At 50.0% G+C, this 72,089-nt stretch overlaps 2 pseudogenes; one reads left to right on the top strand and one right to left on the bottom strand.

The window, feature by feature from the left end:
• Positions 1–26,714: 26,714 nt before the first annotated feature.
• LOC119111179 (protein KRI1 homolog) lies at positions 26,715–41,197 on the top strand (annotated as a pseudogene).
• Positions 41,198–43,669: 2,472 nt separating this feature from the next.
• LOC119111178 (delta-1-pyrroline-5-carboxylate synthase-like) lies at positions 43,670–64,889 on the bottom strand (annotated as a pseudogene).
• Between the last annotated feature and the right edge of the window lie 7,200 nt (positions 64,890–72,089).

Genomic DNA, 72,089 nt, shown 5'->3' with positions numbered 1-72,089 from the left:
GTAAAGGAGAATGTCCAGTTATATGGCTTTCGTCTCATCGTTTTTGGCAGTTTCAAGCTCCTGAATTTGTTTCCGCCTGAAATGCCGCGACAAGTCTTATCTCTTAAAAATAGCCAGGGGAATGTAGGCGCATGAAAGACCTGTTTCACTGTGGGACATCGATTCACTTTCAAAGCTCGCACCAACCTATGCCCAGGCCATATTTTGGCAAGTAGACGCAATATCTTGCGAAGCTGGATAGTCTTATTTGCCGGATGCCATAGATGATTTGAATAAGCAAGATTGTGCACCGGAGAGAAACAAATGATCCTACTCGACTGGAGTGGGATCAACAGATGATCCTACTCGACTGGAGTGGGATCATCGGCAGAAATTTTGATTTCATGTCTGCTATTGTTTAGATGAAGACATGTTGCCGAAATATCAACCTAACTATGTCTCCAGTCTCCTGGTTGTTCTCCGAGGAATAAGGCTATTGTTACTGTCTTATCTATGTGAATAATGTTCCTCGCTAATACACTGAACAACTTGCCCTCTCGAAAAGAGGCAACACAAAGATTTGCTGCTTCTCAGATTTGGCACACTTCCTTCTCAAAGGCGGGGCGGGGGGGTCAAATATTTGGCGGGGGCTGGAGCCCCAGGCTGAATGGGATATTGCACCTCTATCAATCAGTGATAGGCATGTCATATATTCCCAGTGTCAAGTGTAACCCTGCAGACACATGATGAAGATGCTGTTACGTTTCTGGTATCGAGGGCGATTGCAGAAAATGTCAAAGAGCATGCTATTTCGGCCATACCATTAATGCATCTTAGCATCTGATCATCACCAGCAGCACAGCTAAGGTTTTACACATGGGTGGGTGGGGGACCGATCAGCATGTTACTTTTTCAAACCCTTCTTTAGCATTTCAAATGCTGCATTTGCCTTTATCTGTTTGCTTTTCGTAGCATAAGACAAACACTGGGGGCTTCAGGCTCACTGTTTTCGTAACGAGTCGTTCATGTTTGGTCCCAGGGAACTTGGCCTCTAGCGGTTATAAGGGTATTCCAGGTACAGCGTTAGGCTAAGAAACTTGCGGTCCTCCACTGCCTATTCAAATGATCATTATAGTATTAAGTTACATCCAGACAATGTTCAACTGATATTTCTACAGCACTCATAAAATGGCATTATGGCATGACACGGAAACGGTTTGGAACTCAAAAACATCACCACTTAATGGTTTTACCGTGCTTCTCCCAGAGAATCTCTTACACTGGTGGAAAACGGCTTGCTGCACTTATCAGTACTGCGTGGAAGATGGACCAATTATCCTGTCCCCAAATCTTGGTAAGGTCTGTGGAACCGGCTGGCTCCGTTTGCCAGCTAGAACTCTGTACCGGCCAACCACGCAATATCAAAGAAATCCCCCAAAATACTTCAGTTCAACCCATTAATATTACCTTAGAGGGTCCAACTAATAATCTTTGATGGATCAAACCAGTTGTGTAAGACCCAACAGCACTTAGATAGTCAATATTACAACGACCTACAAATTTTTCACGCATTGATATCCAATTTGCATTATTTCTGGGCTTCTGAAGACCAAGGGGGTGAAAAGTGGGAAAATGAGAAGGTTACAGCTGGGGGCTAATCCGTATAACCTCCGAAAATCTTACGTTGTTCCTTTGGGCATTGACTGGACAAAGATCATCAAAACTTCATGACAGAATTCCCGTTGGCCCTGCTGAAAATCCCACGCATATAGGCCTGTAGCACACTAATTTCTGGCTAGAACGACTTTCAAAAGCCCGGCTGTACCTGCGCTTGAAAGCCTGAAAGGGTGTAAGCTTAAAGCTATGAATTTGGAGACGTAGATGTACCGGCCCAAGATTGTTAACACATTTAGGTTAGGTATGGCTATAACGGTGCACAGAAGGAGCAGCCCACAAATAAAATTTACACCCTTAAATTAGGTTGGAAAGTTTCAGTTCCGAGCTCATGCATACGTTCGAAATTTATTCAGGCAGTGTTATTGCCGACAACATACGAAATTAGACCGCATCTGCCCTCCCGGCCCATCCGCCCAGGAAAATTTCTGATGCGTCTCTTAAAATGGAATGCACCCGATGTCGCCTTCTTACTGCTTGCACACTCGAATATCATTTCCCTTCCATCGAGCTGACCGTTCGTTTATGCATGTCACCGATTCGAAGTAATCCGTATCTGGACAGCAAGTCCGAATCGGGCTCTGATAGTTAGGGTGATAATGATCCGTAACGTTGGTAAAAGTCGTCCTTATTGGATGCAAAAACAAGGTGTTGTGAGCATACGGGCTAGTGTGGGGATATTTGACCTGCCACAGCAGTTTTGACCCTGGGTATGGCTAAGAAGCGTACTTACAAACGCCTTGAAATTCACTGTATGGGAAAGAACGGCTTAGAAGCATTCAAGAACAATTATTGAAAAAGACCCTGCTGTGATGTCCTTCAACGCTTAAATGTCCTGGGGCGTCCCCATGTTGACGTCCCCGTGGGCGTGGGATTGCCAGACGTAGTCCAGGCTAGGTTCAGCCCCCCCCCCCCCCCGAGTGACGCATGGTCCCACCAACGACCTATTCTGCCAGTTTCACGCCGAGGCACCACATACGTGATAAGTCGCGTTTTTCGGCAGATGAACGGGCTCAGCACCAGCCAGTTTTACGTGCCTCCTCGGCGTCACGTTACGAACTCGCCCGCAGCTCTGGTCGCCCATGTCCTGTTCACCAAAATGAGACATGAGGCTGAAACATGTAATGGCTGAGCTGTAGTTGCCAGAAGAGTTGGGTATATTCCTGGCGTTTGACTTGTAACCTGAAGTGGCAACCTTTGCCAATACTGAAACTACCATTTGTTATGTGTACTTAAATTGGGTTCAGCATAGACGCGGGAGCATCTCAGAAAGTAGGGATGTCAATGCCGATTGTGAAGTAGCTTCTTTCCATGCGCCGCCATAGAGTAAATGCCCAGCATTCTCGGAGAGTGGGGCGCCATGGCACTCACGGAATGCCCCGTTCTTGCGCCTAGGGGTTCGACATTTTCATACCAGGGTCGGCATCTTTATCAAGGTGTTGCTGCGGTGTTAAACATTGCCATGTGCGTCTACGCCTTGAACAATGTGGTTGATTTGCTTTTGTGATTTTATTGTGATTAGAACGAGATCGGTTCTGTTAACTACATTCCCTACAGTGGTCGCTCTCGAAGGTTAATTGCATCAAGCAGGGAGAAAGTTTTGAGGAAAAACACGTTTTGCCGACGTCATAGCTGGAACATTGCAATATACGTGTGCGAATTCTATTGCCCGCCGCACCAGCTCTTTTAATGAAGGAAATGAAACAGGTAGGTCACTTTTAATCATATTTGTAGAATGTCAGACCTTACCAAATCTTCCGTTTTGCTCATATTGGAAAAGCACGAAAACCATTTGTTCATACTGAAAAAGCACGAAAGCTATTTCTATTTGTAATCGTGTATCGCTCAGCTGCATGAAGTCGCATTTACGCAGTCAAAACAACTTTGTCCATGTATGCAGACAACAAAGGTAATTCTGGTTGTTTTTTTCTGCGCGAAGGAGAGCTACTATGAATACTTTATTATATGGCCCAGTGTTTTGGTCAGTGTGTGACGTCTCTCATGCGTGGAGAGTGCCTCAAATATAAAATCCTAACCCTAACCCTAACCCTAACCTAACCCTAACCCTAACCTAATCAAATATAAACACAAATATAAAATCCTAACCCATATTCACGAAACGTAGCGCGAAAGTTAGGTACCTGTCGCCTGTCATCCGACATCTGTCATGACCGCTGGTGCTTCGACATCTCAGGCATACCAGCCACTGACCAAGCGTTCTGGTGATCGCAAAAGCTACTCCAAACCTTGCGAGGTTTTCATTTGAGGTGTGAAAGCCGGCAAACAAATGATTATGAAGATGCAACAATCTTTGTTCGGACGGACACCGGGAAATGAGTAAGCTGAAGCAACATGCTTAATTTGAAGCTGGTGTTTAACTCATAAATTTGGTTGACTGACCAGGTAGACAAAAATTATTATACTGACATGGAGTTACCTTTTTCCAATTTTCTCAGACAAGAGGCATTTCAAAATTATGTGCTGTGCTTTCTACCAACAAAACATACTTCTGCCCTGTTTTCAACTCTGAAATGCAGTATCACCTGAGGTTCAATGGGATTGTTGACAAGATCAGGGGCAATGGTGGCTGTGTTAAGATAATATAGGGTATAACATCCTTGTATATTTGAGTCACCTGGAAGTAATGGGAGCTCTAATGTCCCATAGCAGCATGTCTGAGCGTCACTCGTTATTATCAATTTGTCAGTGTGATCTGCCAATCAGAAAATTGTTTGTCGAATATATGGCTGAGTTGCGTTTTATTTGGCCTGTTTGTGCATTGATTAAACTTGGAAGTGCTGCGTTGTATCGGTTTAAAAGCTTTTTTCTGAGTTGTTGTCCTAATCGAGTATTCGAGGGTACTGTGCTTTCTACCAACAAAACATACTCCTGCCCTGAGTAAACATTTTGATTCAATTGATGTTCAATCCGTTTAAGCCTGTGAGCTGGCAAATCTGAAAATTATTTCCGGTCCTAATCCATGTTTGGGAGGAAATTTCCGATCCGGTCCAACGCGGCCCGCCAATTGATCCACAAGCCGGAGATTGATGCAGTCCGTGAAGCGCGCGCGTGCCGGCTGCAGTTGGGCCGTGCTCGGACTCACCGGCGCCGTGCTGCCATGATCCTCGGCCGGGCGGTCACACCTGGCCGCCGTCGCCGCTCCGCCGCCGTCGCCGAGGCCGGGGTCGGGATCGCCGCAGCGGCGCGCTCGGCGGCGGGCCGGCGCGCCCGGCTGCCGCTGCCGGCGGCGGCCGGGCGGGCGCACGACTGGCGCGCCGCCCGGCGGCCACTCACCTGGCGGGGGCCGGCCGCCGCCGCGCTACGCGCCGGCCCACCTGAATGGAGCGCCGACGCCGACGCCGCCGTCGGTCGGCCAGTGCCCGGCGTGGGCGGCTGGCCGCGTGGGCCCGTCGTCCCGCCCGGCTGTGGCGCCAAGTCGGGCGCGCACGTGGGACGCCGCGTGCTCTCGGCCGAGTGACGGGGATTGCGGGAGGCAATCGGCACGCGTGCGGGAGTCGGGGGCGACAGCTGAGTTACTTTATGAATGGGGTTATTAGCACGGGCAGTTGAGTGAGGGGGGAGGGGCAAACGCACCCTGAAATGAAGTACTACGTCGGCGTTTGAAGCAGGGAACGAGACAAGCCGATGGAAAATTGTAAATTTACGAATAAAAATAAACTAGAATGGCAGTCAGCAACGTACCCAATGCCAACGCTTGAAAAGCGACCTAGTGTGCTCCGAGTATATTAGCAAGGAAACCTTTGTGATAGCCTTGGCAACGTCTTTGTTCGCCGTATGGTTTTCATACGTTCCTACATTTACCAAAGTTATGTGATTAACACTGTCATAGAATTATATAAGTTGTATGCGTTAGAATGGTATGATCATGCTGGGTACCTGATGCCATTTCAGATCGAGGTCATAAAAGTTCATTGCTAGTTCTCGATAGTCAGCACCTACTGGCAAAATTTATGAACTTGTGGTTTACCCTGGGCAAGCCAATTCCGAACATGCATCATAACTCGATGATTTCGAGCATATGCTAACGCAAAAGCATATCCCTCCAAAGTAACATAACTCCTTCAAGGTCATTATCGGACGCAGGTAACCGGATATGGCATAACTCTCTAGCGCACCCCGCTGTGAATATCATCACAGATGACAAAGGAAGGGGAAATAGGCTCAGCAACCACTTTTCTGCTCAATTGTGCATTGACGGCGATAGATGCGATGTTCTAGACATCGCTCATGATGCGGCATCGGAATCTACATCAGACGAGGTGGTGATAACAGACAGTGAGGTCCTAGACGTTTTTAATTATTTCAACCAAAGAAAAGAAATAATTTTGCATGGGTGAGCTCCCACTTATTATCTTGAAACATACAGTGCTCTTCAAATACGAGCCGTTCAAATCTATCCGCATGTATACATGCAGATACACGTACGTATATGTATATATATATATATATATATATATATATATATATATATATATATATATTCGTTTCGAAAGAAATGAATATAGCGCTCAGTAGAAAAGGTTAGTGAATCGGCCTCAACGAGATCTCACAATTATCGCTAGTTTTATGCTGTGAGGTTAGTAATTGATCCCATTATGCCAGATCAAAGGTCAAATTTTCCAGGAAAACACCCTTTTTCGGTGAAGCGTCATACAGACGAGAGCATGCCTTGTGGTGTCACAAAACCTAAATAGACCTTAACTGCCGCGCGCCTTCCACGGCATCGTTGGCTTCCACCCGCTACACGCGGCGCCTGTAGACCGCCGTGTAGCGTTCCTGAAAACCGCTGCTGCTCCGAAACAAGAGACGCTAAGAACACGTTTAGGTTGTCAAAACAAACCCAATGAAATGAGTGCCCCATAAGCACAATATTGGTAAAGATGAATTTGATGATTTGATTTGATGAATGAACGTTTTCACGTTTTTTTTACTGCATCTTGGAAGCCAGCGTGCTTGGAGGGGCGAATCTAATTTCAAAGCGTCGACCGACGTACCGGCGTTAATCCAGGTAACCAATACGATGTAACACACCGTTGCGTCAGCTGGGGAGTGATTGCACCACGTGCCGGAGAAGTATTATCAAACCAACCTCAGAAGGGATTGCATCACCACGAAGCCTTCCCCGCCTCCCCTACCAATACCTTGTCAGGACGAGGGCTAAAGATTTATACTTCGCCGCATTTTGCTGCACCTTCCACAAAGTCAGCTGCCCGTATGTAAGTTACATGTAATTGATATTAATGACGATAATTTGAATTTTTAACAGCGTTTCGGGTGCTGTGGCCATTCGCTTTGTTTCGGGTGCTATGGCCACATCTCGGCAACCATGGGTCGGAGCGACCAGAAATTGGCACACTTTAGTAGATGCCTGAAGGGAGAATCGCGAGGTGCCTCATGTGCTGTCGCATGTGTCACGTGTTTCGTGCTCGAAATTGATCAAGATGAAGTTGTACAGTTTTTACCTTTTCTCGTTTTTTTACTGCATCTTGGAAGCCGGCGTGCGTGGAGGCGCGAATCTGATTTCGAAGTGTCGACCGACGTACCGGCGCTAATTCAGGTAACCAATACGAGTTTGTGCGAAGCACGGTTGCGTCAGCATTCGTTGGACGAGCCGGCAGTGCCGGCATTTTGAAGAAGTGCTGAATATAACACGCTGTCTTCGAAACTGCAGCCAGAGTCGTGGCTAAATTTATATCACCTTGTCACCTTATCACCTATCGCCGATTACCGATCATTGTCTGCATTTACCGCTCATTTATTTAGAACTACACGCGCTGTCCCGTCCATATATAAACTTTACTCAAACCAAATGAACTTTACCTTTGCCCTAGTATTTTAAGTAAAGGGACGAGACGCGTGCGCTCTGTATATCGCCGACGTCCGGCGGCCGTCATTCATTCATCATTCATTCGTTGTGGTAAGAGAGGTGAACTCCAGCAACGATCAAATGTATTACCCGAACTCGTTGCTTTAAGAGATGTGAGCCCCAGCAACGGTCAAATGTATTACCCAAACTCGTTGCTTTAAGAAATGCCAGAGAAACTGCACACATCGAGGAAGGAATTTGCAACAATTACGATAAGAGAACCCACGAAATGCAATATGTTTCCAGCGAAGCTCACTGTCATGGCAAAACAACACTCCCATTGGCTTCGCGGGGAGTGTTGTGGAGTCGCTAAAGAGTCTGACAACAACAAAAAACAGCAACATTGCAACAGCATTGATAAGTGGCAGCGGCAAAATTGGCGAGATCTGGCATTCACAGCTGTAGGGCTGTATTGAACTTTCGATGCATAACAACGATCCAAGCACAGTGGAAATCTGGAGAGCAAACTTTGAACGTCTCTGACAGTCAGCACATCACACCCGGTTCCCGCTAGGCGTCCTGACAGCCAGAGTTCGGGTCGGCCAGGGAGTCCCATGACTGGTGTCGAATTCATCTCGAAATAATGTAGGTACAAGTCGTCCATGGCGCTTCATCGCTTGGCGAGACAATCCTGCAAAGACTTGTGATTCACATTCACCTCGTGGAAGGTGCAGCAAAATGCATTAAAAACCTTTAGAACCCAACCACACTGGGTACTTCCTCCGGTTCGGTAAAAACAGAACAACGATAATGTACCATTGTTCATAATATGCATCTCCAGCTACTTATTGCTAACTTACGAATACAAAAATCACGACTTTCCAGCCACTCATTGCTCACTTACAAATGTAATAGATCAACAAACTATGAAACATTATCTTTTTTCGTCAATATAACGTCATTCACCATCTACAAAAATTTAGCTGTCAGAGCTATGAATGCAAACGTTGCTGAAGTTACGCGCGGCACGTCTTTTAGCAATGAAAAGCAGCTTAGCTTGATGCCTCAAGAAGTGACACTGACCAAAACGTTGCTCTTATCAACTCAGTCAAGCTCCAGGTGGTCATCAAAAAACTGCTGATCGCCGTCAGATCGGCTGGTCTCGCATTTGTCCAATCTTCCAGACGTTTGTTGACGTTTACTTCTGTATTATAACATAGTGAGGCTGGGTCAGCAAATGTGTGGGGCAGACTTGATACCCATGAAGCAGCTGCACTTTAAAGAAAGTGGGAACAAGAAAAATCGTTAACAGTTTGCTGATATACGTTTGAGCATCCGCGCCAAGCAAATAATTATCACAAAGGTCGACATCAGTGGTAGCACCAGCCGCGAGTTCGGAAAGCACAGTCCCGGATTTCAAGAGACGTGATCGAGGCAGGTCTGAAGCTCCTCGAGGCGTGTATCACCAGCCGCGGTATTCGGTTTCGGTATAAGCTAGTGATTTCCAGTACACAGTGATCTATATGGCTTCAAAGCATTTGCTTCATGGCATGCATTTTCTGCTTTTCGCATGTTAAAGTGAAGCTTCGTCCAAAAATTGTCACTATTTTAGAGCAGCAAATATGTTTCATATGAAATCTCAACAACCCTAGGTTAGAGGCTGTGGTCATGGGTTTAACCAGTTGGAGTAGAGAGTTGGGGTTGATGAGAAATGTCCTCCAGAATTTTTCAGCCAGAGTTTTTCTCCCAAGTAAGCACAGATAATGCAGGTTTTGCGTCAACTTTTTTCAGTCGACATGCCATTTTGAGGTCAGGTCCTCCCCCAAATATCAGTCTTCCAGTCCCTCCATTCCCAATTGATTCCCGTCAGTTCAGCGATGAGGTTACACCCGTGGCTATGGTAACCGTTTTTCCGCAGAACGCGGGTGTAATTACACTCACTCCAATGGAAAATCTCCGCACTTTGAAACGGCGTGTCTTTCACTGTCTGATAATTACCCAGTCGTGGTTTATTTTCCTTAACAATCGAGCGGGTGGGCGGGTCAAGTTGACCCCCCCCCCCCCTGAAGGTTTTTCCAGAATGGTTTTTGGACGGCGCGGCGTAGCCGCGTCAAATTTTGCAGAGCTGTAGAAAATTGAATAGTGGATTGTTTGACATCAAAAATGTAGATGTACTATGTAAGTTCGCTAACCTATGGCAGGTCAAATTCAGGCCATGGTTTCAGCGAAAGCAATTTCTAGGGAATCGTTCAATCTGATATAACAACGGAGTGTTTGACAAAGCCATACATCTCTAAGATGCTTTCTTAGGCACCACAAGCACTGAATGAGCAAATTATGCTGACCTAAGGTCAGGTATGAAGGTCAGACCAAGGTCAAAACCAACCTAATTTATTACTCAAGGGCTTGCTGTATGAGACAGTTTTTGGCGCTCATTTCAACTATATTGACGGCAGGAACCGATTATACATCTTCCATCGCCTTCTTAGAGGTTAGAACAGGTCATTGACCTAAGATGACGCGGGTCGACATTATGTCTTAGGAACATACTGCCTAGCGTAATCTTTGTCGCTTATTCTAATGCAAAACTCAGAGCAGTCTTGCATAATTTTGCCCACCATGACTTTCAAATGGTTAAATAAGGTCACTGACCTCAAATGGGCTTGGAACCTTTTGCTTAGAAACAGTTATCTAGGTTCTGGGGCACTTTGAAGACCAGCCTGGAATTTGACCTTGTTTGACCTGATTTGACTTGAAGGTAATGACCTAGAAAGCTCAAACTTTGATCTAAGTGAGTTCATGTACACGTTAAGACACCGTGTAAATTTGGTGTTTCTAGCTTCCTTGGTTCCCGAGATCTCAGGGAGAGTCATATTGACCCCCACTCGAGCGAAGGGTATCTAGCCGGCCACCCGGGCGCGTGTTAAAGGGTGGAGTCAACGTGATGCAAGCAAATAGTTACATGATCGTTTGATTAAATGAATGAATCAATAAATCATAATAATCCATTGATTAATTACGCGATGTACGTCTACCACAACGCACGTTTAGAGACGAGGCCGTTCCAGAAAATAATAGCCACTGTCACTTGAGTCTAACATTCCCTGAAGACCTTCGATTCCAGACGCATGTAGTATAAATCACACGCAAGGTAAACAAGGCACTGAACCCTCTTCATCCGATTGCCAAACATCTACTTAGAAACATTCCTAGCCCACAAATATGCGTTTTGTATTTGACCTTAATTTTGCAACTACTACGCAGTGTAAAACGGACATTTGACCCCGTGTGACATGCGCAGGCTAGAAACCCCACAAAACAGAGCTGCGAGACAAATGAGAAGTATCATATAGACCTTCGACCGGCTGACTTTAAAGTGACCTTGGGTGGGATGCTCTGACCACACGACGTGAAAGTTATCGCTTAAACGTGTCTTTCAAACTTAAAGCCGCAACGCAAGCATACCATCCATGCCACAGTCGTTTTACAAAATACACGCTTGCAAGACACGGGAGAAACATTTCGGAATGCATCTGCCCAGTCATTCCCATTAGCTCGTACCACGTTATCCCAGCGATTCTGCATTCCCATGGGATTCTGGCCACTACCAGATCCTGGAGCAGCCTTCACAAATCTATTTGTGTCACTACCTCACCCATGACCTTCGAGCAAGAGATACCAATGCGGCTCGGTGTTCCGACTGCTGCAGCGTTTGATTCCCTGGGCAGTGAATTTGGGATCATTCTGCATACAAAATTAAGGGCAGGGACGTTAAGTTTGAAGGCACATCTACTTTCAAAACAGAACGCAACGGCGCCGAATTGGGATTTCTATAAAAGTCTGAAGACCACATTTCTACCATTTGTCATTACCATTTATACTGCCGTCTTGATACTGATCGCAAAATCAAACTATTTAGCAACATCTCGTATATCTCGCAAAACGATTTTCCCAACTTCCCACTGACATGCAACACCCGATATGCTTCTGCGAGGAACACATGTGAGCGCCGGCAAGGGATTACGGTGGTCTTTGCCTTCATTAGTTTATTTTTAAATTAAGAGGCGTTCGTATAAGAGAAGAAGAGTGGCAGCTCTCAGACTGCGGCTAGCGCTAGCGGCTGCATTGCGCGGCTCCTCGCCTGGGCGGCTGTCTCGCAGCAGCTTGGCTAGACCGCGAGGGCGCGGGACGGTAGATCAGATCAGATGTGCCGTCTGGTCCGGGTGGCGGGTGACGCCCCCGCGGCGGCCGTCAAGACAATGTGTCAATTATTATGTCGCTAGAGGTGAAGCGTTTTATGCAAAGTGCATTTGCGCCAACTGCCATAGGAGAGGATTCGCATTTGGCTTTGCTTGAAAATAATCATGGATTGGTTACTTGATTGAATGACCAGCCATGCAGGTAACTTGATGAAAAGACCAGCCATGTAGCACATTTGTAGTTTGACTTATGAACTGTGCGCAACATGTAGTTTCCTATAGCTTTCTCCTGCTCTGTGAGTTCCGTTACTTAACAACCCCTAGCTAGAGATGGCAAGCGGTTAGGAGCGTGACGCGCCCCCCCCCCCCTCCCCACCCCCACCCTCTCTCCATCGCTCTCAGTTCTCAACGGCAAGGCACTATGTGTGTGCACGCAATATACGTTTTGCGAATGTTTTGTTTCCAAAGAGAAGATGTTGCACGGCTTGGAACACCGCCGCTGCCGCGTTCGCAGCCATGCGCGCCAGACCGGACACCTGCACACGCAAATGACCCCTTCCAGCGTACCCACACAGAGCGGCGGTGTCGCACGATGAAGGCTGTCTATTATGCATGTCGGACCCTACCCGCTGCCCCATGCCCCATTTCGGTCTCGACTGAAAAGGCAAACTTTCTCGACAGGATCCGCGTTAATAAATTTTCTGAAATAAACGTGGAAAACCGATCCGACAGGCGTGCGGTCACACAGACGCGCCGGCAAGTGCGCATGGCACCTCAGTATGAGCGCCACCGCTGCTAGCCACGAGTGTCGGCCTGGCACCGGGTCAGGTCGGGCCAGGTCATTCGGCGATGAAGTAAGGTCGCCTCCAGTGATGAGACGGGGCGGGGTGGGCCCAAAGCTCACATCCCCTCATACATAGGTGCGTTTAACACCCAGAAGCGCACACTGAGGCCTTGAATTTCTTCGATCAGCCGACGTTCCGCTGAGGTCGGCGGCGGTTCCTCTGAGAAAGGCATGGCCGCGGGGAACGGCGGGTCGCTGGCCGCCTCGTGGCCCGTGGGCGGCGGCTGTCAGGTGTCGATCACCTTCTCCGCAGGAGTCGTCGGTCGGGAGGTCATCGTGCGGCCGGACGCGTCACTGGCGGCTCGTCGTCCTCCGACGCCGAGCCGGCGGAGCGCGATCTGGCGCTGTGGGTCCGCACCGGCGGAGGAGGAGGCGCAGGCTCCAGCTAAGCGCCAGGCCACTCAGAAGGCGGACGGCGGCGCGGCTGCCGTTCATGGTGGTGTCGTGGCGGTCCCAGCGACCAGTCTGCGCTGCGCTGCGCGCTAGAGAATAGGGCATCTTACACAGCTCCGAATAAATCTGACAAGTATGTTTATTCCAGTGTATGTTGAGGAGCTTCGTCTTTGCCATCACAGCCGCCTTCGACCTTCCGTTCCCTTGCGTGTAGAGGCCAGACGACCTATTGTGACGTGCAGGGCTGCAGTTGAAGTGGTCATGTCCAGGCCCCACCACATTTAAGTCTCCAGTTGTGGAGTGGACTTTAATTAAACATGCGTTGGAAGCGTATCAGTGAGAGCGTCAGTCTAATGTAGCTTCTGCAGAAGCCTCTGATATTGATGTCGCCGCAATATCAACCCATCTATATCTCCATTATCTTGGCTTTTCTCCGAGGAATAATCATGCCACTGAATGGTTATGAACATTGTTCATACTTATCACTGTGAATAATGTTCCTCGCAAATGCACTTGACAACTTACGTAATGTTTTTTATAAGTTGCAGCGCGGTTGAAAGCCACCAATTCCAGTTTACATATTGATCCAGTTGGTTTGTTCAAATTTATTGACGATTGAACTGTAATTTATTTGTCAGTATCCGTATCGATAGCCACTGTCTTAAAGTCAGATCAGCCTTTGCTTTACAACTTAAAATGTAACCAGCTCCAAATTTCGTAACCAGACAAAATAGCAGTCATAATGGGCTACTCTGACTCTCCTTGCATATCCGTAACGGTAATGCATGAAGCCATTAGACCCAACCTTACCGTCATTGGCCCAGGTTCTTCATCCGTGCCGTCAGTCAGCTCTGCTTGCCTTCCCGGCCATCGTCACCTCACCACGGCGTTCAAATGCCCTTGCATGTTCACATCATCAACGTATTATTGTCTTGCGCAGACGGTATTTACCGGACTTGCCCGCCGATCCAGAGGGTCGTATTTGCAGAGACGAATACACGATCCTGGTGACCTCTCCCAGATCAGAATCTGGGGCAGGTTGGACTCAGGGTGTCAGAATCAGTGTTATGGACCATGTAGCCGACGTCCCAAAATGTCATTGATTGTGTGATGCATTAACCTGGCGCTCTCGCTGATGCAATTTCGATGCGTGTTGAATTATTGCCCAATTCGCAATCTAACGCACCCTAGAGGGTTATATGTGCCGGGCTCTAGTCATGATCACTCTAACTGTAGCCCCTGTAACTTGCATGGTCGCTAACCTATGGCGTGTCAATGTCAAAGCATGGCTGTCAGCGACGCCAATTCATGGGAAAGCGTTCAACCTCATGTGGCAGCGGAGTGTTAGACGAAGTCATACATATTTGGGATAGCATCTTATTTTAATTAGGCAAGCAGCCGGCTGAATGTAGAACAGTTTTGAGCTTGGGCCAGGTATGAAGGTCAGACCCAAGTGAAAACTAAACTTTTCTTTCACTGGATAACTTTGTATGGGTGCCATTATTATTTGTCTTTGTTATCATTTTTCATCACAGAGACGTCAACAGACATCTTATTTCGGCTTGTTTAGGGTTAGAGGAAGTCATCAAGCTAGACTGACATCGATAAATCTTTTGTTGTTAGGAACACGCCGCGTAACGTAATCTTTCATGCTTATTTGTACTAAAAAGCAAAACAATCTCTATATTTTTCAGCACCGTGACCTTGTAATGGCCAAACTAGTGACCTTTTGTTTATATCAGGTATGTAGAATAAAGGTGGCTGCATGGCGAGATCTGAAGGCACTTCAGTCACCGATCTGTGGCTTGGTTTTGTTGACCTATTTGACCCGAAGGACATGACCTAGGGATCTCAAAATTTAAGCTATGTGAGTTCACATATAGGCTTGTCTACCCTGTGTATTGTGCCTGTAGGTTTCTTAGTTTTTGACCTCTTAGAAAGGTCAAATTTAACCCCCACCTGAGTGCTTCGCATCCAGCCGACCACCCGTGTGCGTCTTAATCGGCTCTGAAAGTTAGAAAGGCCGCACTGGACCCGTCCAAGAGTGATTTAAGACACTTATGGTTCAATCTTTTATTATCCCAACCCTTACCCGATCCAAGCGCGCTCGAGTTTATCCGTCTATCCGAGAGCTCAGAATACAGGCAGAAGCCGAGGAACCGAGGCACACTCTAAGGACCCCATTATTGACGGTGCTGTTTGGGATTTTATCGCATTAGAATACATAAATTCACTGCAGAAAGAGCGTCATAAAAAACAATTCAGGCGTTCAGTGTGTTCGTATGGTCATAGCTGCAGAATATGAATCAGGAAAAGTTAAAACGTAGGATGGTCGTTGCCATGCATTCCGGTGCAGACTGAAGGGTGCCTTGCATCGTCATGTCTCGGGTTTGAACGTAGCTTGGTCACACGGGTACCCAATAGCGGTAGACACTATGACGTTGTGAAATGCCTTAACCCAAACAGGTCGGACTGTGTAATTGTGATTGTGATTGTAATCGTGTTGTGATGTAATCGGATTGTGGTTGTGCTCATGGTCGCGTTGTGTAAGGGTGTTTTCGACAGCAAATTAATGCACTGTGACGAAAAAAAACACTCCAATTTGATAAATATATTTGCACACATACTCTCATTAGTAAAAGCATACCAATATTGTTTTAATGCTCTTTGTCTCCCTGCTTTCCGTTCCTTTCCGTCTGTTCCATTCATAGATTAATTGGCAGTCGAAAATGCATCTAACGCAACGCAACGCAGGGCTGACCGAGGCTATAAATATGACGCGCTCAAACAAAACAAAAAAAACGGCATGTTTCGACTCGGCAAAGAACGGACTACCGCACTGGCAAAAGCGCGGGCCATGGCGTGCGGGCGGCCTACGTGCGCTCAGTCCAAGACCACGGATACCGCAGTTTCTGGACATCTTACAGGGCTCATGTCAGATCTCCGCATACCATGCACATCACGCGATGAGACTAGTTGCATGATTCAGGTGCATGTGCTGTCGACAAACCACCCATGGCGCCTGTGCAACGCTGATCTGTGCACTGAAAAACAGGCAAGCATTTCAAGAGTTCTCAAAGCCTTTCGAGTGATTGATCTGGTCTCTACAGAGAGTCGTACTTTCCTAGAACTGCGAAGGGAGCTTTTGTGTCTTACGTCATTCCTTTTTCACTAAGTTCCCAGCGTCGACGCAAATTATCTCGCGTGAGAATGCTTCATTATCTCTGCGACCGGCCAGTTGGAACATGAAGACGACCGGGCATTCTCGAGTGAGATAACCAGCACTGATGCCGAGAATCTTGCAAAAAACGTTCCAAGACCAAACGGACGCCTGGATGGTCTCTGAGCACTCTCGAGGGTCTCATTTCTTTTTCAGCCATCATTTTGCTAAACTTGTAGCGTGCGATCATCTAATATGTTTTTGCGTGTGGTCTGGGGGCGCATCTCCGTCGACCTCCACCTGAGACAAGAACAAAAGCATTCAGATCAGCGTAACAACTCAAAGCATGCAGTCATAACGCAACCCAAAAAAAGAGCGCATCTGCTTAAGAGCAACAAGATGACATATCACAGTACACTTTTCCATCCCATACCAAAACGATACGTCTCCATCAATATGCGCCGGAGACACGTCACAACACAATGTCGTGTTGTCGGAATACAGCACAATAGAACTCCGCACCCCACAGCTGATTGACGCATTCCATGGCAGAACAACGCATCCTACAGCAGAGCAACGCATTCCATGGTAGAACGACGCATCTACATTGACATGCGCTGACGACAAAAGCTAAAACTTCCAAATCATTGTTGTAAACAAACTTGTGTAATAACACAGCACAGCAGAACTATGCATCTTAGTCACAATGATAGAGCAGATTCCATAGCAGAACGATACATCCCGCATCAGCCCGACGCATCTTTATGGACATACGCATGCGATCAGGTTTCCAAATCAGCCACAACACGCGCGTCAAATATCAACGCCGCTTCAGCGCCGCAAGCACTCACTGGACTTGCGTGTCATCACGACCGATCAAGAGGCTCCTTTGTGCCCTCCTTCTTTATGTTCCGCCTTCCGGTCAGAGCCCAGCACGACCTGGGCGCAACACCGCAATGGCGCACCTGTAGCAAGAAATATTGCCGGAGGACGGGTGGTGGGTGGCGCTCGACCAGGCCCAGTAGCTGAGTTAAGAATGCGTATGAAACCGTCTGCAGCAGAATGGCCGCCACTATCCTCTGCATCTCTTTCTTTGTTGTTCATTGGAGTTTTCGGGCGCGTCGACTGCAGTGGTCATTTTGCGCCCATAACTATTCCTCTGCATCTCTGCCACCGTCATCTCCCCCACCTCCACGGTAAAGCGGCCTCCGGCCAGGCCACTAACCTCGGCTTCCGCTTATTGTCCCCAACAACTTAAAACAGGTCAGGTCGCAGCACCGAGGTGTCTACAGCAACCGCATCTGTGGGAGAACTCAACAGTTAACCCAACTGTTAAACTCAGGATGTCAGTATTTTTTTACCTCAGCTTCACCTGAGACATGAGCGATTAAAAGGGTCGTAGCCACAGCTAAACGCTTGCCGTGTCGGTCGTGGAACGGTGGTGCCAAAAGGACGAGGTGGTACCAGGGTGCTAGGCACATATTACAATATGTAGTATATACGTCACCACCGCCGGGAAAGCGAGTGGCACGCAATGGCTGCCAAGAGAATCCCTGCCCCTGCCCGTCTCCCACCGGCAGGCATACCAGCTCTATGCATTATCCCATAGTGGCCAGATAATCCACGATCCACAAGTCAGTGCGCCAGTGAGAGCCATTTGCAAAGAATGCACGATAAATGCTTTGCTGCGATGAAAAGAAATATCTGCCTCATCTTAGAGATGGGTAAATCACTCATCCACATCAGCGCAACACAAAATGGGTGCAGAGCTTTGCGCGATGCTGACGTTGAGAACTAATTATGGTATTCACAGGCATAATGCATCAAATGCTGTGGCATTCACACATTTAAGTGACAGGTAATCATGGGCGTATTCAGGATTTCGTAAGGAGAGGGCCCGCGTCCTCACCGTCGTGTCCCCTGGAACTTGGTGCCCCCCCCCCCCCCCAACCTCACAAAATGGGCCTGGATTTCGATCACTTTATTTTCAGATTCTTGTCTCCTAGTCAGGAAACATCCTCCGCGCATCGTGGAGGACTAGGGCATCGTCGATAGGTGTGTACATGGCATGCGTTAACGTTTTTTACCAGGAACTGATGCTTATACCATTCTGAGCTAAGTACTTTCGGAGAAGATCGGCAAAGGGAGTTAAATCTGGCTCCTGCCAGATGTACATATGTCACCACCAAAAGGCGTTAAATTTGTTAAATTCTTAACACCAACGAAGACAGGACCTGATAACACGACTCGAATGATCGACCATCATTAATTTACGTACAAGGAAACCAGCCGCAGTCACATTTTTAAGTTTGCTTACGTTACAACGGATAGTTAAATGCGAAAAAGTAACTTGTACTTAAATTCAAAGTCGTAGTGACTTGAGTGGCATCGCATCACGCGAATACTTACGTGCTTGGGTTGTAGCCGTAAACGGTGAAGCCAGTACCCTTCGTATAATTTTCCGGAGCACAATTTCTGCTGCTAAAGCATAAAGAAACTACCTGAAATGCGTGGAATATCTCTGTTGGCTATTGAGAACAAAAAATAGAAATTGAACTCACGAAGGTGACTATAGCGATCCATGAGAAATACGTGTTCCACAGACTTAACAACCAAAGGATACTAGATATTCTGCACCGCCGGCGTGTTAAATTACCGTGCATTCGACGTAAAATATAAAAAATACGCGGTAGCTGGTGTCGGTGGCGAAACTTCCAAGAAATATCGTCATCTCGCATATCTTAAACTTCCGTATTTGTTTGGTCACGCCAGTGTCAAACCAAATATATCCGGGGGACGCACAAATTTGTTGTTGCGAATAATCACATTCACTGCTACTGCCTTAAAGGAATTGATTATTAACAATGCTTCGCGCATCTCAAAAACTAGATATATGAGTAAGTTACTCGTTCAAATTTCCCTCCGAAGGCCGTTGAAGTCTGAAACATAATCCTCATTCCGATGAATAGCTTTTTTTGTCGCGCCTAAGCGGAACGACTTATCTACACTTGGAATCTGGTGTATACATAACCAGTTACATATGATCATGCGTATCAGTGGCATCTTCACTTGACTCAAACCCAGTCCTGCCCCTCCGCGTGTCTTTGCTCTATTACGGACGTATTTAACTGTTTTGCCAGTGTCTTACATAGATGTCTGCTCACTGGCAGCTGATCTAGCTTTAGGTGTTGTCCAATGCAATGTGTACATTGAGCTTCAGCTTCAGCGTGTAAAAAAAAAACAACTAAATTTCGTGGTCGGATCTGTGACTGGGTTACGGCGATGGAAACACATCTCACCAGCGCTACAAGTGCTTTGCTGGGCGATGGTGGAAGAGACGGGTGCCACCACGACTAGGGGCAGGTGCAGAAAGCCATTTTTGCAGGCCAGGGTCCCCCCCCCCCCCTCCCAGCAAAATCGCACACGTTTGTTCGTCGCGCTTCGAGTCGTCGCGCCACACTCGTGCCGCGGCGGCTGGATGCTGCAGCTCCCAAGGTGTCGACTGGCAGAAGCTCAGCGAGAGCTTGCGTACAACGCCGCATCACTCTGGAACGCCAGGTCTACGGAGACGCCCACTGGGGACGGCAGCGCGTGATGCTGCTGCGCTGCACTTTGGTTTTGCTGGCCGGTTTTGTTGTGGTGTGTATTCGTGGGGAGCTTTTTGGTGGCACCTGCGGTTTGCTTTTTCTGTTTCATTTTGTGGTGCTTTGTCTTGTGTTTGCAGCTTTTTGTTAGCACTCGACTGAATTCGTAATAACCACCGCGTGGAAGAATGTTTACAAATTGCTGTTACTATGCCAACAGCCATCCGCGGCGCCAAATTGTTTTGTTGTTGTTTTTTTTCTCAACAAAATGCAAGTATATGCAGACATCCCCCTTCTCATGGGCTGTGCTGAGCTGGACTGATTTCCGGGAGTGCGCCAAGGCCATGCACAGACACTGTGGCCAGAAGCACAGCCGGAGTCACAGTAATAGAGGGGCTCCGTGGCTAACAAAGGGCCTGCTGTTGGAAAGGCGGTAGGGAATCTGCTCCCCAAGTCACCCAGAATGGTCCACCGGATTTAGCCCACTTTATTCTGAGAAATCCACTTCATTGTTTTAGCTTTTGCATCCTACTTTGGCGGAAAGAAAATTGTCGGATTGTCTCGTTTTATAAAGATGTTGAGAGCATCGTGAACTTGCATCGAGATGTCCAGCCCTTGCTCGCATTGGAAAGGCCATTCTTTCTGTAGAATCCATCGGCGAAGAACTACATAAAAGGTTTAAGGACGTGCACTGCGGCAAGGAACCTTTACCATGCCATCGCGAACTATGGTAGGAGAAATGACAATGCTGCTTGGACGTCATTGTAAACAATAAGTTAAAGGTAATCAAGCCACAAATGGGTCCATGGCCGTCAAACTCACGCACGTTGAAGCGCAGAGAATTCGTCCTCAGCAGATTACAAATTGGCCAAACGCACGCAACACACAGCTACCATTTGTGCGGTGGAGAACGGCCTAAATGTCCTCGTTGTGATGCACTACTCACAGTTCGCCACGTTATTTACTCTTCCACACAGGACAACGAAGAGCGGACACTTTACTTCGGACGAGATACTCCGGGTCTTATCTTTTTCAGACCTAATTGGTTACGATTCTCGCATGCTTGGCACCGGACAGTTGTTTTCATTTTTGGCGAGCGTAGGGTTTACAGCCATTTATACACCTTTGTCTCTGGTGGGGGTCGATGGAGATGCGTTCACAGATCGCAAGCAGAATATATTGGATGATCGCATATTACAAGTTTATCAACACGATGGCCGAAAAGCGAGTGAGACCCTTGAGAATGCTCAAAGACCACCCAGGAGTATGTTTGGTCTAGGAACGATTTTTTGTAAGATTATCGGCATCATGCTGGCTATCTCACTCAAGAATACTCGACTCTCTCTATGTTCCAACTGGCTACTCACGGAGATGCATTCTCACGCGAGATAAGTTCTGTCGACGTTGAGAACTTAGCAAAAAAAAAAGAAGAGGAACGACGCCGAACAGAAGGACCCCCTCCAAAGTTCCCGTTTGGTGTGACTCTCTACAGAGGCAATATTAACTCCATCATTGGCTTTGAGGTTAGGGAATTCTGGACCGGCTTGCCTGTTGTTTAGTGTGTGGTGACGTCAGCAATTGTTCGTAAAGTGAACAATGTCGCGCTTTTTGCAGCCCGTCTCGAAAGCAACACGTCGTCGCCCAAACCGAGAGAGACGTAGGCGTAAAAATGGCAGTTATTCGAAACATATTTAGACGCAAATTTGCGGATGTCGTCAGAAAAAGCCCAGGTCGTTCGTTGGCCTGCCGCTGGCTAATACTGCCCGTGCGATCACGTGTTTCTACTAAAGATCCTGCGCCCAGCAGATATATTCACACGCGCGCTACTGTGCACTGAGCAGCCGAGGTTTGTAGCAATACAGGACATAGATATTGCGGCTGAAACAACATGTAGTCGTATTGTCACACAAATGCGTTTTGCGCACCTGAACGCATATGGGTCATGCATGTAGAAGGTCATGTATTGTGGAAGGGAACGGAAAAACTTTACTCCGGTCTCGCGTAATGCCTGACACGTCAATACCAAATTTCGAAAGCATGATCTGGTGCACTGCCAGGACCTGTCCTGAACGTAAATAACACTGAGGAGCGAAACTATATAACTTACCCGATATTTTGCGCAAATCAATTTCCGGGTCCTTGATTATCAATAATCAAATTTGTATTGCAACTTAAAGGATGATAAATTATTTTAGTATTTCAGACCAGCGCCGGGTTTGTCTTTTTTTCTTGTCTTTTTTTAAAAGGATTTTCGTATGTCATGTCATGCACACGTATTTCTAAAGCCTTGGACGATTCTGGCGCACACAAGACAGCGTTTACCATTGTGAATTTCGCGGCCCAGCCATGATCACCTCACCGCATCTTGCAAATGTCTATGCGTGTTCACATCTTCATGCTATTTAGTGTCGTGTGCAGACATAGTAATCACATGACTTACCCGCCGGTCGGGAGGATCAGGGTGGAAAACGCGGTATCAAGATCCCGATTGCCTGCCCGCCACGCGGTATCAAGCTGTTTTTTTTTGTCGATATTGCAGACGTCCGAAAGTTGCAGTGAATGAGAAATGTATGAAACTGGCGCTCTTAATGATGCGCTTTCAGTGCATGTTGAATTACTACCCACTTTGCACTTTACGTCCGCTGGAGGCCAAAATATACCGGGTCCTAGTCATTATCATTTCAGCTGTAGTCAGCCCTTGTATATGCCCCAGACGCAGGAAAGACTGGGACGCAGTGAACGTGAGCTGTGGTCTTCCATCAAAACATACGACTTCTGACACCCCAGCTTGGCGGGAGATGTCCCGCAGTGCAAAGATCAGCTTGCTGGCTGGAGCGTTCATGCGTTCGTGTCCCCGGTACACTGACGTCCTGAGTATGCAACTACCACTATCAGGTACGTCCGACCGTTTTGGTCAGCAAAATCGATGTCCAGCTGCTGGAAAGGCTGGATTACCGCCGCCTGATGCTGTAGGGTCTCTTGCTGTTGTGCTGCCAGGTCTTCGCGGCAGATATGACACGACCTTGCGGTATTTTCGATGTCACGGTCGATGCCAGGCCTCAGCACGTCATGTCTGAGACGTTACGGATCACCAGGAGATAGTCGCAGATGACTAGTCCGTCGTCTAACAACAGGCAAACGTTGATCGGACAATGCTGCGGCCGAGTGAACGTTAATCGGACGGTGCTCTGGCCGAGTCACCGGCACAGATGGTGTATCGTCCGGACAATCCTGGTCAGCCGGCATCAATAGAGCCGCACTACAGGGCTATTAGCGGCAGTCAGACACATTTCCTACTTACGAAGATCTGCCCTGGTCTTCTGCAGTTCGTTCGTGACCACGGAGCAGAGGGTAGGCGTCGCAACGTCCTCGCCGGTCTGGTCGTTGCACTTGGGCCCGGAGATGACGCACGACACAGAGCTTCGGTGGCGACATGCGGCGTTCGTGACCCCTAGGTGGTGGTGAAGTACCCTAACTCTCCAAACTTTACGCGGAGAAGCCGCAGTCATGGATTTACTATCTCGTCCAGAGCTTTGCTAGTGAATGTCAGCACCAGGGACAGTGATATTTCACGATTTGACAGTGCGGCAGTCCAGACAGGAAGAGACGACGTTTCTTGGTCATCCAAGCCATTGCGAGCAGCTCCAGCTCCAGTGTATCGGTTCTCGTAATCCGACAGGAACTACCGGTCTCACAAGATGACAGGAGCCGCCCGCGAATTGATGGCTGGCCAGACCTCATCGGGTTGAAGCTGTCGTAGGACGAACTCGAGTCACCTGAGTTCCACCAGTTCCACCTCGCAGTTCCACCTGGCATCGGTCTACTGCGAGGTAGACCGACCTTGATAGTAGACAACTAGCATCGGGACTGATGCCTTGACTGCTCTGACGGCATCGAAAGCGCTCTGGCTCACCTCACTTCCGGTGAACTTGTGGAGGGTAGGGAGGATTGGACGAAAAAGACCGGCATCTCAACGATACGTTTAATGAAGGAAACCGTTGGAATAGGTAGGCGCAGTCTGAGCACGACGAGCACAAAATTTCGGACCGGTACGCCCCATTACCAGATACCTTAATATGACAATTGCAATAAAAAAGGCGGACCCCTTCAATTCCTTCCAAAGTCCCTACGCTAGTAGACATTAACCTGCTGATTACGGTGAACACAAAACTTTGAACCGGTACGCTGTATGAAAGGAAATACTGACACTTCGAATACGGAGGTCGCGAAGACAGGAATTATTGCATCCTGACTACCTTCACCCTGTTCCATATTCGATACTGTGGAAACTCTTCAGATTGGCATTTTATTTTGCGCACAGGTGCAGTTTAATCTTTGGGCATGAGCACAAAATCTGGGACCCGTACGCCCCATCACCGCATATATATATATATATATATATATATATATATATATATATAAACATACATATGTAGATGAAAGAACACAATACAAACGTGGACTCCTTCAATTCTTTCGAAATTCCGCGTGCGGGTAGATATTGACTTTCTGATTATGTCCAGCACAATTTTGAATTGGCACGCTGTATCAGACACGTTATAGCTCTTTAAATGCAACGGTCGCTAAGGTAGAATGACGATCACATTTTCGCTATCCTTGGCTCAGGCTGATATTGGATATTCGTATTTCGCGGCTCAAGCAGCCCCGCGGGACAGCTTCTGTTGGGGGGTTAGCTTCGCAGCAGATTTTCTCCACCATTGGCGCTATTAGGCCTACCGGAATAAATACGCCTGCAATGCATCGGCTTTGCCCGGAGTCAGATTTTCACAGCCTTTGTACAGGTCAGTGATGTCACTGATGCCAAGACTTCGATGCCGCGCGGTCGCTAGCCGTGGGGCGTACACTGTGGGGCAGCCAGAACACCGGAAGTCTTCCAACAGATAATGAGCAAACTCTTAGTGGGAGATTCATATAACCAGCGAAGCGGTTACGTGGAATTTAATGACAAATATGTTGATGTGCTTTCCATGCCGGTGTCGCTAACTGTTGGGCATAATGCGAGGGCATGAGAAGTGTAAACGTATACATGCTAATTATTCGAGGTAAAACGGTCGGACCATCAGGCTTCTTCATATCGATGATGAGCAAACTGTTTGTGGCAGGTGCATATGACCATCGTGCCAACTGGGTAGAATTAAGCGTCAAGTACGATATGCTTTGGAAGCGTCGCGAGCGGCTAAACATCCCAATGACATCGGCGTAAAAATGGAAAACCATCTCGCGAGAACTGCTGCAGAGATGGGCGGCTAGTATATCGGACTGCGTTCGTAGCGATGGCAAACAGACTGTTGAACGTATGCGTTTCAACCAGCGGCCGAATGCGTAGAATGTAATGACGGGGGCGGGGGTATGGTGATGTGCTAATTACAAACGTATGTGCTTAGCGGTAAAGTGCAATCAGCGTAAAATGCGACAAATTCCACGCGAGGACTGTTGGAGATGCGCAGATTAAATATCGGTTGGTCTTCTTACCAGTCATATGGAGATTTCTAAAGGCATGTGCGTATATCCGCGAACAAATCAGGCGGAATAAAATGGCAAGGATGAGCATGTGCTTTGAGAAGTTATGTTCAGCGAAGTCGTTTGACTTCAATAGCCGTGGAAAGTGAATACGCCTACGCAGGAGCACGGCCACTGGGAAGGGGATAAGTCCCCAACTTTCTTGAAATGTAGTCTTCACATCATGAGGCTTGAATGGAAGTAAGTAACCAAAATGGCTATCGCCCCCCCCCCCCCACACTTAGGAGAACTTCTGTTGTCCCTGCGCCTATGCCGGAGCCGGCTAGCATACTACGATGAGCTTTGATCGTAAATTTGTTTTTCATGAGGCAAGTAGCACAGTGTTACGGGGAAATGTACTAGTCACGGGAAACTCTTTTTTGTCAGCCAGCCGTGGACCAGGTTCAAACGTACGTGCGTGTTCCCACTTGTTTCTTTGGATCCCTTTGTTGCCACTTGCCCCTTTGGCTGGGTGTGCCGGCTATTCTGGTGTTTCGACATGCTGCCAAAACAAACTATGTTCAGGGTTGGAGTAAATATGATTATTGAAGCGCGTTGCCACACGCATGAAACTAAGAGATTCGTCAGTTGCATAGTTAACGTCGTTGTGGCTAAAAAGAAAGTTGCCACAGATACATATCGTGTTCTGCATCTCTGTTTGGCCATCCATGCTTCTATTTGCATGCCACATTGACATCAAACATAGCAACGCACATGAACGTTTCAGGAACGCGACATACGGGGCTCGACACTTACAGTGACTAAACAGACGGATATGGACTAAGCACTGTCGACCCTGCGCACAGGTATGAACCGAGCACGCCGGCCTCGCAGGTAGTAGACCGGGCCCGCCGGAACGAAGGCAAGTACGGACCGAGCACGGCCGGCCCCGTTGACAGGTACAGAATGAGCACGGGAAAATGTAGATAGGCACGGACAGAGCATGCTCATCTGGCACATCTAACACAAAAAAGCAGCAAACAACAGATTGGCCACGCTCGCCACTCACTCGCACCACCGGCGGCAGCGCGATCATGGTATGTGAGGCCGTGTAAGATCGATGTGCTTGTAGAGGCCGGCCACTAACAGTTGTCACGTGGATCATCATACTCGTCGTGAAATTTTACGCAATCGGCTCGTGGCAATATACATCTGCCACAAACAGTTTGTTGATAATCGGTACGAAAACAGCCCTATGTTCCTACCGCCCTATGTCGAATAAGTCTCATGTGTATGTCTTTACTTTTCAGGCCATTGCATGTTAATAGTCTGCAGCCTAGGCTTGCAAAGTGCAATATCATGGTCGTCATAAAATTTTACTTCAGCAGCTCTCGCTAACGGATTGTTCATTACGTACGAATATTTTGATGGTTCAGTCCGCGATCAGTATTACATGCGGCACCCAGCGACACGCCGCGCATTGAAGTCTCAGCACCAGTGACGTCAGGCTCATGTTAAGCGAAGACGAAGCGAGGATCACCGGACGGTCTTACCTTCCTTACACGGCCTTGAGTGGTTTAATTGGCGTCGTGGTCTCAGCGCACGTGCTGGCTGGGGATGTCTCGGTTGTTATTTGATGGGGAGTCCTCCGACTCGGAAGTGGGCTTCGGACTAGGGAATGAGTACGCTAAAAAATATGATACATGGAGGGAAAAAGAAGAGTATCAAAAATGTGAGTAGTAGTGAGGGACCCAAGAAAATGGTCTGCAACTTGGTGGAGTCAGCTGTGTGCTGCCGTTGCAATCCGTGCATTCCTACTTGAGGTAGATGTAGTTACGCATTCCTTATCCATGATTTCAGGTAGCCCCATGCAGTGGCAGTGGTTGGCTGTATTGTGGATGAGGTACTGTGTTGCAACCACATAGAGTCTGGGTTCATCCTGTATGCCAGCAACATCCTGTACTCAAATTTTGGCTGCTGTAGTTCAGAGCAGCCATGATACGCAGCAACATACCAATAACCATGGTGGTGATGCTGTCTGTTGCCTTTCATTTCTGATTCATGTGGTGTAACTGTGTGCTATGGTCATTATCCAGTAAAATGTTATTCATATGCATGTCCCACTGATAGTTGCAAGTTGTTGCTTCCAGAACATTACTCATACTGAAACAGACACTTCAGATGCTTTGATCTGATTGGAGGGTGACTTAGCAAAAATAAGCTGGCATGTAGACATTCAGTGATGTTTTACACCTCTTGCATGCCAGGTTGTATGCTGGAGTATGATGTGTATTACTACATTGCAATAGGTGATGGTTGACAAGGTCCTGTGCCTGGTTGCATGTCTTTAGTTCAAGCTGTCAGATGTGAAATAGTGTGCCCACTACCCAGTGTAGCTCTAAAAGCTAGTCAGGAATCAAGTCAGAGTGTGGCTAGTCAGGACAAAATGGTGTTCTGGAAGGCTTTGGGACTGGTTTTTAGGCTTGGTAGGGGATGGGAAGTCATGCGGGCCCAGGCTTCTTAAGAATATGAGTGGGGCCAGTCACAGCTGGTATTTCCATTTGTTAATTGTGTTTGTGTTATCTTGCTTGTATTACAATTTGTTGTATGTCATATATGATGCATTTGAAAGCCATTGCCACAGAGAATTATAATGGGAATGAGCTCATTTTAAAAGTATATGTGATCACCCAATATAAGCTGCTTGTTGTGACCAGAAGGCAGCACTGGCTTAATAATGCCTCTTGGTTTTCAGTACAAGCCAAATATGGCAAGGACATGGCCCTGGACAATGGCAAAGAAGGGAATGAATCTTCATCATCTTCTGAAGATGAAGATGCTGAGGTGAGCCTTGATGTTGACCTGTAATGCTATTTATGGAATGTTGCATAAAATGTGACCATGTACCAGACTCTGGGAGTGACTTGTTCAGCTAATTTTGTGGCTTACCCAGCTTGGGACATGCCAGATTGGTTGATTTACTATTGGAAAATGTGATGCTAGTACAGCTGATGTGGGGATCCAGAAAGATGTAGATGAGCAGCTTTTCAACCTGTCCATACAAATAAGATTTGAATCTGCAGTTATTAATTAGAAGCTTCATATCATTTTGCCTTCTTCAAGTTGCTGCACCTCTGATGTAGGTATAATTGATGCTGGCCCTTTTGATGCCTCATTCCCCTTTTGAATAGCAAATTGCAAAGGTATGTAGCCTGGCATAAATATGTCCAGTTAGAGAAAATGTCAACAGCTAATCCCTCAGCTTAAAACACAGTTGTGAGATCCATTTTGATGTTTTCAGTGGAGGGCAGGGATATGCAAGTATTCTGTGTAGGTGGTGTCACTAGAGAGAGCAAACAAACTCACAAAGAGAAAGAAAGCTCACAAACAGAGAAACTGTTAGATTACTACCAATTCTCTGGACACTTACCCCTTTTCCTTGTATTGCTCATCAGGGAGCCCATCAGTACATGCTCAAATCATTTACCACATTTTGTTTTGTAAACCCTGTGTGTATGAAATTTAAGTGCAATGGCAGGAAAATGTGTGTAATGATAATGCAATACTATGATAAAACAGAGCTTTGTTTGAATTTTGCAGCAAGCAAGCATCCTTGCCATCCTTCTTGAGAAAGTTAGTATCTGCTAGTCACCTTATTTTTTTTAGGCATTTTTGAGATAAGCAGTTATGAACATGCACATGAGTCCTGATGGATATCAACAATATTCACATGGAACATTGAGCATGTATTGAGCATGAACATGTATATATATAAACTAAGTGAGAACAAGGGATGGTGGCCAAAATTGCTGGTTATTTCCAAGACTGCAAGTCACCTTTTAAGCAAGAGTGATCCATGCAAAGCTGAGCATGTTACAATGTCACTTTTAGGACAGTTTCTGACCAGCTTGTTACAATCCCAGCCAGCTAAAGGCCACAGGCATTAGCTACTTTGAATAAAAGTAGTACATACAAAAAGTTTTTAGTCTTCAGTCCAGCAGAATGCAGATATACACATTAGTTTGCAACAACTATTCCAAATTGTAGTGAGAAAAATTAGTTGTAGGTCAATTCATGCTGACCTTCAACTGCCAAACATGCAGCCTGCAATGAATTATATAATGACATGGCCTAATATATATGTTAGTGGAGGTCTACCACCCAAGTTTGAGTTGATTAAACTCAGATATGTACCAGCCATCATGGTATTACAAACACACATACATTCCCACCAGCTGATATATTATATATATATATATATATATATATATATATATATATATATATATATAATGGTCCTATGGGGCCCATATGGGCCCCATAGGACCATTATAGCCAGCACAATCCAAAGCCCAAATCATCATCAGTTTAAGCCCATGGCCCACTAGCATTCTTGGATCTGCCATTGATCTACCATTAGGAACAGGTGAGTAGCATGCTAGTTGTACACAAAGATGTGCTCCTCGAATTATGCTCATTATCATGTGTGACATTGGTAAGCTTTACAGCTTGTGTCCTTTGTTTATCAGGAGATCACACCACAAGTGGAGAAGCAGTTCTTTGAAACACTTTCGAAGTTGAAAGGAAATGATCCTGATATTTATGACCCTGATAAGAGGTTCTTCAAGGAGAATAGTGAACAGGGACAAACTGCAAGCAGCAAAAAGAAGACAAAGCACAAACCCATGTTTTTGAGAGATTATGAGAGGGAAATGTTCCTGAAGACTGGAGGAGTGCAGCATGATCAAGGTAAACATGCCATAAGTTATGTGATGTCAGTTATGTTATATCATGTTATGATTCAGATGGAACAACACAGGGGTTAATGGTTTAATATCTACCCATTTCGAGTTCAATCTTGGTCTTTATTCATTTGTATCTCCTATGGCTGTGTCTAGCATTTTCGGATTGTTCTGTTTAACTTTTGAGGTTTTCCTTTACCTTAGCTGCATGATGAGAAAATGTCTCCAGATTTGTGTGTGAATTGTTGGAGGCACCAACCTCTTCCTACGTCACCGGGATGTTTGCGATGTATTTGTAGCCGTGCTGGGTAGGGATGTTTCACTGCATTTGCAGTGCTGTTGCATTTTCTGCTAATCATTTATGGCGTGGTGTTGTTCCCCGTTCCACAGGTGAACCGCACTCGTCCGGCGTCTCGGCAGAAAAGTCGTACATAGAGGAGCAAGAGGACATCAAGGCTGGCTTTCGGTCGCTGCTTGAAGATTCAGACGATGAAAACGCGACTGGCTTTGCTGGAAGCCTTCTGCAGAAAAGGCAAAAACCTGCTGCCGAAAAGGTACGGCTAGCACCCCCTTGTATTTGATTCTTTCGTATTTGGCTCGAACTTTCGGTTACGCCAATATCGAACTTTTGCGCACTTCATGAAATTAATAGAATAACACCTACAATTACCGGCAGCATTGCGACAATGCCCACATTCGTCGTCACGTTCGTAATCACGCAAGCAAAATGTGGGGCCCAAAAGGCGAAAGAAAGGAAGGAATGCTTAGCCTCTTGAACTTGAAGAACTTGCGGGACGCCAAACGTTGGACACACGTTCAGTTATTTGATTGCTTCTCTGAACGACTGAAAGACGAACCAAATGTTACAGCTGTGTATTTGATGAAGATGTATTGAAATGACGTCTGAGTTATTCAATACTGTTTCCAGTGTGTTTTCATTATAGTTTCATCGAGTTTGCTTAAGTCTAAATTTAGTTACATCTCGTTGCCGCGTTACGTTGACTTTTCAAAAAGTATTGGACGCCGCCGGCCCAGCAAAGTATCTCGCACAACGGGCATAGGCAGAGACAACTTGTCTGCCGGACAACTTGGGGCTGAGTGGTATGTTTAGAACGCCAGCAGCGTCCGCGAAAATGTTTGCGTTTTACGCCAAGGCACATCCGCCTGGTGAAAACGACTCGAAAACGAGTAGTGCAGGGCCGCCAGGCCGTCATGCAGTCGACGTCGACGCTGTGGCAGTGGTCGGACGAGCCAGCTGTGGTAGGCGGTGCAGCTTCGGCCTCCGCCCGCCGGGTTGGGGGTCGGTGGTGGCCGGAGAGCTGACCTGATCGGCTGACTCCGCCTGGGTCTGGTTGGTTCTGGTGGCTCGGGTGTTGATAACGCCCTTGTGCAGGACGCCGTTCATTATCATGGTGAGGCCGTGGCGGATGAACGGCAGACAGATGCGTTTGCACGCCCGCTTGAGGCAGCTTTCGGTCTATATCTTTTGTGGCAGCAAATTGTGTTTCTGATCAGGTGTTTGGGGTGTCAGTTGCTAATATAAAAAAATAGAAAACCTAGTCATATGAACCTACGGGCTGCGATAATTGCTTGTGGCTTGTGTGTGGATTCGTCGCGCAGTCGCTCGGACTTTGGTGTAACATCATGCAGATAGATACAGAATGCGTTATCGTTTGATTGCATCATGGAGCGTTTTTATGACCGCCCACCCGTAGTCCTGCAACCCCACGCTTGTATGACAGCACCCGCTTGTAGTCTTCATCGCTCCAGAGGTGGCCCGCGGCGGTGCTTGATAGGTGCTGGACCAAGTATCGTTAGGTGCTGCCTGTCCGGATTAGCCTGATTTCCGTAATATGTTTTACCTAGCTTGCACAATGTTAGTTAAGAGTCAGTTGCCGATTGCTATATCTGGAAATCGTGCTCACGAACGCCAGATATATACGATCCTATAATTATATTGTTATCGACCATAAACGCCGCCTGGCCAGTGGAGGCACAGAATTTGAACAACGTTATTGTGGGGCCATGGATGTCTGGTTAGCCTTGAAATAGTCTTCGCATCTTCGCTGGTGTGGTAGCTTAGAAACTACAGGGTTTTAGCGCTTAAGTAGTTTCCGTTCAAAAAGCGTTCAAACAAGGTCAAACTCCAGATTGGTGTCCAGAGTACCCCCAGACGTTTTCACGCAACCGCCGTCAACCCATGCATTGTTTTCCGTCTCTCAATCTCTATAGAGGTTCCACCCTTACTGGGCGTGGCATGGCAGCCAAAAGACAGAATGTGGAGGATAGGAAGAAACAGGACAGGACAAGACAGGTAGCACCCGCAGGCAGGGTGATAGATGACAAGGTAGACAAGGAAAGAGGGGAAGATGATGTCGCAGAGCAGGAGATGACTGCAGAACAGAACACATGGTGAATCAGGATAGGGTGGGAGATGACAGGACAGGACAAGACAGGACAGGACAGGACAGGACAGGACAGGACAGGACAGGACAGGACAGGACTGGATGGACAGGACAGGACAGGACAGGACAGGACAGGACAGGACAGGACAGGACAGGACAGGACAGGACAGGACAGGACAGGACAGGACAGGACAGAAAAGAAGAGGAACATACAGCACAGCGCAGCCCGTAATGAGGATGGGCATAACAACATTCGCCGAAATAAACCGAAAAGAGCTGTTTCTTTCAGCCTTCGTCCAATAACAGTATAAACCTCGGCTTTTGTACTCCCCCTCCCCCCCCCCCCCGCTGCCTTTCTCTCCACCCAGGACTGGCTAGTGGCGTCGTCACTGCTCCACATATAACACTCGTGTTCACCTGACTGTGGAGCACTGCGCGGCGACCCACGGCCGGCGCGGGAGGCGGTCGACAACCGACGTTCCTGCGGGCCGCGCACGGCCGGCCGACACCGTTACAGGAACGGAGCCAGGCGTCATGAATAAAGGCTTAAAACACGTAAAAGTACACACCATTGTACTAAGAAGTGAACAAGTAACACGCCATTCTAGGTTTTGTATCATTACATGACAGGTCTAGCACATACGCGCACGTAAAGCAGAGAAGTTTGGTTTTCAGGAAAATTTAACTTTGGACCTGGCATAATGGGCCAGTTATCGAACAACAAAGAAAAGTATTAATCGCGAGGTATCGCTAAGAAAAGCTCACTGTTGCTTTCCGTTTGGCTCTGTCTACCTTAGGTTGGAAAGTGCCTATAACCAGCCTTCATGTGTGTGTTTGTGAGCTGTGTGTATGTGTGTTTTCACTTGCAACCAGTGACGCCCCGTTTTAATGGAGCGCCGATTGACTTGAATAGAGTCCATCGTGGATAGTCCGAATTCTCGTCTATGTCCACGTGGATGTACAGAGCTTGCGCCAAAGTCCATAATTAAGATATTTTGTAGTAACGATCTCGTTATTGTTTTTATTTTTGTTCGTTGTGTGCCAATATTTGGAAGGGAAATGAAAAACCAGTGAGATACAAAAAGAGATACCGGCGGCCAAATTTATGTGGCATTACCGCACACAGGGAAGCTACTTTTGATGTGTTTAAGGTTGAGAGCACGCACTGTGGCTGGGCGCGTAACGCTTATGGCCGCTGGCAAGATAACCGAGGGCAATCACATTTGCCGGACGCCTGGTGCAGCCGATTGACACGACGCACGACTTAGGCCGCATCTCAGTATATAGCGGACCGACATGAATCAATCGCAGTGGGTGTCGAGTGACCGGGCTCACTAGACGGCCGCAACCGTCCACACATCCAGCCCCCAGCTGATTATAAACGAATATACCATTAACGCAATGGACGCAGCTATCGCTACGTTTGCAGGCTGCTGTCAGCGCTGACAAGCAACATGCTTGAAAGGCCATTCGCTGGAGCGAACGATAAGTTCCAAATAATATCGATATGTTTAGTAAGTAATGCATGATTTAGAGTCACCCGATTAATCTGATCTTCCAGCAAAAATTCGGGCCACTTGAAACATATCGGCAGTGGAGGCGAGTTTTTAGAAACCAATGATGCCAATCGATATGAATCGAATTTCCCTTCAATCCTACGTACACAGTGGAAAGTCTCAATTCGACTAGACATCCTCCTGTTAAGCTGGTACCTTACACACACAGGATTTCGATATCGGGTGCCATGCCGTAATCCGCAATCCCCCCGCATGGTTTTTTGCTGGCTGCTGCCAGCTGTTGCCACCAGCAATTTCTGCCGGACGGCTATAACCGGTAATGGCCGGCGGGGACAGGGTTTCAGCCTGCTGTCACCAGTCGTGGTAACACTGCCGTGGAAAGAAGTGGCTGAATGGTCCGGGCTCTTAACAATAACCATCCCGGCGCGCCAGGAACATAGCCGTCTCGGCGCGCCTGGAACAGTTGACACGAAGCGTCATGGGGCGAGCACTTAGACAGTCAACCGACGATTCAAGGCAGACGATCCTATGCCAATGGCGAGATCCTTTAGCCTGCCTTCGACGTCAGAGAGGGAACAGATCCGGGTCCATTTTGCGTCGGGAAGATGCATCATGGCATATTGGAAGGTTGCTCTTGCCAGTCAAGGCACAAAGTCGAACCCGTAGATTTACCTCAGAAGGGTGTGCACTGCCCTTCGTGTAAGGCATTAGTTCCCTTATATGCCGTGCACACATTTCAAAGTCAGACTTAAGTGTCAGGTGATATCAAATGTGCTTAACATGATGTGGTCCCGGCCTGACTGAAGTGAGTTTTGATGTCGAAAATGGCTTATTTTGGCGGGTTCGTGTATCGTATAGTTCATAATCTTCATGCCACGATAATTCACATCATCCTACGTCATGCTATGACAATATTCATCAAAGTAACCCCATCTCCCTCGACAGCTTCACGGTGAAAAGATCAAGCGATTGCCGTCCGAAAAAGCTCAAAACCCCAAATGACGTCAATAAGCATCTTTACTTTATCTTGTGGTAGTGCCTGATAACGCTCGTTCAACGTGTTCTCTTTCCGGCAGGAAGAAGACGATGAGCAGTACAAAGTGTGGCTGAAAGGGCAGAAGGCTTCGGTGAACGATAGAAATATTGAGCGTGGCCTCAAAGGTCTGAAAAAGGCGTGGTCAAATCCAAAGATTGACACGGATGAAGCGTTTCTTCGTGACTACATCCTCAGTAAGCGGTGAGTAATGTTCATGCCAGCGACCGTAGCTTTGTTCTTGTGTTCCATGTGTTCCATGTGTTCCAAGTGCTTGAGTTCCATGTGTGGTGATCTGTTCATTTTTTTTCAGCAGATGATAGTGAGTGGCATATTGCATGGACAAAGGTGTAACCACCCCTGGCGCGATGCCGTAGTCGGTCCACCCAATTCCCAGCCAAGCAGTTCACCTAAAAATATGTTTCGGGTAGGTACCTGGAGGAGGGCGACGACTCGTATGTGCCCAGTTACGAGGAGGTGGTGCATGACTCGGATGGGGACCTCTCTGAAGACGAGCGCACCCTTGGACAGCAAGAGCAGTTCGAGCACAAGTTCAACTTCAGGTTTGAAGAGCCCGATCAGGAGTTTGTGAGTATGACTCCGTGCATCCGTAACAGGGAGTGTGAGTCTAGAGCTCATCATATATGGTGTGTTTGGCGAGTGGGCTGAGAAGACGTGCTACCTAATGTCCATAGCCTTGTCAATGTGGCATTGGAATAATATTTTCTATCGTTTTTGACCGTTCTTTTGACCCGTTAAATTGGTTTCCCGAAATCAGGTCAACAGTTAAAGCAGGAGAACTCAAAATATCGTGCCTTGGTATCTTGCTAGTGGGGTATTTGACTCCGTCAGCACGAAGCAATGACTCGGAGTTCTCTGGGTGCTGTCCAAAGTTAAGTTTCGCCCGAGGAGTCGGCGAAGAGTAAGTCCTGGTATTTGCCATTGGTTGGTCTGCCAGCCGCGTAACACCAGGCCATGACGCCATTGGTAGTGTTAACCGACCGCGCTCACTGGCCGTGAGGCATGTCGACTTCGGCCATGAAGTGAGTGGTTGGTTGGTGTTGAGTGCGTCGGTCTTCGTGTAGTTCCTTTGAGTGTCTGAATGTGAGGGGGACGACAAAACTGCATTTACCACCTACGTTGTCGTGCTAGCCAGAAATATTGAGTATATATATATATACATATATATAGTATAATATAATATAACACACAAAAAGCCTTAAACGCCCATCGAGGTTGGCCTGCCCGAGGTTCCGCACCCATCCTTGGTAATAATCTTGCACCACCTGACCTGTCTGAGCTTAGCTGTAATAAGATCCATAGACCAATAGAGCTTATCGAACGATTTTAAATGTTAGAGAGGGACTGTCCTACAACGCGTTTAGCAGTCATTCCAATGAGCAGCCAGCCTCATTTCTCGGAAAACAAGAGAATGGAGATATATAATGGGTTGATATTTTGGCAACGTGCCTTTTATGGAAACAATAGCAGAAGGATCCAGTATGATCCAGGATTCGAAGTCGTCGCCTTCTGTTGACGTCATTGGTACCGATCTTCGGATCATATTCCTCATGTCTGGTCTGGTTGGGATGTTGGTGGGGCCATTCGTGTGTACCTTAGCGGGCTGCCGCGTTCTGGACACGTAGAGGCAAGGGTGATTTTCCTGGAGAAGAGCGTGTAGGTAGTTTGCAGAAATATTCGTGAATGAGGCCGGAGGGTTGTAATTGGTGGTGTCAACCTGAAGACCTTACCAACGCAATTGAACTGTGGCTCTCGATGAACAATATATCAAGCAAATTTTCTCAAAATTGTATCTGCATATGTATGGAATTGTTAAAAGAATGGAATTCCAGTCGGCCGAAATGAATGCTACGCTTAGAATATTTATTTTTTAATAATGCTGCCTTTTACATTGGATGCTTGGCTAATAGGCCCTATCGTCAGTATGTGATTTAGCCCTCGTTGTTGCTGTTGAATTGTTGGTTATTTAGCCCTTAATATCGCTTCAGCAGGTCTGTTTTCGATTATCACTCCAATCGGCTGCACCTACGTTTTCTTAAAATGTATTTCATTGGGCACAGTTATTGTCAAATTGATTTCCGTTTCAATATATTGTTAACCAATTTGCGTCAGTCTCGCTCGTGTATGCCACTTAGTCCGGAATGCGTCGCAGCTTCACGGAACCGTTCGTCTACAGGTCAAGCGATATCCTCGCACTATAAAAAACTCCCTGAGGAAGAAGGACGAGCGACGCAAACATGGCCGCGAAGAAAAGAAGCTGAAGAAAGAGGAAGAGAAGAAGAGGAAAGAGGAAGAACTCAAGCGTTTAAAAACGCTGAAAAGGAAGGAAATTTTAGAAAAGCTGGAAACACTGAAAGAGGTTGTCGGGAATGCTGAGCTGCCTTTCGAGGTATGGACGCGCCATTACATCTTTTTAGTTTAAGAAAGAAGAGAAGCTAGTGCTTATTTGAAGCTTATCTTGTTAACGTGAAACCTGTTAACGTAATATTCCGCATTTGAAGATCTTGAAGCCAGCATCAGAAATGATGGCATAAGCTCATTTATAGCTATTGGCGCATTTTTTAAGCGGAAAAGACTGCTACAGACGGTACATTTTCTCTGGTTAGTAAAGACGCCCCTCAATACGTCATTGCTTGATAACGTCATCGTACCTTGCACAACATTGATTGAGAACCAATCGACGACCGTTATATTAGGAAATCGTGCTCGCGAACGCCAGGCATGAATGACTCGATAATTATATTTTGCTCGGCCTCGATCGCCGCTTGGCTAATGGAGAAACAGGATTTGAAGGACGTTGTTGTGGGGTCACAGATGCCTGGATGGCCTTGAAATAGGTTACCAGAAGTATTCTGCACATCTTCGCTGGTGTGTAACTCAGAAATTAGAGGGGTTTAGGTCTTACGAAAGGCAAGGCTGTGTTTTGCATTGAATGATCTTCAAGATGGCTATTTCCATCCAAAACCCCATACAAATAATGAAGACTCTTTTTAATCGACGCTTGCTCCGTGTCGGCGTCAGTGTTGACGGGTCGATGCATGCGGTTATGAATGTCTGTATTGTCGGATGTGTGGCGTAATTGATATGCACAGGCGGATATTGTGAGTTATTGGGTGTTAAAGGCGCGTCAACTGCATTGGTTACTTGCACCTTGTTGTGACTTACGCATCTTAATAAGTGAGTATAACACCGAGTTTCCACCACAGGCAAACGACCTGGATACCGACTTTGATCCTGATAGTCATGACAAAAAGATGCAAGAAATGTTTGGGGAGGATTACTACTACGGCGCAGAAAACGACGAGGAAAAGCCAGTCTTTGACGACGACGGTAAGCGTACGATGGTTCCCGGTGCTCTCAAACATTAGCCGTCGCAGGCGAAATTGAAGTTGAAGCTTTACCAGGACGGCGTCTGTTCGCGACGGATGTGTTCTGCGTAGCCATTTGCATCTGCGTAGCCATTTGCACGAACCCTGCCTGCTTTGGTGTGATGCAAGCGGTGCCAGTCTTCGTGTGGCATTGAGCTGTCGAGGCTGTTTATAAGCGTCAGAAATCGAGCTGATGGCTAGAAGAGTGAGCTGCTCCTCTGCTCTGCTAACGGGCTGCCGTGTCCGTCAGAGGACTGGGACAACTGGGATCCGGCCACCGAGGACGCTGGAGAGCCGGCCGCTCCTACCCACCAAGACACGGCCGCGCCTGCCTGCGAGCAGCCCGGCTTTGTGGTGAGGCCCCGGCACCGCGCCTGGTCACTGGCTGTTACACATGTGGTTGCTGCGTTTGTGTTGCCTCTGGAGCTGTAGGATGCAGCCTCGTGGATATTGATGCATCTGTCGAGGTCTTATTTGGGGGGGGGGGGAGGGGGAGGGAGGCTGGACGGGTATCTGTGGAAGCCATGCTTTTAACAAAATTAAATTGCGTAGTGCATTGGATCATAAAGAAAAGTGAAACTATGAGGCTGCTCGCTTTTTTACACATGCGACTAGTTGAGCCATGTATGCGGCTTTCGTTAAGAGACCAGTTCTGAGTTGATTGATCAGACTCCCCACATTCAAGCGGCTGTCGCTGGCACAATGCGCTGCGGGTCGGCCGGACACCAGTGAACTCTTTTGACCGCGTGTCGCGAATGCCACCAGATGGACTGTGAGTACGACGGTCGGGCTGCCACGCAGCGCCAGCTGCTGGAGGCGACGGGACGCGGCCGGAAGAAGCGGCGCGGCAAGCTGGCCGAGATGCTGCGCCGCCCCAAGCCGCGCTTCCAACCGGGAGGCGACCAGGCGCTGGCCGAGTACATTGACCAGTACTACCGGCTGGATGAGGCGCTCAAACCCGCATCCGTTCCAATACCAGCCAGGTTGCAGCCAATGACTTCGGCCTGGACGCCACTGAGGTCAGTGTCTGGGGTGGGGGGGGGGGAGGGGGGGCATGGAGGGGGTGGGCGGGGCGCTGCTCCTTATGGATTTGGGCCGCCGCCGAGTGGGTAAATACCAGGCGGCGAGTGCCATCGAGCCGAGAAGAGGGATATAATGGGTACTTGAATATTCCTTACACTTTGCTGTGGGAAGGGCAGAGTAAAGGCTTTTTGCCCGAGCATAGATAAATGTGACTTGAAAGAGCCAGTGGCGGGTAATGCTGGGCCTACATTTGGTGGAAATTGCTACGTCCTTTCCGTGGGGCTTGGTGGTGCCCTTCACTGTATGCATGGAACATGTAGACGAATGGTGCCTGTATCTGTCCAGATTCTGATGGCGGACGAGAAAGACCTGAACCGGTGGGTATCAGTGAAGAGGATGTCCAGTACCGACGTGATGAGGAGGAACTGCTAGACGTCAAGAAGTACAAAGCGAAGGCCTCGAATCTCGCTTACAAGCAAAAGATACTGCAGAGTCTGTTCAGAAAGTAAGAGAAGTTTGTTCTGTGTGGTTATTGTTTATAGTACTTGACATTATCTCTCGTATTTTTGGGGTGAAATGCGATTTGGCCTCTTCATAATCGGCCAACAATCGGTATCCATAATTGGCGTTTCCCGAACGTGTTCGAAAGCTCTTCGTGCTCAGTGATTGGCTGCCACATTGAAGAAATTGCTGCTTGCATTGCTGCTGTTAAATGTAAGTTAGCCAATTATTTCTTGGATTTGCAGGGTTTTAGAGATGATCATTTTCACCAGCGTCCGCTGATTCTGTTATTGTTATCACTGATTCCTTCCAGCTTACCAGATGAGGGAATGGCAAACTGACGAACTTGGGCAACTTTGCGAATGGCTCGCGTTGCAGCTAACAGCTTTTGTGTTGTCTCAGGGATGGCGAACCTGAAGAAGACCCGGAAACATATGAGCCGCAAAAGAAAAAAGAAGAAAAAGCGAAAGAAGAAGGAGAAGGAGATGGCAGATGAATCAAACCAACACGAGCGACTGGAGCTGCATAGAGTGGCTACGGCCGCCGACGGTTCCACTGCATCTGATGACAGATGTGCGGAAGATCCCGGTCAGCAACCGGATGCGCAGGAATCACGAAAGCGGAAAAAGAAGAGTAGAAAGAAGGAAAAGGATGAAGAAGCTGCCTCCCAGCAGGAAATATTGCCGGGCCTTTCAACAGGGAATGGAAACGACGTGGGAGAGAACACAGATGTTGCAAGGAAAAGGTCGAAGAAACGCGAAAGGAGATCTTCGGAGGCCTTAGTGTTAGCCGGTAGTACCGAGGAGCTCGACGAAGAGCAAGCGCCAAAGAAGAAAAAGAGATCGCATAAGCACGCGTGTGAGGATACACCTAGTCTCCCTGCGGCTGCCTGTGAGAATGGCTCACACGCAAGTCCGGCGCGTAAACGAAAACGTAAGAAAGGCGACGGTTGTGCTGGTGACGGAGTAGCACCAGAAGCCGTGTCTGATGAACCGGAACTCAGGCAACGTGGCGAGAAGCCCTTGAAAAAGAAGCATGGTGCTGTGGGGGCGCCCGCAGAAGGGGCCGACAGGACAAAGCACAAGCTGGGCGGACAGCGGAAATGGAAACAGCGACCGAAGGAGGGCACTCAGGCTGCCATGGTACTGTCGATGTCGGACGCCAGGCTCGAGGCGTTCGGCCTCAACCCCAAGAAAATCCGGGGCAAGGTGCTGTACGGCGCCAGCGCGTCGTAGCGCCGGTGATGCGTGCGTCGATGGCAGTGGTGGTCCCTGATTACGGTACGTGTTGTATCGTTATGCGACCGTTTTGTTTGCGACTGTGCGGATGCCGTCATGGTATTGGGGATATTTGATGACGATGATGATGATGGTCGATGTATTGATGGATGATGGTTGATGGTGCTACCGTGAGTGATGATGTATTGACTTGCGACCGGGGTAAATAAAGTGTTCCCATCATGATGGTACAAAATGATGGAATTTTATTTTACGGGCGCCTGTAGCACAGCATTGGACACCTTGAAGCAATAGGCACAAACGCGACGACACAGAAAGTGAATCTTTACGTGATGGCTTGTTTAGGGACGCGATTTTTTGTGGGCTTCTTCCATGCAACGCCACGGGATGCGCGCTGAACTCCGTGCCGAAGATCGAATAGGAGAAAGAATACTGCCGCTGTAACCCCCTGCATCGTCCCTGACTGCTCTCGCCAACTCAAAGTTCTTCCCTCGTAAGTCAGTGGATCCCCAGAAAAATTGCGCCAAATTCGCGCTTTATTCCGTTTCTTGCCAAGTCACGTCCGAATGCTATTTTTTAAGGGGTGTGGGTTGACTGCCTGCTCTACCCCCACCTTCGCCATGCGGCCACTTATCCAGTGCTTTACAGCACGAACATTACCATCCTGTTCCTCGGGAGCACCGTGCGGCGTGCGTGGTTTGTCACCTTGCGTTCGAAGGATTGCATTTTTAGGAGTTGCTAGCATGTGCACGTCCACTGACGTTAAACCGCATGTTTAGCTTTGCGGCGACCTGATTGTCATGTCCCTCAATTGGGGTCCGCACCCGGCAGAATGGTGGGTTTCTAACTCGATGCAAACAACGCTTGCAATGCAATCAGTAACCGTAAAGGGATTTATGCGGAAACAAGCGTTATGTTAAGAAAGTGATAGTGTTCCTTCATTATCCAGGTTCGAAATTGTAATAACAGGGGGGGCCTGCCGTGGGTCCGTATTGTTAATCGCTATGTTGTATTTTCCTGTTTGGTAGCGGCTCTGCCATATGGCCCCGCCGTCCAGAAGTGTCACCGTAGCACTCACTTATAGTACCTCAACTCGCCATGAGATGGCAGTGGCGATGCTGGCCGTGATCGCTTAGCCAAACGTCATTTGCGCTCGTGTATTGGCCCATCTTTGAGTCATGAATTGTATCACATTTTTCGTAAATTTCACAAGCCGATCATTTCTAACAATCTTGTGTCGGCGGGTCACTTGGCCCGAACGAAAATGGTAAGATGAGACAGCATACCGCAAACCAATGAACAGGCCTAATTAACAAAGTGGCCCGTTGTTGCGCTCGACACGTCAGGGCGTCTAGCTCCACAAGACGTCAAGATACCGGTGACGTACCCTCACGAATTGGAATCATGGATCCGCCCCCGGATCATGCAGTTATTCTGCTAAAAACGTCTCAATTACGCAATCTACATGTGGTGCGAGAGCTGCCCGACCATGGACGTAGGATACGGGTAGCATAATGGATAAGATGCGCGTCTGGGAAACCGGAGGTGTGGGGTTGGATTTCCCGCGCAACCCACCTTCCCTACCAGAGTGACAGGCAGGCGGCGCCATGTTGCAGCAGCAACCAAGCGCGTCGCGGCGACAGCGACGGCGACGACCGGCAACATGCGTTGGCCGTTGCAAGGCGCTGCCGTTTGACAACAGGTTGCCGCATTTGCGGCGCTGCCTTTTGACAACAGGTTGCCGCATTTGCGGCGCCTCCCGGCCAATCAATTAGCTCTGGGAGTGACGTCACAGGCAAACCAAGTAGCTAGGCCATAGGTTGATTAGGCTTAGTGATTGCAGTTGCCGTTGAACAGTGGTGCCTTGGCATAGACCGAGGGCACGCGGAGATCAGGATCTGACCCGCTCATAAAGCGCCAGTTGGCAAATATCCTAGCATTGCCATGAAACCATGACTTTTTTGTCATTAAGCAAAGCCTTCACCTCAGGTTATTTGGCAATTTGAATGATAATACGGCTTATACGTCGATGGCACATTGATCGTGGCATTTGGTCAGCACTGGCGATGGCACACACTAAGAGCGCCGCGAGTCGTTCGGTATGAGTCATGTATGGCGAGTCTGCAAGTGACTGGAATGCAAATAAGAAAAACTTATTTATTTTGCACTTTAAAAGCGGGCACTTGGAAACCCAACCACAACCGCAGTAACTCCGCACGTGCACGATCCATTGAACTGCATGCACTGGTCCCCGAACAACCCAGTCATAAAACAGCTGCCATGATAGCTTTCACTGTGGCTCTCAAGAGCTGGCTTGGCTGGTGTGTCATGACCGCAGCACTGTCTGCCAAGAGACGTCAGGCTCGGTCGTCAGCTGGCGTTCCCTCCAAACTTGAGTCCGCCGCGCACGGTTGTGGACGGAAAAGAAGATGGCAGTCAGCAGCGCGTGGCGAGATGCGCCGGAGCTTTCTCGTTCCGTCAAACGCAGCATGCGTGAGCACTGTACGCTTCTCAGAATCAATATCAGTGTTCATGCTCCTCAGTATCAGTTCGTCCACCTAGGGACCCCGACACGGGAGCGAGTGCGGAGTCAGCCAGCGCTGTCACGACCTAGCCAGGGCCGGCTGGCGACACCTGAAGTCTCCACCGTCGTGGCGTCGGGGCTGTTCCTCCGCGGCACCACGGGCCCGCCGGTGTGACGTCACTCCAGCACAGACTTGATCTTGTCCGTGCCGCGGACGGCCGGCTCCTCGGGTCCCTCGTCCACGGGCAGCGCCTGGTGCACAAACGCGTTGCGCCCCGTCTTGAAGTCCTCGACCGTGTCGCCGGAGCCGTGCAGCACCCACTTGGTGGTGAGCAGGCCTTCGACGCCGACCGGACCGCGCGCGTGGATGCGGCCCGTGCTGATGCCCACCTCGGCGCCCAGGCCGAACCGGTAGCCGTCGGCGAAGCGCGTGCTGGCGTTGTGGAAGACGCAGGCGCTGTCGACGCCGTCCAGGAAGCGGGCCGCCTCGGCGGCGTTCTCGGTCACGATCGAGTCGGTGTGGCCCGAGCCGTGCTCGTGGATGTGCTCGATGGCGGCGGCCGTGTCGTCCACCAGCTCGATGCAGCACTCGAGGTCGCCGTACTCGGTGCGTAGGGACGAGGCCAGCGGCGGGCCGAAGGTCAGCAGAGAGTTCAGCCGCGGCCCCGAGCGCAGCTGCACGCCGTTTGACTTGAGCATGTGGCAGATGCCGTCGAAGATGTGCGGCACCTTCATGAGGTCCTCGTGGAGCAACAGTGTCTCCATAGCGTTGCACGCGGCTGGGTAGTCACATTTGCTGTCCTTGACTGCGAATCAGACATACCAAACAGTGTCAAGGCATTGCGAATAGGTCGGCAGCACCAGGCGATGCTATTACAGTTTGTAAATACCGGCTGGCGCGTCGTTCACAAAACGTTTCTGAATACACAAATGACACCAGTGAGCTTACTGCAACATTTTTAGGGACCCATACTCAACGCTTCTCGAGGCTGCTGAACACTGAACAAACACACGACCCGTAGTTAGTCCCTTACCATCTGTAGCGCTTTTTCCATATCGGCGTCCTTATCGATGTACACGTGGCACACGCCTTCGCTATGACCCAGCACGGGGATGTGGCGGCTCTGGGTCTGGATCTCGCGCACCAGCTCGCCGCTGCCACGCGGGATCACCAGGTCGATGCAGTCGTCCAGCTGCAGCAGGTCACTGATCTCCTCCCGACCACTGACCTGAGGAAGCGGTGTGATCGGGTCATGTGCCCGGGTCCCGTGCAGGCCTCCTTGTCACCGCCTCGTGGGTACGGTGGATGGCGGCGGTAAAATGTGCCGAAGAGAAAATACCATGTTACACCATAATCAGAACATGATAAGAGCAGTGTGCTATTTATACTTCTGCCTGAAGTGACGAGAACCGCTCAAACACTTTGTATTTGTCACTCCCGTGCGCAGTTTGCACGGCAGTCCGTAATTCGATTTTTGGGGAAGGAAATGCCAGCAGCCAATATCGCACAACTCGCAGCAACCCAAGCAACTTGAATTGGATGGATCTTCCAAAGCGCATGCACAGTTCTGGGAATGGTTCTCACCAGTCCTACGGCGTTCTTTGGCTCCGACAGTGGACAACGCCTCCTTAACCAGCTGCATGAGGTATTCGTTGCTGTGCTTGGCCTCGCGTCCACCCTTCAGGAGAAGCCCGTTACCCGTGCTGATGGCCAGAGACGCCACCTGCAAGGGAAATGTTGTGATGGCCGCTAAACGCTGCCAGTTTCCGCTTTGCAAGAACTGCATCAGACCCCAGACGGCGTGCGTAACGAATGAGATGGCTCGGTGCTGAGTATTATCAGATGTACATCAAGGTGCGGCCCGCTTAAACCAATTATGTACGTAACCGCGTACCAGAATTATAACAGTATTCAATACCACAAACGAGCCAGCGATTAGCCAAACGTTCATCAATCCACCACGGTACTCACATTCAACACGTTCGCCAATCAACGAGAGCACATTCTCATCGCCACCTTAGGACCTATCACTCCTCCACCCCTCCACGTCACGGCCACACTGCCGCGCGCTCACCTGCGGCAGGCAGTCGGGGCGCGACTCGAAGATGACGAGCAGCACGCCGAGCGGCACAGTCACCTGGCGCAGCTCCATGCCAGGCGCCAGCTGCGTGCGGCGCAGCACGCGGCCCAGCTGGCGCCGGCCGTCGGCGGCGATCTGACGCAGCCCGCTGGCCAGCTCGGCCAGCTTCTCGGGCGTCAGCTTCAGCCGCGCCTGCAGCGCCTCGGACAGCCGCTCGGCCTTGGCCTGACGCAGGTCCTTGTCGTTGGCGGCCAGGATTTCTGGGCAGCGCGCCTCGAGCAGGCCGGCCAGAGCGGTGATGACGCCGGCTCGATCCTGCCAGCTCAGCGACTGCAGGGTGCGGCCGCCGCGCCGCGCTGCCGGCGGGGAGCAGGTCACGGACGGGCCAGACGGTTTCCAGTCTCGGTCCCACGGCTGGCTGGTCACAAGTCACATGAGCAATGCGCTATGGCCTCGTAACACGCCCATAAAGAGGACCACACCCACCCCGCCCGCTCGGCATCGCAAGCGCCACTCACCGCCCTTGGCCAGCACCTCGACGGCGGCGCCACCCGGGTTCTGCTTGGCGATGAACGTGCCGACCCGCCGGCCGGCCACGATGTCCTTGATGGCCTTGTCCTGCAGGCCATTGCAGATGACGACGGAGACGCCGTGGTCGAGCGCCCAGGTGGCTGCCTTGGCCTTGGAGTCCATGCCGCCGGTGCCGACGCGGGACTTGCCGCCAAACTGCACCTCGTCGGCGCCGTCGCTGGGCACGTACGTGTCGATCAGGCGCGCGCCGTCCTGATCTGGCGGACGCGTGTACAGGCCGTCCACGTCCGTCATCAGGATGAGCAGGTCGGCGTGCATCTGAGCGGCTAGCCGCGCCGCCAGGCTGTCGTTGTCCTTGATGCTGATCACCTGGGGTGGAGAGGCCGGTGAGAGGATGTGGGAGGCGAGGGAAGGAAGCACAAGAGCAGACACTTGTAAAGCAAGACTTGGGTGCCCACGTGTCGACGTCACTAGCAAGGTAGGTTGAATGACAGTAAATGGAAAATGCGAATAATCTCAAGTTAAATGGTAAATGGAAATGTCGGGTTAAAATGGCGGTTGGCGTGATCAGATGTACTTCAGTGTTGAAATGTAGAGAAATACGGTGGTCAAACCTAAACAGAGCGTGAAAAGAAACAGAAAGAGATACCTGGTGGATGGTGTCGGATGGCGTCGCGTGTACACAGCGAAAGACAGAATGTGAGGAGAGTAAGAGATACCTGGTGGATGACGTCAGATGGCGTCGCGTGTGCACAGAGAAAGACAGCATGTAAGAAGAGTCAAATGCGCAAATACGTGCGGCATGTCACGGTTATCCACGCATGGGTTAGGAGATTAGGGCATTGCTGGAGCACGCGACGAATGCGGTCTCATGTGCGGCCTCCCGCTGTCGCCAGTCGCCACGGCTGCTGCTGAAATTGACCATCCCGCTGGTGTCATCCGTCGTCGCGTGCATCGCTACAGAAGGCACGGACTTCCTCAAGCGTGGGACACTGTCCACCACCGCTCAGCACTGACCACCGCCAGTTTGCGGCAGGAGAGAGCACGGGCACGGGTTGAGACAGAGCGCCGAGAGCATGCGCCATGCACGTAACTGGAAATGTCAGCGGCATAGTTTTGTTTTATTTAAGTTAACTTAGTTATAACTTTAGTTTTATTAAAGGGAGTGTCACCTTAGGGGTATATCTTGCAACAAAAATGAACTGGAGACACCTCGGAACCATTACGTCTTATCAAAGCGCTGGTGCATATACTAGCGTGAATGACGTCAGTGCGACGATAGTTTGTGGTTGACACAACGGGCGACAAGGGCCAGTTACCGAGAAGCGCAGTGGTTTAGCGGTTGAACCAGTGGGCCGCTATAGACCATGTGATGCTTCATTTTCCCAAGCTGTAGGGCGCTTCGCAAACCGCCGCTATGGTAAATGCCGTAAGAGAAAAATCCAAAGCCATAGTATAATGTTTCATTGAATTTGCGGTATAATAGCCTCATGTTTGCTGATGTTTTATCATTTCTCACACAGATTTTGACAACTTGGTATGCCGCAAACATTAAAGAACAAGCGTGCTGGAAAAGCGTGGTAAATGAAATGCATTACTTTCATGGTCGTGAGCAGGGAGTCCAATGGGATGTCTCCAGCAGTAGCGGCTACTTCAAAAGAAATTATAAACTGTTCAGAGGGATCTCTATAAAACCGGTATTAATGATCAAATCGGAGGCGTCTAATCCATCAATAGATGAAGATTAAAATAAAGGTGGCATGCTCCCCTTAACGCAATGCCGTTCAGCTAAGTGACTCCGAAATCTAAAACATGAAATGTCTGGTGAACGCGAATCTGAAGTTGTCATTTCAGCTACCCTCCCTTCTAACACAGAACTTCGTGACAACTGCGCAAAGTAACCTATGGATACAAGTAGATGTTTGCCTTATCTGCATTGTCTGTACGTGTTTGTCCAACAAAATACACGCAAACAAGTTTGAATTTATCAGGAGACACACATGCGTCGTCGCTGCTATGGTTATTGAGCGCCAGCGACTGTAGTAGTTACATTTGCGGCCAGGGGCCATGGTGGAATTAAAACAACCCGCCACCTCTCGTGTGAGCCGAGGGAACTAGCCACTAGGACAGTATCCCCCTACGCATGCAAGTACCTGCAGGCATAAGATCATGCATGTTGATTCTTCCCAAAGCGTGGCCAGGTGGCGCAACTACGGGCAGCATGCTGACATGAGGGGCGGAAAGCCGGCCACCGCTGCCCGATCTCTACACGCGGCCAGCCACCTGATCTACGGGTCTACGACAGGGTTAAGGCACGGGTGCTCGTCGCTGTTGTCGCTGGCTGCACTCACTGGGCCTTTTGCTGGCTGCAGACGCTGAAAAGAGAGCGCGGTTACCAGCGGCGGCTCGCCCAGGTGCTGGACTGCGGCACGGGGGCGACTTACAGCGCCGTTCGCAGCAGCAGACTGGAGATTGACGTACCACCCCTTTCGCCAACACTCGACCAAACAAACTGCTAGCTGTAGGGGGAAGTGCAGAGAGGCCAGCGACGTTAATTGCATTCCTTGGTTAGACCGATGCTTACATGATCGTGCCTAATTTCTTGAGAAGCGGCGGGCAACGTTGTTGAAACGCGACCGCGGTGCAAAATGAAAAAAAATCCACTAATGCTCCTCATAAGCCAAACCAACATCTAACACGCCACTGAAAAACGGCGCATGCTCCCAGTGCAGGTGCAAAAACATAACGGACCGCACAGTGTATGAGACATGCAAGCAGGTGTGGTCCAGTGAGCTCTGCTAAGTGAGCGAGGGGAGTGGCTTCGCGGAATGCAGACTCACCCCAGCTAGGTCGTCGTCAATCTGTGCCGGCGGCGCCACGGCGTCGTTGGTGTTCACGATTGGAACGATGTTGAGAGATATCAGCTCCGACATAGTCTCGTACAGGTTCTGCTTGATCTCGTCCGAGTAGAAGTCTGGCCGTGTGATCAGGATCTGAGGTGCGATAAGACGGTTTGTTGAAAATGCTAGCAGGGTCACGTCCAAGCAACCAGCCAATTTTCGTAACTTATTCTTCACCTTCAAATGTATCTGGCCGTGTCACTAGCAACGCCACGCGCTGGCGTTGCAGGCGAGAGCGAGTGCCATAGATTCACAGTCATCGCCGCCTTGCGATTTGCTGGGAAACCAGTCGGGCTACCACCGGAGTCCGCTGCATTCCCCGAATTCATTTTAGTTCATGGGACCTCCCGAGGCTGCTCGGTGGCCGGAGGGCGTAATCAGGTTGCGAGCCACGGCGCGGTCCGTGGCCCACTCCCGTCGTGTTACGTCACCGGCCGTCGGCAGTTATCGCGTTACAACATCGGCGGGACGTGACGACGGCGGCGGGCTGAAGAGAGAGGAGCGGAGGGTTGTACGATCTTACCGGTCGCCAGACGGCCCGCGGACCACGAGAGCGTGTCGCGTCCGATGGACACCATCGGCCACTGCGTGGTACGGGAGAGAGTGCCCCTAGTACAAATGCCCCTCCGTTTTGGACATAAACCAAACGATATAAGCCACGCGCAGTTCAACGCAGTGAGTTTTGATTTTCTATATCACGTGCAGACAGTTGTGTTATTATGGTAACAACTGTTAGGGCAAGAGACAGAGACAGAGACAGACAGAGACAGACAGAGAGGCAGAGACAGAGAGACAGACAGAAAGACAAAGACAGAGAGACAGAGAGACAGAGAGACAGAGGGGCAGACAGAGAGACAGAGAGACAGAGAGGCAGAGGGGCAGAGGGCCAGAGGGGCAGAGGGACAGAGGGACAGAGGGAAAGAGGGACAAGGGGCCAGAGGGACAGAGGGTCAAGGGGCCAGAGGGACAGAGGGACAGAGATAGAAGGAGAGCGAGCGTTTGAGAGCTTGAGAGTGAAAGAGAGAGAGAGAGATAGAGGGGGGGGGGGGGGGGAGAGGCGGGGGAGGGGCATTGGCACATGTGTTAACGCCTAGCCACCCACAGTTCGCTCTATGTTCAGCTCTTCGTGACACAAACCGCCAACGGCCACAGACATGTGGGGCCGTTGCTTTCCCGCCTCGGTGAGCGCGCTCCACCGGGGCTCGATTAAAGCAGCCAATGCGACTTGCCGAGGGCACATGTGTAGCGTCGCGTGTCCTACCTGAGCTATCCGCACGCCGTACTGGGCGAACATGGCGTCATAGAGCGACATGAGGCCCGATTGGCCGACAGCGGCAGCCGCCCGCGGCTCCAGCGTGTAGATGCCGCTCCTCTGAAACAGTCGGCACAGGCGCCCTCTAGAGACACGCGCTCTCGTGACGACAAGATTGCTGCATGTGCTAAAAGTGCCAGCACTGTTGACGTTGCTGCACATGTTGCCGGGAAATGACGACGGGGTTAGATGTGAATCCCCTTCTACAATGGACAAAGAGCCCACACGTGTGGCACACGCACACACACACACAGCTGAGGCACTTGTTCTAGAATCGTTCCGGGAGCAAGAGGCTGCCAGATCTTTTCGATTATCTTATAGTTATCCCGGGTAAGAATGACATGCGGCATTATCTGATATGATGTCGACTTTGTTCAATGCACACGAGAGCTTTGTTAAACGGATACGAGTTCCGATGCCATCGTCAGAGTAGCGGGAGGTTGAAGTATGCCGGCGCTCCATCCGGCCGTACCCGGGCCTTGATGCCGTTGTTTCCCGAGATGGTCTCTCTCATGCTGAGCGACATGATAAGCTCTTCGGTCAGCTTCTGCTTCCCGAAAGCCACGGATCCTGACGTGACCATCAGGCACTCGCGGCCCTCGTTCTGCAGCTCTGCCACCTGCGCGCAGGGGTCACACCGGGGTCACGCCGGAGCGGCACGCCCGAGCCGGCCCCAGCCCAGCACGGCCACACCACCTAACCAACATAATCGGTTGCAGGCCCCCGCAGCAACAGAAACACAGCGGCTGCGCCCCGCAGACGAACTGCAGAGATGACGCTTGATCCGTCAAGTACGCTCCGGCGATACGCAACCTGTGAAGCGACGAGTGGTGCGGACTGCGGAGGCAGCACGAGACTTTCAGGTGCGGCGGTTCGATTGGCTGTAGAGTGCGTCACCACCAACGGCCGGACAAATCATCGACGGCGTTCGGTTGGCCAGCGTGCAAGAAAGCCCAGCGGGTGCAGAGGCGGGCTACAAGCCCTCCGAATCACCGACAGGGCCAAGCGGAGCGCGGGGCGGGGAGACCGGCAGGCTACCACTCCTCAGTGATGAAGACAAGCATGCTGATCATGTTTTCCTACCCTCTTCCATGGCAAGGGTGAACACAGCAAGTACGTAATCCAACGCAGTTCCTATGGCGCCGCTCTCACCGACGCGTTCACTGACCACATCCGTCTCAAGCTACGCCATAATACGCAGCGTGCACACGTAAACCTCGCTAGATTTTTGCCGGCGTGGTAACTTATTTTCCTGGAACGGACACGACCGGACGAAGTCTACTAATCTTACCTGCTCCACGATGGATGCGAGTCGTCCTAGCCCAGGCCGCACTCGTCTTCACGCGTGATGACCGCAGAGCCCATCTTGACGACGATTCTGCGGGAGTTCTTCAGCTGCTGCGCTCCTTGAACGGGGCCAGGCTGCTCTCCGATGTGATCAGTGTCCGCCTGATGTCACATGACCGCCCTGCGAACGGGCTGCCATTAGCACAGGCAGACGCGCGTCACATGACAGCCCAGCAGGTCGGCCTGTCCGAAGGGCCTCGGACCGCACAATGCCAGCCCAGCAGGGCAGCCTGTCACGAAGGCCTCGGACCGCACAGCACCAGCCCAGCAGGGCAAGCCTGTCCGAAGGCCTCGGACCGCACAAATGCCAGCCCAGCAGGGCACCTGTCCGAAGGCCTCGGACCGCACAACACCAGCCCAGCAGGGCAGCCTGTCCGAAGGCCTCGGAGCGCACAATGCCAGCCCAGCAGTGTCGGCCTGCCTGAAGACCCCGGAGTGCACAAGACCAGTCCAGCAGGTCCGCCTGTCTGAAGACCCCGGAGTGTACAATACCAGCCCAGCAGGTCTGCCTGTCAGAAGACCCCGGAGTGTACAATACAAGTCCAGCAGGTCTGCCTGTCTGAAGACCCCAGAGTGTACAATACCCGCTCAGGCAATCCGCGTAGATCTCGAAGATAACGGACATAATGCAGGCGTGTACGCAAAAGAAAAGGGAGACAGGTCAATCCAGGGACGTCCATGAAATACACTGCGCAGTTTTATGCATTTTTCAACCGCCCTTCGCCCATGGTTACGCATTGGTTGCGTTGGGTGAAAACCCCCCCTGGGTACTTTGAATTAACCGTAACATCCCAAAAGGAAACGTTTGTTTGAACCCTGATTGTGGAAAAGGAACGAACCGACGAGTGTGTTGCTCATCATGAGAAGAACCCAGCGGTGTCCGGCTTTGATGTCTTAGAATGATTTAACAGGATCGCGTCATTATTTGCAACCGCACCAGAGCGTGGCATTGATCTGCGATCGCCCCTGGTAATACTTCGATTATGTTCTAACGGTCCCTCTTTCCCATCCACGCGTAACGCAACATGCGGACAGCCCTGTTGTATGTTGCTGTGTCTTGCGCTGCAGACCTACGCACCGCCATATCGTTCGTCATGGTAAGCAGAGCGTCTTAATTGCCGCTGTTCGTCATGATCAACAGAGTCGTAATTGCAGCCATGTACGTTGATGTCACCTTAATAGCTATCACAGAAGTGGCAGACATCCTCAAGACGCGGCATGATCTCTAACCCTTTCGTTCGACAAGTATTCGTGGAAAACATTATGGCTTCAACTGCTCAAATGTGACCATTCCAAAAACCGTGCTAAGGTTGCAACTGTCTGGGGTCACCTCTCAACCTACATGCATTATTGACACACTTCAATCGCACTAATGTGAGCTTTTTTTCTCGCGCCCCATAGATAGCTGCAGGCAGCGATGCTCCACGCGGTCGCGTTTTTGTTGAGTTCTTAACCGCAATTACTTTCGAAACGTCTGCGTGGTAACGCCATGGTAGTGTCCCACGCACAGCCTACGTAAGCGTGTCCAGTGTCCCACACACAGCCCACGTAAGCGTGCCCAGTGTCTCACAAAAAGCCTACCTAAGCGTGCCCAGTGTCCCATTCACAGCGCATGCAAGTGTGTCCAGCGTCCTAAACACAGCCTACGCAAGCGTGCCCAAATACGGGTTGAAGGCATAGCATGCCGTGTGTTGTCCGACAGGAAATCGCCTTTCCACCGCGGGATTCCGCGACTCATCGCGTTATCTTGCGTCACAAGCGGCCGGTTACCAGGGGCTCGGTCGTCCATACCGCAGGTCCCAACGCCGGCTGTCACACGGAGCCAAGGTGATGGGGCTCACCACTCCCGGACTAACGGTGCGGCAGGGGGGGGGGGGGGGGGGGGAGGGCATGGGGAGGGTGAGGCGGGTAGAGGCCGCCGCACGGACCCGATCCGACCCGCGCCTGTCGGCACGCTCCGATGACGTCACATCGGCACCTCAGCATGCCCGACGACCTCCCACGCCGAGCGGCACATGGCGCCCTGATTCTGAGACGGCCTTGAGCAAAGGCAGACTTTCACAGCAAGGCTGACGAAGATTCTGGGGCTCCTAGTACGCATTAGATGCTAGAAAAGGTGTAACAGTCACGCAGTCGGTGGAGGAGTGTGTTGCCAATCTTCACTGCGCGAGGATATTAAACTATATGCATTCGGGTTTTCACGTACATTTGAGCTATAGCTTAACCCATATACAGTGCAGTGGCTAGTGTAGTCGGAAATGTCAAGAGATGATTTCATGATAGGGCATGTAACATTACTGTACGCATTACTACGAGGCATCAAGCTTTTACCTACAATAATCTTAAATTGACGCAGGTATTCCCGCTGCCTTCATGACCGATTTGGGCTGTGTGCCACACTGCCTTCATCAATCACGCGGCTTAGCCAATGGATGCGGCCAAGGTGTCGACGTGTTTTGAAGGAACTTTGACGTCCGTTCCCAGGTACAGGGCAGTAATCTGGGGATCAGGATCTTGACGTGGTGGACTCCCCAGCCCCCCCCCCCCCCCCCAACCGTTCCGTCCCGCCCGCCGCCACGTCCGGCACCACGCCACGTGGCACCGGATCCGCCAGCTCAGCTGTCATGCGGCACCGGCGGCCGTTTTTGGCAGCCTTTTCCACGCACGCAGCCCGGCGCGCCAGGAATACCACCGCGTCGGCCCGGCCGACGGCGATTGTACCCGCCAGCCCGGGCCAGGTCAGCGGTATCTAGGTCATCGCTGTGCACGGCACCCCCGTGCGCGCCAGGCCGGTCGATACGGTAGCGGCGAAAGTGACGCTGCACGCCGGGTCGAGGTGGGTAGGTGGTACAGCAGGTGCCGTCCCGAGCGCGGTCGGCAACAGACAAGGCCGGAGGCGGGACCCGCCGGCCCGGTCACGTAACAGGTGTGTACCAGTGTGAGCCGGCCGGCCTGTGCGACCGCTGGCACCGCGGCTCAAGGCGCGCACAGCTGGCGGCGGCCGAGTGACGGCCGCGCACGCTGTGACGGCGCCGAACTTTGGGCAGGCGGTGAGTGGCGTGGGCCCGACGCGCCGCCCAGCTCCGGTGGCCCGCAAAACGGCCTGACGTTGGACAGGCAGGCAAAGGGCAGCAGAACAAATGCCCATGCACGGTCCACTGGTTTAGATGCAAGGGTTCGATAGGCATAAATCGTGCCTGATAACGTAAAAAAGCATCGTCCGACCACGGGATCACCTTCCGGATGCACATGACACCAAGGTGGTGCCCAACGGTCGGAACGGGACCATTTGAAGCCGTTTGCAAGCGGAGGCAGCTGCAGATACTCTGCTTTCTACCGTCTCATTACACAGCCCGTGGGTTGAAGTCAAAACGCATTTGTCAAAGGCCATTATGCACACAACTTGTACTACGCCAGCGCGGAGTACTGTGTGCTAAGATCTAGACAGTTCATTTAGGCTGAATCAATGAGATCATGAAAAACCACACCGGACAGTGGCTCCCCTGCATGCGACACCCATCCCACCCTACCGGTGGGACTTACCTTTTTCCAGGAGGCGGTGGAGAAGAGGCGGACGCCGCATCCGATGCGCGGGGCAGCCGCTCGGCCGGCGGAGGGGGAGGCGGCCGCCAGCAGGGCACCAGGCCGGGCGCCGGGGGCCGGCGGAGGGGGAGGCGGCCGCCAGCAGGGCACCAGCCGGGCGCCGGGGGCCGGCGCGGCCCGTCCGCACGCGATGGGTCAGCGCCAGCAGCGGGCTGGTGCCGGCGGCGCGGCCCAGCAGGCCGGCCGACGGGCTGCGCAGGCGAGCGGGCGCGGACATGACGGTCACGGCCGTGGCTCACCGCCGAGTGAGCGTCGGCGCCTCAGCTGGTGGTGCCGGCTGTGCGCGCGCAGCCCCGGTGCCGGCTGACGTAAAGCCGTCGGGGTCGCGGTCAGACGGCGGGCCTGGCAGCAGCAGGCTCGATGGCGGCCTCAGAGCGGGTGCAGCCACCGACGGCCAGCGTCGGAGCCGATCGGGGTGGAGAGCTCGGCCTAAACGTGCTACGGCGGGTGCTGGGCCGGAGTCGAAGAGGGCTGGGCCGGACCTGACGGAGGATGGGCTGGACACAACGGAGGCTGGGCCGGACTAGATGGGCTGGGCCAACCTAGACGGGGGATGGGTCAGACTCGATCGGGGATGGGCCAGACTCGATGGGGATGGATCAGACTCGACGGGGGACGGGTCTGGGTCGGACTCGACCGGGATTGGGACGGACTCGACGGAGGCTGGGCCAGACCCGACGGAGGCTGGGCCGGACTCGACGGATGCTGGGCCAGACTCAAGGTGGACCGGTGAGCGTTCGCTGCTGCCTTGGCTCGAAGACGTTCCACAGCGGAACTATTTAGGTCCGTAGCCGTTCTCCAGCGGAGCCGTCTGGATTCTCAAGTGTCCCGGGCAGACTGCTTCTGGCTGCAGACGTGCGCTGCAGACGCTGGTTGGGTTCGTAGCCGTTCTCCAGCGGAGCTGTCTGGATTCTCAGGTGTCCCGGGCAGACTGCTTCTGGCTGCAGACGTGCGCTGCAGACGCTGGTTTCGGCTGACAAAGGGGTCTGGCTCCCTGCTATCCGAGGTCGAAGTTGTCCTGGCGCCGTCCCAGCGAGGAATGGCTCGGGGTCGCACTGGAGCCGCCGACGCAGAGGATTCCAGGCATGGACAAGACGGGACGCGGGCGGTAATCAGCTGCTCGTGCTGGTAACGCTCGAGTCGTTCTGGCCTCGGCCCGGCCCGCCTCGCTCAGGTAGCTCACCTGAACCCGCCCCGGGCTAGCGCATCTCACCGGTGATTTTCCATCACCCTCCGCGCCTGTCTGCGTACCTTTCCATTACTTCTTATCGGCTTGCCATCATCAGTGGTTCTCAACTTACAGCGTGGTGACGTGACGATGTCAGACTCGGCGGCCCTCAATGCAAAACCAACATCACGTGGTTGCAACACATGGTGACAACGGTTAGTCTAACTGAAATAGTAGATATACGGATACACCAGAAGTCACCGCCCGTTCCAAGAAAACTGTGGTGAGCGGTGGCTTTCCATTACGTCACTAAGCTTACGCACCGCAGAGTACAACGCAAAATGTTGCACCGAAGACCCGGTACCACAGGCGCGCGAGTTTTCTGACGGTGTGTGTGACAGCACCACGTGCTTCCAGTCTGCTTGTTTTGAGTATCTACCTCCGTTTTGTGATTCACACCAGTTGGAGGTGGAGTCACATTAATCATGCTAGACTTTAGTTCGACTTGAATTCGCAGGCACATCAGCCATAGTCACAGTGGCGACGGGGAGGAAACCACTGTGATTTGCGGTGCGAGGGGGTGCTATTTTTTACAAGCAAGCAACAGCCCCATTGACAATATCTACCCACTGCGAACGGACTAACGGACCCCACAAACACGAATAGATACCGTACGTAGCATATCAATGAGCCATCGATGTTGGTTTACCTTGCTTCCTCAGGCGGCTGTTTCAGCTGCGCGCCATGCATATTTTGCTATCCGCCAGTCTTGTTGCTAAATTGAGGCTGTTGTGCTCTTCGTGTCGCAGCCCGTGGTGGTATCGATGAGGCTTACAACCAAGTAGTAGTTCTGATCACCAGATCTTGGATTTATGTTCAGCAGTGTCTTGAAAAACTGCGCTCGAATCTGACAGGGGTTAAAGTCCCGAGGCCTCCCTTGGCTGCGCCATTGACTTCGATGGATATAAAAAGTTGACAAGTGACGGCACGTACAGCATGTCCCCCCCCCCATATACGTCATCGATAGAGCCTAACATGCGCCCAGTTGGGCGTGTGGTTCGCTTTTCTCCGCGAACGCCGTTACAAAATGTGAGTGGGATCTGGTTGGACTCTGGCCGGTTGCCCAGTCGTATCCAAATTTTGGCGCAGCATTTGCTAGCAGTTGCACCGCAGCTGCTTTCGTGTGGGCGGTGGTGTGCGTATTGCGGTTGTCGTCTTGCGCGGTTTTTTATTGCATGATGGTGATCCAGACTGAGCCAGGTGCCAAGCCAGGGGAGTTCAGAAATCGTATTTAAACCGTGCATCCAAAAAGATTGAGCTTGCGTTGAACGTTCCAATCATGTGTTACTAACTATAAGTTACCAAATTACCGGCATCTTCCGGTGGTAATCGATAGTTATAAAGCCAGCTTGGCCTATCGATCGCAGTCTTTCGAAGTTTCGTTCAGGCAACCAAGCAGCCTCATTTGAGCTATGTGATTGGTGTGTAATGTCAAACGCGGTGCCAGCCCAACGTGAATCAAGCCTAGTGTTAAACTGTTTAACTACGGACAACGGTACTCTTGCCGGTAGAAGAACGTTCCAACCTTTATGACCAGGTAACTGAGTGAGTTCCGAAGGACGAAGGCATTGGTTTAAGGGTTTCACAGTTTCCGTTGGTGTCCTTTTGTCCACTTGTCACTCTCGAGCAGTGCTTTCAGGAACTTATCCACCAGCGGAGTCATGCCTTCATGGAACATCCGGGGCACTGTGACGGAGTCTCTTCCGCGACGTCGGTGGAGCAGCAAGGGCAGTTTGAAGCGTCGAAGTCTCTCGGATCATGGCCGGCGCATTCATGGACGTATTTCCGTTATTTGCGAAGACATTGGGAATGCATTTCACCTCCCCGGTCGATGTAAGGTAGAGCTGCTAAGCCGTAGATTACTCAACACACATTGCCGTTGAACTGGGCTAGCTTGACTCCACCTGTTTATTGCGTAGGACCAGGTGAAAGTTGAATCGGCACTCGGTTTCAGTGTCAGTTCAAAAGGGCAATCGTGCACCGAGCGCAAACGTCCGCAGCCATTTTGCCACAGTCATTGCGTGTTCGTGGGGAGCGTTTTGAGTGCTCTGCGCTGCGTTTTGCTTTTGCCTCTGTATGGACATAATTCACAACAACCACCGCTTGTAAGAATTTTATAAATGACTTTGACTATGAATATGAGTAGATATTTCTTATCGGTTTAAAATTGGTGGGTTGTTGATTTGTCACTTTTCAATGGCCATGTAGAAAACCGCCTGCTTGGCCTATTTTGGTTATTGGCATATTTGGTCATGCGCCTATTTTGTACTTGGAAACCAGATTACAAGACCAAACAGGTCCAGTAGACTCTTCCAAACGATGATGTTGTTAGCAAATGCAACACCAAACGCCATGAAGGCTGTTTGAAAACAACATCGCAAAATGTGATTTTCGGAATAGGAAGGCAGCATACAAGGTTTACTTTGTAAAAATGTGGTGGAAATAACTGGTCAACTTCATGTGATACAATTTGTCCCGGGATAAAAAGGGATTGATTTCCCAGGTTGGGAAAACATTACGTACCTTTTCCAGCACTGTTTAACCTTTTCAGATAAAATAACGCATCATTAGAGTTCATATTGTTTTATAATCATGTTAATGCTAGAGTTCGTGCGAAGAGAAGCAGCGCAAGAACAGAGGCTTAAACGCGTAACTTCTCATATAAAACAACCTGTACTTCGGCCAGGTGAGGCTAGGTCCTAAAACTTGAAGTGTAAAGCAATTTCGCCCCTGCCCAGTACTACAAATGTTTAAACAAGACATTGGCAATGCACTGCATGGGTTACTAGCTCTTTGAAATATTGGAAAAACAGGCTGAGGCTGAGTCCCAACTGGGCCTGGCAACGTCAGAGGCCGGCTGGCGCCGTTTCAGAGGCCTGGTCGCGCCCTTGTCGGGGCCATCCTGACCCCGCTCTGCTCCGCATGTTTCTTGCTGGGCCCATCCCTGGCACGGACTCGTGGCCAGCTGATATGCAGCGTTTCTACCAGATAGGAACGGACAGGGTGCCAGTTCCCAGTTTGTGCCCAGCGCCTGCTCAGCCCACGCCGGTCTCATGGTATCTGCCCAGCGTGTGACCTGCTGGCGCCCAGCGTCCGGCATCTCCCAGCGTGTGGCGAGACGGCCTGACTGTGGGCGGGCCGCAGTCGATCAGAACAATGCTGTGATGTCCGTCTGGAGCTCCGCTGGGTTTCCTGTCATTACCCAGGCAGTCTGCCCGCCGAGGGCCCGGCCGGGTTCATGCTAAAATGCTAGCTGGGTACCTGTTATGGCCATAGCTTTTTTTGACGTCCATCTCGCTTAGTTTGAGAGCCACTGAGGAACTTGACAGGCTCGAGCCACGAAGAAGCTGCGTGGTCGACGCGCCCACCCAACCAGCAAAACAGTGACCACTGTCGTCAAAGCAGCGCGAGGAGGAGGGCGGGTCGTACCGACTGGACGCGTGCAATGGGGCGTCCCCGGCCCTGATATGACAGCTGAAACGACTTTTCTACCAGGAACATCAAGTGGAAAATAACCCGCGCCCGCCCGCCGAAGAATCCGCACCGCGTGACATCTTAACCCACTCAACGAGATTTTAGTTCTGAACGGAGTTTTTTGCCGGCAGTGTTGTGCCGGGCATGCAGAGTGGAGGCTTTAGGCGACAGCGATGGTAGGAGCTACCACGTCAGAATGGATGGTTGCAGCCATAGGTGAAGCACGGCAGAATCACAAACACCAAGGTGAGAATCATGGCGAATTAAGGTGATTTTACTGCAATTTACGTGATATTTTTTAAGCAAACTGCATTTTAAAGGAATATTCGGCCACGGACTTTGTTCGCGGAATAGAAAAGTTTGAATATCAAACGGACATCAGATATTAGCTAATCTTGATGGCGTTTTTTTCCCAGCACGTGATGAAATGGCAGATTTTCCACACTTCGACCAAACGGTACAAAACACCACACACCATCACGACCCATTTATCTGTTATTCCATGCACGACCCCGTTCAAAGATCAACTTTACCCAAATGGCTACGTCTCCTCCGTCAAACGGCGTTGGTTTTATGTCGCTGCGACGCTGGACCTTCGAAATCTAGGCCCGCTCTCGACCAGTGCGGTGCAGTACAAGACAGGTTATGCAGTGCAGTACAGAGCATGATGTCGTGCAGTACATTACAGGCAAAGATGAGCAGTAATGAGATGCAAAGCGCTTATGAAAAAAATGAGCACCGGGACTGATCGAGACGATGCTTAAACAGAACCTTGCCTTGCTTAAACAGAACCCGCAGTTGCTTTGCGGTCTCGCTAATGACACTCCCAATCGAAAATCAACTCCACAACCAACGATGCTGTTAAATGCATTTAAACGTGAAACACATATAACCAGCACCGCCATGAGTATTCACGGTCATAGGAAAACGTCATTTTTTCCCTGGTTCCAATGGTGTTGGGAAATATCTCTCACTGGTCCATGCTGACCGTCAATGCCCCCACGTTGGACTTGCAGACAACGTGAGCCGGCGGGGGGGCGGAGGAGGGGGTGCGAAGAGACTGGCAGAGGGGAAAATTGGTAGCGTGTTGCACGATATCCGCACCTGGATGACCACCTTGTCAGAGGGACGTGTTTTCTTCAAAGCCGTCCGTTTCACCTCACTCCGTTTTGCATGAAGCCAACCCCAGTTGAAACTGCAATTGCCTGACGAGCGCCACTAAAACGATCTTAACGGCTTGTGTTCTCAAGGTGCATATGTACCTTTTTTGCATGCATAGAAGTTCAAGAAAAGACTTTGATGCCACTTTACCCGTACTTTTCCAAAAGTTGAAGGTCAATAGGTAGACGAAGTTGGGTTCCAGTAGCACCAAAATGACACCTTCCATCATGGAAGTGTTTTCAAAATCTTCCGGATCGTGATCGTAACCATCCACGACACTAAATGATAAGAAGTCCGGCGGTAATGCACGCTGAAAAGCTGCGAGGATCGCAAACATCCCATCCGCCTCACTGAAAAGTAACACGCTCTAGTTAAAAACCCATGCCGATCGAATTATATGAGGGAGTACCATTGCGGCGCTTATATTCGCTCTACCAGCGATGATGGCGTGCGTTTGGTGAACTGTGAATGACTGAGCTTCCGTAAACAGTGCAACTAAAATGCAAAACCATCCGAGAACCATGTGGCCGCGTTAGTGCGCAGGAGTCGGATGGCAGCAACCGCAGTCCGTCTTGCATACAAGCATGATCCTGTCGTATGGTCTTACTGCACAAACGCAGCCTTGTTGACGGTACACCAATATCTAGCAGTAGATGACGGCCCAGGCAGGTTTATGCTGCTGCCTCCGGAGAGTTTATAGTCTACGACAAAACCGAATAATTTCAGGATTAGCTATGCGTGCCTACAGCATTTGCACAGTTAGTGTACAAGGCGGTCGATCTGTGCGGCCACATGCTCTCATAGATCAGGAAATCACTGCAGGATCTCAAACATCTACGGATGCTGTCCAAGACGCTCAAAACCAAACAAAAGAAAAAGAAAGCCAAAAACTTGACGGCCGCAGCTCCCACTGGACTACCTAGCGGCAAAATGGGTCCAACACCGCCTCCGCAGGGCGTCACCGAGGTTGTTTTTAGTGTGCCGTCTCATGGCGGCAGTCACCTCGTGGCAAATGGTGTCGCTCTCATAAACCTACATGGTGTATAGGTGTACCTGACACCTTAAGTCTGCCTATATTAATGAACTTATTTGTGATCCTTGATACCAAAAAGCAGCTGTAGTGTGTGTGCGAAAACAGACCATAATCTGCATCACCGGGCTTAAGCGTCCTTCATCGCAGGTGATCCTTGCACTTAAATGACGTGCACGAGGACCGTCCCACAGCTAACGGCCACACACGCCCTACTAACCAAGACAGAGCCTGGGCTGGCCAGCCGGATGCCTCCACGCGCGTCGGCGCCGTCCGCAGAGGATCTGACCTCTGACCCCACCGGCTCTCCTCTCCACCTGCCGTCGCGGGGCCGTCAGCCGCCCGGGTCCAGTGCTTGCCCGAGAGAGCGCAACAAGCCAGACCGGTAGGTGATGCTGGTGACGTAAATCTGCAGATAGGCTGCATGGGTGACCCGTGCCGGTTGGAAAAGTGAGCCAGGGCAGGCATAAGGTAGGCGACGGCGACGGACACGGCTGGCTCATCTGCAGGATGGTGGGCTGCCGGGGTCACACCAGGCACTCATCGCTTATACTGAGAAAGGCAGAAACTAAAAATGCGATTATGTACTGTGCGGCCACTGCGACATTATTATTGACATGCAAGAAAACACAGTCATCCCTTTCAACACAAAACCCAGCTTGACTCGTAAGGCACCTTTACCATAACGTCTGTAGAGATAAAACACTTAGATAATGACCACTGGGTCACTGGCAGCCTCCATACACTGGGTCAAGGCAGCCTCCTGCCGAAAACCGTGCAGACCAAACACTGCTCTCGTGACCTAGTTCAAAACAAGTGCAACCTTTCCTTGTCTGTGTCAACACCGCCGTTGCTGGTTGTAAGGGCCTCCGCCCACCGGGTTGCCAGGTACAGGAAGGCTAGGGCCTGCAAAAAATGCTTTCAAGTGACACAGCCACAGTTACGACCGCAACAAGGGTGGCAGAAATACAGCCAGAAGGGCTCCATACGGCCGGCGCGCCGCCGCGAGCGATAACGGGCGCCGGCTCCTCGACCCAATCAGTGCCGGGCACAAACACCCCGCATACAGGAGCGAACCGAAGGCCCGTGATCTTATCTCTCGGAATATTGCAGGGAGATAAACTCCCCAAGAGCACACGACTACACCGCCGGGGGGTCACGCCGCGAACTAAACCTAGCGAACGGCATATACTGTGACGGATACTGTGACGTCGTGGATCTCCGGCTCTCCATCGGCGCTCACAATTCCTCGTCATCATCGTCGTCGTCGTCGTCGTCGGATAACGAAGGCGTCGGGCGCACGCAGCAGCGGCTCCAGCGAGGCCCAGCGCTGGCCTATCTTGACTGCGGTGCAGGCGTCGCACAGTGCGCAGAAGAGACCGGGAAGTCCGCGTTCCAAGCCGCTGCTGCCATCCGGGTCGGCCACGATGAAGCGGGTGGGTACGGCGAGTCGCGGCAGCTCTTACCAGGCCCGCGTGCGCTGCTGGAGCTGTTCCCGTACACGAGACGGGCAGCCGGGCCGCGGACACGCCACTGCAACAGAGAAAGTTACAGGGTTAGATTGGCCGCCACAGCGCTACGCACATCAGGTGTTCTGCCGTGATGCCATGGTTAGGCCTGCGGTGACACGTACAGTGACAGCTCCGCATGCGCGGCGCGCAGCCGACTCACCTTCGTAGTTGCCGCCGCCGGACCGGACGTGCTGGTGTCGGTTGGCGGCCGCCTCCAGTCGCTGACACGTCGTATGAGGTCAGGTGAGGTCATGAGACCCGCAGATGTAGCGCGACGAGGGGAATGCTCTTACTAATCCTAATACGGTTGAAACACATGGCTAACTTACATGGTGTGGTTAGCGGGCATCCCGAATGCAATCCTGATTCCAGCATGATCCCATCCGATGCCTCATGCTAGCGCCTAACCAGCCAGCAATGATCGGCATCTCCAGACAAGAGCATAACGGTGGCAACAGTCGCACACCACCGAGGTCACCCGGACGCTGTGACACCCGACCTTCACCCAGCGTCCGCAGCCGCCAGCGTGCCGCGAGAGGAGAGAGCGCTCACCTGTTCGGCGACAGCCTCGGAGGCTGTGACGGCACGGCACACCGGTGCTAGACGGCGGGAGGCTCGCTTCAGACGCCAGGCAGTGCGCGGCTTCTTCAGCGTGTCGATGCCGGCGGTCGGCCTGCCAGGGTGGGACCTCGGTCAGCACGGTGGCGGCTAATGTTCAGTACCTTTTCCGAAAAAAGATGTGCTCTGGCAGGACCCGTAGGCAGAGACAGTCCTATTTTTATCGTCTCATTCACATACTTTTTACCGTGCATGTCTTGTGCAATATGTGAGGATGAAGGAGGGTGAACCATGTGTAACATGCAGTTTAGCACGAAAACACGAAATTGGCTCATGACCATGGATGTTGGTGACCGTCATTTTTACTCCTTCGCCACGCAGTACCACTTCGGCGAGGTGGTGACGACACCCTTTTCACTCGTAGCGTAGTGTCGCACTGCCTGCGACAGGAAGATGACCTCGTCGTCCACCTCATAGACTCCAAAGCCGGTCTTCAGGAAACCGTGCTTCGTCTCCGGCGACCCGTGGGAAAGACGGAGTTTCTTAAGAAAAAAAAGACGGAGTTTCTTCGGAGAATTCGTAAGCTGACCGCCTAGTGGCGCGATCAGACCAACGTCGGTGACACATATCAGTGCATCCGAATGGCTTCGCCTGACGCCATGCGGAGGGGGACAGAACTGACGTTTGTCTTAAGCGCAAATAGGTGGCAGGTCCTCCAAACCCGGCCGGTTCCTACGTTCTTCCCTGCTGCAGCTTACGGGCGGGCAGGCATTCCAGAATGCACTTTACAGGTCGATATTAAAAACGCAAGTTGCAGTTCAATGTACTGGGTTCAATTTCAGGACCGATCAAGCGTGAAGTCGAAAAGTTTGCAATTTTCAACTTAACAACGTTTGCGTTGCCTGTCCTAATCAGGACACATCAAACGTGGTCATCAGCCAGATTATTAACAGTACAAGCGCAACATGTTCAATATGCCCATCTTCCAAGCACAACATTTAGAATAATGCCGTCAAGCCCGGTGGCAAACAAAAGCGAAAGTTATGCCGGTCTGCTAGCTGCATGCACTTAAGGTAAACAAAAGACAAAATATAACTGCGCGCCTAGCCTACGACCCATTAAATCTTTTATCATTTTCATAAGTGGAATATTTGTAGCGCGTATACACGGCAAATTAGCAACATCTGTGCACCGCCAGTCCAAAGCTAGCTCTAAGAAAACTTAGTCCTGAATAAGCGGGGGTTGACAAAGACATTCAAAATCATGTCGTTCTCAGCTTTAAAAGCCTAAAAGCCTAAAGAGGAAGTTCGTTATAAGAAGATAAACAGATTATCAAGGTTTGTGACATTTACATGGGCCTAAGGAAGAAGCTCGTCAAGCAAGTACAACACACGATGGCGGCCTGCCGCCGTCGGCCGCCTGACGCGTCGCCGCCGTCTCCGGCGGGGGACGTGATCCTGGCCAAGGTGGTTCGCTGAGCAACGCGCTCTCCTACGTGCCGCCGACGGCCAAGAACGAGCTGGGCGTGGCGCTGGCGCACAGCGAGGCCGGCCACCCATTAGTATTCGTCATCTGGATCAAGATGACGTGCTCGGTCCCGCAGACGCGCGAGCTGCGCAAGGTGGCCAAGATCCCGTCCGAGGTCGTGGCGTTCCGCGTGTCGCGCTCGGCGCCCACCGACGCGACGGTCGGCTGGGAGGGCCGTCCGCTGCCATCCTCTGCCACCTCTCATACTTCAACCATTCGGTCGCATAAGCCCGAATTTGACCTAGCCCAGCATATTCAATGAAAAATTTCAGCTGGGAAATCGCATTGGTTTGCGCCAGAGCCACAAAATTATCGCTGAAATACGCTTCAAGTCTGCCCCAAGCAGACAGTTGGGGTTACTCATTCACCAGTGATTTATCCCGAAGAATTCCAGCCGGAAGTGATTAGAAGCAGTCTGTCTAAAAGAGTACAACATGCAACAACAACAACATAGGATGGAACTGAGATACGGCGGCCAAACGGGCTCGCAGCACTCTGGGACGCGCATTAAGAGGTTGGAATGCTCATCCTGTAGCCTAAAGGGGTTATGGGGGTTGTGAACGGTGAACCCCGGGGGCCTAAATACAGCGCGCGCCATTTCAGCTCAAGATAGCAGAATTGCTCTGTAAAATGGGCCGATTTCTGGCAAGTTTTGCAATTTCTGCTAGTCAGAGTCAAAGCCCATATATCGGTTTCAAAATAGTCTAATAGGGATATTCTAGGGCCCTGTGGGTATTATTCTCTGCGCACCATTTTCATCTAGCCCATCCAGCCTTACAGATTTGCATGTTAGCCAGCACATAGGGAGATCATGGCACAGCAACAGAGAAACTGTTGGCACCTACTCTCCTCACATAACCATATTTGCATATTTCACTCCCTATATGTACTGCAGTACGACGATATTTGCGCCATCGTTGCCCATTAATTAAGTTAACGGTAATATTACATATGATGTTAATCTATTCAATGTAAATATTAATTTTACAAAACGCATAACATATAGTTATTCGCGCGCGTTAGCCTCGACGAATATGCTACAGGTGCTAGACCTAGAAAACGTGATTTAGTAGGATTTTTTTGGAATCAGTTCCTAGTATTGATTTGTCCTTAGAAGCCTTGAAACGTAAACTTACATTATCTGTTCACATAACATTAAATAAAAATGTTTGACAGGGTTGCCATCCAGGGCACAACCGCACCGGATGATTTTCAATATGGCTGTTGCAGCTCTAAACCCCACACAAATATGCAATATCCCCTTAAATGTGGAAGTATATAATTTGCAATTTTTGGAGCAAAACACTCATGCTGAAATCCAGGCAGGTACGGACCCTTTATCCCTTTTAGAGCTCAGAGTCATCTACAGAACACAGGACCATCCAGCCAGGAGAAGAAGTGAGTCTATTCTTATAAGAAGTTGCCGACCAGACCAAAACGCTTGGGGCTCATCATGGCCGATTATAGAAATCTTATAAATGCGTTCATGCGTGATCAGTGGTGGCTTAACACCATTTGCACGCATGAATAACGCCTGAAGGATGATGTACATTTTTGTTTAAGAAAACAAAGGCTAAAAAATCGAGTGGAATCGGCAGGTTATTCTGAATTCACTGCTGATATGAGTTTCGATGGAAGCATGTAGCCGAAAGATCAACGCATCTATCTTTCCTTTCTCCTGGTTGTTCTACGAGGAATAAAGCTTGCAGTAATACTTGATCTACATACATAATGTTTCTCGCCAATGCACCCAATCGCTTACTAAAATAATTGTGCTTTGATTGCTGGGTGATGTGACGAAGTCTTGCTTGTTATTATTACGCAAAATTGCCCTTCCAACAGGCAATAACCTGTATTAGGTTTCAAGCACGGACTGGTTGATGGCAACTGATTGCACAATTTCTCCAATGGAAATTAACAAGTGACAAAAATGTAAGACGGTTGAGTAAACCCAGTTTTTTCTGCAACATTTAAAAAACTTCTAAATGTAGGAGCGGATTGGCACCGGGTCATTTTACAGGTTTCTTCTAGAAGGCCGAACCGGATCGGATTGGACTGAGAAATAGGGCAAAACGGATTAGTGGGCGGATTGGACTGGACTAAGAACTGAGACTGACTAGACTGACTGGGAGACTGACTGAGACCTGAGACTAAGACTGGACCTACCGCGCAGGGCCGGATCTTGAAAATTTAACCCGCGAAGTGCTGTTCTGAAGTCTGAAGTCGAACGTTCGACATCAGAGAAGGACTCCTCGATGCCTCGAGGCAACTGCCAAAGTGTATGCTCTGCTGCTGCTCCATGTGTATGACTTATCGGACTAAATAGATTCGTAGAAGTTGGGTGATATCAGGAAATTTATGTGCGATGACGTGAACAATTCATGTGACATTCATGAAGGAATTCACGAAATGTGTGGAACGATTTTGAGGCCATGTTCATTTAGGAGAAACTGGTAAATTCACTGTTTCAGTTAGGGCCACGCTAATGTACTGTGACAAGTTTGACACGATCATTGCGCAGGAATTTTGCGATGACGTCCAAATATTAGCGCTTAACATAACATTAGCGTAAATGAATAGCTCTTTTCACGTAATTTTTCTAATGAATGTCAAATAATTGGTGTAGAAAGAAATTCGGGGTCGGGAGCTGCAATGCTGCCAACAAAAGGCATTTGTTGGTGGCCGAAACTGTGCGTCGGTGCAGGCACGGACAGGCAGGCGTTGTGCTCTGGTACGATGTACCCACTTATGAAACAGGGGCCGCCCATCGATCGCCACGTCGGTATGTTTGCAATGATCAATTAGGCTTATGGATGGTGGTGGAAGACAGCCTCGTCCGCTTTGTATCCATTCTGTGTACTTGGGTGGTTTTAATGGAGGAACATACAGGACTGTTCCGCTCGTCAACCTCGCAGAGACGCCTGACTGGAGCGGGGCGCGCATGCTTTCCAGGGCGTGTTTGCGCTGCCGGGCTGCTGCAACCATTAGTGTTTATATGAACACTGTGGCCTACTGTGTCCGAGGAAGTCTGTATGGTAGGAATTCTTGCGTTGTTTGCCAACTTGGACCAAGAAGGCAGTAGAATGGAGCAGTCGATCAATGCTAAATTCGCAGGGCGATAACAGCCAAAATCTTATGCTTGATTACGGTCCGTTCAGGGGAAATCTTATGACCTGAATTCCATTGTGTTATTTTCAGAATAGTTAAAGCAACAGCTGAAGTGTTGTGGCATCAGGCGTTATGGTCTCAAGCATTTTTAACAGGCCAGCTAGCTTCTCCATTTGAGGTTTTTTACATACCTTTTCCCAGACCTATTTGAATCGCACATGCTTATATTCAACTGAACTCAGTGCGCTGGTGCATTTTCGACCATTTCCATTTTTTGTGGTGTACTCTATTTTCCAGGTTTGGACAGTCTGAGCGTAGTCACATGACACGTTTTGACCTTTTAGACATTCACATTATAATTTTGTGCAATGCAATGATTACGATATGCTGAACAGATGAAAATTTGGTGGAACAAAGCAAATGACACCAAGCATGTCATGTGCTGAGATAATGGATCATTTAGTACTATTGGTGTCATGGAAGTGTGCCTAAGCGTCGGGATACAAAGTGTGTGTGTGTGGGGGGGGGGGGGGGGGGGGGGGGGGTGGACTCCTCCGACTTAACACATTTTTATAGAAAATATTGGATTCATGTATAAATCTTAACCTCTTAGCACCTATCACTTGGAAAAACACTACGCCAACTCCGTTGGATACAGCAATACCATTACATGTCATCATTACTATCTCACGTGCATCGTCATTGTCCACATCATCCAGTCCACCAGTGACAGTGTTCAGTTTGATAACTCGAGCTCATTCTCACCCTCGCTTCTCCACATCCTTTCACTCAGCATATATCTTGTCGATCTGGCGCCCTCCTGTGGTCTCATCTATCCCTCGCTTACATAACTGCAGCTTATATAGTCGTATGCTTTAGATAAATTGCATTGTTCTATGAACCCTCCTATGTTGCTGCGCTCCGTGCACTCCCGTAGGTCTAGAATTAGTCTGATACTCTCAACAATGTATCAGCCTTTTAAGAAACCGGGTTGATTTAAACGGATCAAGTGGTCTACGAACCTTTTTAAGCGGCAAAGCCATCGTTTTTTTGCAGAAACGTCATGGGCTACAGGCTAAAGGATAATGTGTCTCAACTTTTCATGTGCCTCAACTTATTTTCTTTTGGGGGATCAAGTTACCAAACCTCTGCTAAATGAATGGGAAGGCCGATTGTACTTAAATTTTCTCCACATTGCCAAAAACAAGGCACAAAAAAGATCCCAAACGCCTTGAAAAATTCCGCTGTCCAAAAACAAGGGCCGGGCGACTGGTTTGGCTTTAAGGAAGCGAGCGCTGTTGTTGATTTGGCAGCTGTAGCTTGCAGCCCGTGTTCCTCGCGCTATGCACCAGCGATTTTCCCCACCGCTTCCAAGAATCTAGAAGCTTCAGAAAACTTTGGTGGTGTCCGTTTGAAAACCTTAGTATAGAAGGTAGTGCACCCGTTCTGAGTTTGATAAATCCTGCCAGAAAGCACGCCTGTTGCTGTAGAGTGATTTAAGAGCATACATGGAATGGCGCGCAAACTCGCTTTTCGTTTTTCCAGGGAAACAAAATGGGATGAGCTCTTCTCCGCGTAGGTCGAGCAATTACCACTGCTGCGGAGCATGTTTTCTTTTGTCCAGGTCTCATTACTTCATCTCTCGCTGGCATAGCGCCAATCAACTGGGAACCATCCACATTTACGTGAATCTTTGCAAAATTATCGTTTTCATCTTCAGCAAACGTTCGTTTTTTGTTTATTTTATCCTAGACACATCTTAAGAAACCTTATCACGTGGTATCATCGTGTCCACGTGTCATACAAAAAACTGTTTCACAGAGCAGCACTCTAGGAACTTCCGTTGAATCGTTTTCCCTTAAAGCGTTACGAATGATTACACTTTTTAGGCAATGACATTTGCATCAGCTTGTAGGCTGTCATTAAATTTTCATTATCCTGGACCCTTTTTTAGATATGTTGGGCTGACCTAAAGCTGCACTACGTGGTAGTCTGCTTTGAAAGGTGGCATTATGCTACATCCAAAGGGTGTTTGGGCAGGCGTAAGTCTTTCAATATTGAAAAAAATAGTCCAACCGCTATTTTGAGAACCCCTTGAAAAAGTAAATTGTGTAATACATGGATTCTGAGAACGTCACGCAAATATAAGATTTGGCCCATCTAAGGCATAACTTTACCTCTTCGCTTTTACGATTGCAGTAGTCACATACTCTGAGCTACACATTCGCGAAGATGTGCAAACTATTTCAAGGTCACCCAGGCATCCATGACGCCATAATAGCGTCATTTCAATTCTGCAATTTCAATGGCCACGCGGCAATCAAGGCCAAGAAAATATAATTGCCGAGTCGTTCATATCTGGCGTGCGTGCACACGATTTTCAGAAAGAACGGCCTTCAATTGTTTATCAATCATAGTTGTGCAAAGTGCGATGGCACAATCAAACACTGACGTATTGAGGGCCATGTCAATAAAAAAGAAAATTGTGTTGTTTAGTGAAGTCTTTGCCACGAAATCATACCAATGGTCATAGGCTACCTTAGTTCATTATACCTGATGCTTGATTAAATACCTTCAAATGTCGAGCATTCCCTTTAAGAAGTTGAAAGAGGTCATCAAAAATGAAAAACCTGGGAGCACTGACCCCCAAATATACCATAAATTTTTCCTTGAAAGGGAACCTCGTGGCCTGATTGGCGCCTCCGAATCACGCTACCATCTATAATAACACGAAAAACGTAAATCCATGGCAGGTTAAGGGAATCTGTGGCTTGCAGAGACCATGCTTCTACGCGATAATCCAATGAGAGCCACAAAACAACGAAGCATTTGTAACCAACGCCAAATACCGATCCACTTCCAGCGTACCAGACAACCCGCACAGACGGTTGGATGACGGCGCCAAAGTGGCGGCGGCTCTCATGCGCTGGCGGACAGCCGCTGCCATATCTGGTCCTTTATATGTATGGGTCAAGAGTTGTCTTGACAAAGGTAGATCTGGAACACATGCGAAGGAAAGTTTGTATGAAAGTAAGACGCGTCTCTTTTGGGCAATATTAGCTGAAATATAAAGCTGCCAAGTGGATGATTACCAATAAGGTCCCAGACCGCCGCAGCTCTACAGACAACCCGCGCAGCAATCAATCTCCCTGCAAATGAGATGGTGCTTAATGCTGAGAACTGTCAGGTAATGCGCGTTTTTACTGCTAAGAAAGCCATGATACTC

This window comes from Pollicipes pollicipes, unplaced genomic scaffold, assembly GCF_011947565.3.
Source record: "Pollicipes pollicipes isolate AB1234 unplaced genomic scaffold, Ppol_2.1 Scaffold_7261;HRSCAF=8764_pilon_pilon_pilon, whole genome shotgun sequence".
In the NCBI taxonomy this organism is placed as follows: Eukaryota; Metazoa; Arthropoda; class Thecostraca; order Pollicipedomorpha; family Pollicipedidae; genus Pollicipes; species Pollicipes pollicipes.
This window is presented reverse-complemented; position numbering and strand designations above follow the sequence as displayed.